This window comes from Beta vulgaris, chromosome 3, assembly GCF_026745355.1.
Source record: "Beta vulgaris subsp. vulgaris cultivar EL10 chromosome 3, EL10.2, whole genome shotgun sequence".
In the NCBI taxonomy this organism is placed as follows: domain Eukaryota; kingdom Viridiplantae; phylum Streptophyta; class Magnoliopsida; order Caryophyllales; family Amaranthaceae; genus Beta; species Beta vulgaris.
Window position 1 is genome coordinate 7,199,615 of NC_079204.1, and position 52,208 is coordinate 7,251,822.

Consider the following 52,208-nt stretch of genomic DNA (forward strand, 5'->3'; position numbering starts at 1 on the left):
AATTATTATTTATGTTTAATTATGTAGGCAACTTCATATTTATTTGGACTCTAATGTAGATGAACAATTTTTTTTTTTTACTCTTAGACTACAAAATTAATGTCGTGGAGGAAAAAATAGTTAAACTGCACCAAATCGTTTTGCACGGTACGATTTGGGTTGGTTTGGGCAAAAGTGCGGTGTGGTTTTGGGTTGGAAAAATATCAAACCGTATATTTGCAGTTTGCGTTGGGTTACATCCCAAAACGCACCAACCCAATCCGCGAACACTCTTATTCTTTAGTCGATCATATTAGGTTGATGACATTGGTTTAGGTTGGATTTGAGTTGAGAGTTTTACTCAAATTAAGATGTGATAATTCGATCGGGATATGACCTAAATCAAGCAGAGGTAATTGAAATTAAAGCTGACTTGATCCTCTTATCAAATTCTGTATTAATATTATATTATACTTAATTATCACTTTTATTACCACAAACCTTAAGATAACCTGAAAGCTAGACGTGAATCTGAGACATTGTCATGAATTGCCACCTTAATGTCACGGTTCAGCCCTCCTTAGAGTCGCGCTGGGCCGCAGGCGTAGGCTGGACACCCTGCGCTGGCATAACGGTAGCCCAAAATGCCCTAAGGCATCTGATGGGGCAAACAAACTCCAAACGGGCTCAAAGTTTGGGATCCGCAATATTTTGGGCCATTAAAAATAATGATTGAGCCATAAATTGGATTTGAGGCCCATAATCAAGAGACGTTGCACGGACATATTTCGGGAGTGTATGGAAGTTTCTAGAAGAGACTTGTAAGCTCCATTTGTACATAAGCTTTGAATGGAAGTTCCAGGGAATCCTCTGTAGAAGCCTCTAAGTGAGGAGGTTTAAGAACACTCTAGAAACAGGGTAGGCAAAGTTGGAGGCCTATAAATAGGCATCCCCTCATTTGTACAAAGCATCCACAAAAAGTTCTCCTCTTGTATTCTTTAAGCTCTCAATACAAAGCATTCTTTCAAGCATTCTTCTTGTGCTTTATAAGAGGCCCCACATATATCAATAATAAACTACGTTTCTTAGTAAATAGAAACTAGCTAGTATACGAGCAATGCTCGATTTCTTAAGTATATGCATTGAATTACTATGATACTTAATGTTAGGATATATCAATCGAGAAACAAATAGGTTAACTTGGTAACGTTGACATTTCTAACTTGAACATAAATTTTTTAAACTCATCTCACCGAGATGTTTTAACAAATGGGAGTTTTTTTTTTTTTAAAATCTACTCCTCTTTCCCCCTCCTTATGTCGTCACATCATTCTTATTACTCATACCTTCTTAAGGGAACATTTGATTCGTATGATTATGTTATGATATATGGGTTTAGAATGATAAAAAACCATACTTATCATTTGTTTAATAATTTGATAGATTAAAAACCCATACCCCAAACCCATAAGATAATGGGGTTTAGAAATTCAAGGGGAGAGGTGGGTTGACTCATATCAATACCGACCCGCTAGGTATTAAATAGCTAGATGAAAATTTTTCATTCCCAAATAAAATTAAACACATGGTATTAGGTATCAAGTTCAAAATCTATACCATCTTGACCCTCTAATTCTCCATCATTTTCCCTAGTATCTATTCAAACTCGTCAAGGTATACATTCGTGTCCGGATGTACCGTTATCTATCAGATATTGGATCTTCCCAACCTTCATTAGAGCACCTATAATAATGGTGATTTATGGAGGAGATTAATTATTAATTGAGCTGACAACTTATCTACGAAGTTGACATATATGATATATCATGCGCGCTAATTGACTAATCCTAATGAAGCTGAACCAATCTTTAACACTTGAGGAAATGACAACTGGCAAGGCAATTAAGCAAGTGGGCTACTTTTTTTTTTTTTTTTTTTTTGACTTGACATTTTTTATTTAATAGTATGTACAAAGGAGAATCTCAATTATGTAGGCAAGAGAATAAAGGGTGTGGATCTAAGATTACAAATGAATGGTTCAAACTATACAAGTTATTGTAGCCATTGAGAACTTGTCTTATGATTATAGTTTGTATTATGTGTCAAGTTCGCATTTAGCGTGCACAATTTGTTATTTACGAAGTATTTTCGAGTTGGATAATACAGGTTGCAAGTGTTAACTTCTTATAATTTTGCCTATATAATATAAAATTATCACAAGAATAATCGTAACACTACATTCTCCGTTGGACTCATAACATTTGAACTCGAACTTAAATTGAAACTCCAAACTTGTTAGACATTAAACTTCAAGTTTAGCCTATCTTAAACCCAATATGACTTTATTACCTTGTGATAGATTTATATATTTTTTTCTTTCGAGAATTAACACATTATAAACATATTTAGAGGGCATTTGGTATGATAAATGGAAACGGAATTGAAAGGATATGAATAAGGAGTGAAAACGGAAATAATAATTATTATCTTTAATAATTGTTTGGTATCACAGTGGAATGAAAACAATGGAGAGGTTTGTGATTGAGGAAGGAAAAGTGATTTGTTTCCACTAGTTTGATAAGGGTAACAAATGAGAGATTGTGTTTCTCTCCGGAAACGGCATTGGTTACTTAACCGTTAACAATCATACCGGACAATTAAAAATGAAAATGTTTATTTAAATCCGTTTCCTACATCAAATTTTTCAATACCAAACACTCTTTTACCTCAGATAGACTAGTACGACTGCCTGAAGTTCACAAAACGTTTCGAAATACCGAGCCATATAAGCAGTCTCAAACGTTCCGAACTACTGAAACGTATTTTAAATTTATCGCGCCATCTCGATTCTGTTTTGTTTGTGCGCATTATTAAGCGTCTGAAGTCTGAACATCTAATATTGGAAATCCAAACATCAACCCGTGAGCATTTCCATGCGTCTCAATTTCTCACCACATAGGACTAAATTACAAATTAAATGTTGTTTAGAAATTATCAGCTCCACAACTTTTGGACTTTGGTGCGGTTCACAAAGCCAAAAGATTCGATGCCAAATTGGAATTTATATACTTTTCAGTTTTCATACCAACCATAAATCCTGGAAATAACAATTCAACACGTTCGATTCTCGACCGTGAACACCCTTACTTAAACAGTATTATATTCAATATTCAAGGTTTCGTAGACTTATTAACGTCTTATAGTGAAATGTCAAAATGACATCTCACAAAATTTGGTACCAAAGTTAAGTCAAAGTGATACCAAAATATGAAAATAAAGTTATTTGGTATAAAACATAACCTTGGTATCAAACTGAAATTTGATACCAAAATAGAATTGATATCAAAATACTCTATTTTGATATCACTTTGACTTAACTTTGATACCAAAAGTTTAGCGAGATGTCAATTTGACATATCACTATGAGATACTACCTCCGTTTTCTAAAGATCTTCCTTGTTACTGTTCCTACATATACCAAGGAGGATCCATAAGATAAATAAACAAATAGAAAGGGGTTAAAGTAGGAGAGAGTAAAATTGAATTAATAATGTAATGGTGGACCATATGATAGAGACATGAGAAGATAAAAAGAGAAAAAAACTCCAAATCTCTATTATATAAGGGAAGAGGGGAACAATGGTGTCCTCTTTTGAAACGCCTATTTTGCCCCCCTTCCCTTTCTAAATTACAAAAGGAATGTCAAATCAAAATTGACACTAAAATAAAACTACCTAAAATAAATTTATAACACTCACTCACAAATCACTTAAAAGAAGAAACTTTACAATTCACCCATACAATTGAGAAAATCACGTTATAAAAATCACATAAATCACTTAAATAATCAGGAAACTTTATTAAAACTTAAAATTAACATACAAACTAAAACTAGCTAATTAATAACCTAGAACGTCAATACATACAAAAACATTTACAAAAAATTACTTACAAATCACTATTCTCAAGAACCATTCACAATTAATAGTGGGTCATGATAAAAAAAAAATTGAGATGTATTTGTAGTGAAATCAGAATTTAGAAGTTAGACAAGAAAAAAAAAAAATTACCTTTTTTTAGTGTTTCCTATATATAATGAAACTTTTACATATATTTGGACCTATTTTTTCTATTATATAATAGCGATTAATTATCAAGGTAAAAAGGTTTATGTAAAATATCATTCACGAATTAAAGTACAACATATCTCTATTATATAAGGAAAAGGAGGAGCTCTGGTGTCCCCAATGAAGAGACTATGTTACCACCTTTCCATTTTAAATTACAAATTCACTTACAAATCAAAGGGGGCTTCAAATAAAAATTTTAAAAATATAATTATAACAATCACTCACAAGTCAACTAAAATCATAAAATAATTTACGTTATGCAAATCACTAAAATGAGGAAACTTTGCAAAAACTTAAAAAATTCACTTACAAACTACTTTCTTTATACTTTATTAAGTACTGTACTTAATTCAAAAATCAACTGAAAAATTATAATATTAGAATTCATAAATAAATCCAATAAAATTTCTATTTTATTCATAGAATTTAACTTTGAGAAAATAAAGAAAAAAATAAAACAAAAAGAATGGTGAAAGACTTAAGTGACAGAAACTAAACCAATCAAATTTTGCAACTAAAAACAATTATACTTCGTATGTCTAATTTCAAATTTTGACTCTTATGCCGAAGAAAATCGAGTTTATGTTTTGAAAAAAATTCAAGCACGCATCGCGTGCAAAAAATTCTAGTAAAGAATAAAGTAAGAGAGGGAAAATCTTTCGAAAACGCACTCAAATGAAAGGAGGAAATTTTTTAAAAAAACGAGGAAATACTCCCTCCGTCTTTTTTATTTGCTACAAGCACTTTTTCACAAAGACCAAGGAGGGAGTGGGGACCATTGACATAAATGAAATTAACAAAAAAACAAATAGGTAAATTGTGGGACCTATGTATTATATATGGAAACATTTACAAAATCAAGAAGGGAGTGATGGCAAATTTGTAAATAAAGTGTGGAACCTATGTACTATATATGGAAATATTTGCAAATGTAGCAAATAAATTAAAACATTCTTAAATGACAAAATGTAGCAAATAAAAAAAGACGGAGGGTACTAATCATTTTGCCATCTCACCTATGTGATGCCAGTACTTTCTTCCAATTTTCACCCTTTCTGAACTCGTCAAGTCATTTACATGACATCACGCCATACGTTCTCCCAAAAATATTGGCAAAACCTCTTTCCAAGCAAGTTAAAATTTCAAACCTTGAGTCAACAAATAGCCATATATTTTTGGAGAGACAGACTACAAAAACCTCTATAAATACCTCTTCAAAATCCCTTACTATTTCCTGAACTTTCTTTCCCCTTAATAAAACAAAAACAACCTCTCAAATTTCCAACTCCTTTCTATACATAATCACAATGTGTCCTACCGGAACTTCCTTACCTCCGACGAACATTTCCGGCGAAGCCACGTCAGATTTCCGGCAAGCATTCGAAGTCATCGACGTTGACCACGACGGAAAAATCTCCGGCGAAGATCTCCGATCATTCTACGCCGCAAATTCCGGCACCGTCGACGACGAAGAAATGATAAAATCAATGATATTGGTAGCCGATGCGAATAAGGATGGATACGTGCAATACGACGAGTTTGAGAGGGTTTTAAACAAGGGGAGAACAAGGAGAGAGAAAAGCTACGGTGACGGAGGGGTGATGGAAGAGATGTTTAAGGTAATGGATAAAGATGGTGATGGAAAATTAGGGGTTGATGATTTGAAGAGTTATTTAAGGTTGGCTGGAATTGAGGTTGTTGATGATGAGATTAAGGCTATGATTAAATTGGGGTGTGGTGGTGGTGATGAGAGAGATGGTGTTTCTTTTAATGGCTTTCTTGATATTTTGGCTGTTCATGAGTTTTAAAGTTTTAGTGGTGGTGTTTTTTTTTTTTGTTTGAGAAATTTTTGTAGTGATTTTCACAAAAGTGGAAATGGATTTTGGGTATGAATGTGATATAATATATTAACAAAATTTTGTTGTATGCCATTTTTATTTGCTTTGAGCAACTTTAATCCCAATCAACAACCTCATGTTGCTAGTTATGTTACTTTACCTTTTCAATCTACGACCGATTTGAGCTACAAGCTCCTATAATGATAAGCAACAATTAGTTATAGTTTGAACGAGTGTTACTATGTCGACCAACCTTCTAATTTTGATTCTTGATTATTATTTGTGATTTATTAAATGAGTATCGCTATTTTTTTGAGCAAGCTATAAAGTTAGCTTGTTTGAGCAACATTGCTTTACAGGATATATTATTTTTTTCACCTTAATGGTTGAGCTAGGACCTAGTAGTTCAAATCTTGTACATAAGTCTTTTAACTCAATTATTGGAGATGTTTTTATATTATAACTTCAAAGTTCGAAGGAACTTAGTTGGAAAATGTGAGAAAAAAAAGGTTGTATTAATAGAGATGTTACCCATTCTAGTTACGACTTATGAGCGTTGACTTGTGACTAGGAATTTCAAGAGTGAAAATGGAAGTATGAGGTTTTGGAGAGAATGGAAAAATATGGAGATATTTTGGATAGTTTGAAGGAAAAGCTGAAAAACATATTTGAATGGATGTCCTTACTCATTATAAGAGTTAGAAATTTGACAGTTTTCTCCAGGTAGTGAAATTTTATTTGTCAATGAACAATGTTTGGTGATTGGCCAAGCCAAGTTGTTGATGATTTTTTTAAAATTCTGTTTTTTAGTGTAATTGTATGATTATCGCAATGATCATAACTATTAGTGTATACAATATTTTTTTCGAAGTAATTCAAACTATATGATCAACGCAATAATCATAACTATTAGTGAATGTAGTGTTCTTTTCAAAATTATTTAAATTCTATAGAGATAGGAATTTGATTTTATTCGTTTAATGAGATTTTGACTTTCTCCAAGTAGTGAGATTTTATTTGTCGATATTTAGTGCTTGGTAGGTCAAGGTGTTGATGATTTTTTTGTATTATGATTTTTAGTGTGACAAGTATGATTAATACAATAATCATAATTATTACTACCTCTACTTTTTTTTGCTACATTGTTGTGCACAGGTTTTAAGTCATTATATAATCTTTAACTAGTTTTAGGCCCGGGCTATGCACCGGGTAGTTATATCTTTTATTTTATTAATATTTTACTTTGAAATAATAACATCAAGTATCACTTGGTTTAGTGGTTACCACATTAGTATATATGCTTGTGATCTCGGGATCGAATCTTACCTAATGTATTTTTTTTTTTTTTTTATTGTATGTCGATTACAGAGCATAAAATACTCCAAGCGAAGGCGCCACGTGGCATCGTTCCTTGCTTCGGAACGCCTTTTAATATATTAGTATAGATATTTTTTTTATTATGTTTAAGTATAAATTATAAAAATTTGATATTATGAATCTACACGTCGAGACAAATTTAACAAGAACACACTTGACTATATTTTCACTTATAAAAAATATAATCGGTCAAAATTAGTGGCTTCATTTCCAAAGCAATAATGTAGCAAATAATAAAAAAAAAAGCAGAGAGAATAGTAAATATAGTGTTCTTTTCGAAATAATCCAAATTATTAACAACTAATGAAATCACCTTCAAAAGACATAGTTTGGAAGTTTATAATGCTCAAGCATGCAAGAAGCCAAGAACCACACCTGCTTGCAACTTGTAAAATTAAAAAATTTAAACAATGGACTTAACTAGACAACTAAAAAAAAAAAGTAAACAGCAGACTTCTATTAAAAGTACAGATCTAAAAAGTCAGAAATCTCTAGCTTGGAGAAAACAATTTGGTGTAGATAACAATTTTTCCTAAGTTTGCAAAACATTTTCTTTTTGCTCAACTCCTTTTTCTGGAGTTCTGCCTGTTCCTCAAACCAACAAACGGGAATTATTTCCCTTGCCTTTATTAAAAACCCTGAACTTCAGTTTTATTACAATTTTGCCACCGATATGGGCAACTGTCAGCCCATATCGGATATGGGCAAATACTTCCTCTTCCCTATATTTTTTTGTATGTTGAGCAAAATATGTACTGTTCTAACCTTTCGTCATTTTTACACCAAACATAGCATAGTTTGAATGGAACAAACGCAAAAACGTGTTTTGTGATATCAAGATCCCTAGCAGCTGAACTCATACCCTGTAAAATTGGCACAATCTAAAAGAACAGGCTCTCGTATCTCGTGATATTTCATCCAATGAATCTAGCCTCCAAGTCTGCCTAGTATACGATTATGATATAATTCCTTTTGTACACGCAAGGGTATCGAAAAGATAATAGTATCTATACAAATATATTAAAACGCATTCTTATCAAATGAACTGTGACACTTTACTCAAGCTTCTACATGTTTATAATTTTTTTAAAAATATTAACAATATGTAGTTAGTAGGATATTCAAACACATGATGATATGACTTTTGAAATAAAATGTGAGTGTTTAACCACTAATCCACTACAATTTCAATGCTTAATGTTTCAAAGTAAAACATGATAAAGTCTTATAAATATATGTACTCATAAAAACACAAACAGGGCTTTTGATCTCTAACACTTTTAAACAGTAATACCATTATCTAACCCTAATTTCACTAAAATTGTTATTTTTATTCCCAACTCCTAAGAAGTTTTTTAAAATACAATTTATCATGCTATAACATCTATTGTTCAATTTTGCACTACACATAGTGAAAAGCTAATAAAATCAAGTATGAGATTTAGAAATAATAATAATAATACTTCTTCCGTTTTTTATTAGATGTTACACTTTTCAAATCACGGACTCCTAGGTAATTTTTGAATAGGAGAGAGATAGAGAGAATGAAAAACAAAAGGGTCCCATGTGAACATGTGATAGGAAAGAGATAGAGAGAAGTTATTACCCAATATAAAAGTGTAAAATCTCATTCAAAACTTTCTAAAATAAAAAGTGTAACATCTAAAAAGAAACGGAGGAAATAATATATTTGATAAGATATCACCCGAGCCAAAATTCTAGTGTGATACAATAGCCAAGCTTCATTTACTCATAGGTCATGACAACATAATACTTCCGTATTTCTCTCAACACCAAACTCAGATACCTGGAAGTAATACAATGTTTTTCTTTTCCATAGTACCTACAGGCTACAGCCTACAAGTTATACCTTAAGCATGTGTATGTCAACTACTTAACTAGCTTTACAAGTCAAGTCATATGGAGGTGATATCCATTAAGATAGAACCTTCAATCTCATCTACATCGCAATCCATGTAGCTCGATCCATGAAACTTGATTGTTCTCCAAACTCAAAAATAAAATTACACCAAGTATCGAATCAAATTCACCACCAGAATCTTTATTTAAAATAATATGGTGTGATATTTAGCCATCAATTTAGTAATGATACATAGCATTTCACGTAGCAAATTGATAATTACCATTAGATGAGCATAGCTTTAATCACATTCATGAACATGAAGATATTCCGTATACAGTATAGTTTATCCCAATTCCCAAATACAAAGTATTCCTTCTTAGCTGATTTTAGAGCATAATATAGGAATATTCAAGCTAGCAAGACGCCATTTGCCCAGTGTGCCATCAGATTTTAAAAGTGGACAAGACACTCGGACTACATCTTCATTTTCCCTATCCGCTCATCTCACTGCAGCAAGTCCTCCAGTGTCATGGAGAGCCGAGAGCACAGGTGATTGTAAATATTCCGAAATAGTGTTAAAAACGGAGCCTCAAACAAGATCAATCTGCCCATTCTCTACGAACGGCTTAATTGACTTGTAACGGAGAACATATAAATCACCAGCAACCAGGTCCACAATCTCATCCGCACTGCAAAGTCAGACATGTTATGCACTGATATACTTTTAACTTTTAAGATTTGACGTTTATATTTTTAAGTCTTTCTAGAAATTTAGATCCTTGCCTGTCATCAAGTGGAATGGCTCCGATTGAGCTCTCACTCTTGCAGAACACAAACGTCTCCAAATTTGGCTCTGGGACTAAAGGAAAATCATGAAAAACTTTCAGCAAGCGTATAATAGTGAAAAATAGGAAGTGAAAGTTCTGTTACTAGATATTCAAACAATAAGTGTAAAATTAATTACTTTTCTTCCACACTAAGACGTGTCATTCACTCATTCTCATTTGATGTTCATTATTTATAACTTGTATATGAAGAACATCAGCACTCTCTCATGTTTCACTATCAGCTTTCCTCAGAAAAATACGAGGGAAAGGTGATAAGTCAACAAATTTGGTCTTACTTATGGGATGCAGATGATCACGTAGCCAGGGGCCAGGGCCAAAAGAGCAAAGTGTAGGGGGAACAAGAGCGTGCTAGAGATTAACCAGAAAATAAGGAGTTAAGGCAAAATAGAAGAAAGAAATAGGGATATGCTTGCATTAAACTAATACAAACTGTTTCACGTTTAAGAGGCGAGTACTCTCCCAGTCAAAACTCCCTCATATCTTAATGATCAGTTCTCTACTTCTCTCCCTTTCTCTACTATTGACACTCAGAGACCTTGATCTTCAACCTATTGATAAATGCCTACACTACTAATTACCATCCAGCCCTTGCTCCATAACTAACTCGTGCAGGCCCAGAAGAGGATAACAGGTCTTACAGCTCTTATTCCATCGTCCGACTTGCATGTGTCAAAAATCTAGCACACAAAAATTCACTTTAGCCAACTGCTGGAGACAAGTAGACTGCTGTCCGTGGTCCTTGGATATCTTCTAGCCAATAGAATAGGGGGTCTAGTTGGGTCTCTTGCAGACAGGGTGCTTCCTAAATCACACTGTCATACTTGGGATCTAAAGTACGAATGCTCTTGTCGTCAAATCTAACATCAGTTGAATTAGAATGTTTATCAGATCCCCATGGACAGGATCCGCACACTTCACACAGATCAAAACTTACCACCACTTCATTGATGGATACAACCTAGTACATTCATTCGATGTTAGATTTGTAGAATTTACCTGTTTTCATCTCAATAATAGTCCAACTTACCCATCTAGTCACTTGTTTGATCCCCATGCCTAATGTCTCTTCTCAGAGTTCTTGCTTGTGACTTGAGAGTACAAAGCTCCCTAACATCTACTAGTCATTAAGTTCTTGATTATCATCTTGCCTAGGGAACTTGGAGAAAAAGCATAAAAGTTCTTCTACTTCATAATTCAAAACCTCTTTAGTATCTAAAGGGCCTTTCTCCTTGTACTTAATTACTTTCCAAAATCCACTGTACCAATTAGCAAGAACATTCATCGATCATCACCATTACAAACAACAAGGCATTTTCCAAGTAATCACTCATATTATACCAATTACTGCATATTGATTTCTCTGTCCCGCATTATAAAATAAGTCAGCAAGCCACCAAGTATATCCATGATGCCACCTACATAGCTAGTAGATATTCCTTCCTCTTGCAAACCAAACAACATGATTACTCTATTCTTGACATGTTACTTCTTTGTCCATAATAATGACAAGTACGTAAATTAGTTTTCTAAAGATAAAACACGAGTTGATCAGGAACAGTCGCAAGACTCTGGAAAAATATATCTTTACTCGTTTCCTTCTCTTATTCTTTTAATTCTTCTTCTTGTCCGAGCAGAAGGATGGACAGTACTTCTGTATGCATAGCTTCTCTTTTGTTGGTTGACCAATATGCCCCTTATGATCTCAAGAGTCAATATGTTAAGGCTATCCCAGTGACATGTATAAGGCCTTGGTTTAGCAATCACATGGTTCGGACAATATATAGTCTTCAATAGGCTGAGAATTTATTGATTTCATTGAACCTTACACAAATAAACCTAAGCTCTGAATTATAGTGTCTATTTTAAGATGTGAGTCCCAACTCTTAATTCTCAAGCATTTTAAGATATAGCACCTAAAGTATTAACCTTAAAAACCTTTTCAAGACATACACCCAGATAACTAACCCCACAAAGCATAGTGTCTAATTTATGAAGTTGAGATCAACTCTTAATTATCAAGCATGCTAAGATATTGCACCTAACTACCTAAGGCACCAACTTCCACCCTCTCAAACCCTCAAAACTACCTTCTGAATACTCTCCCCGAATCACCTGCATGATCTAAGTTACATTATTTGATTTAAAGGCTCTCCAACACTGCTTTTTCCAAAGCTTTCCCTGTGTTATTTTTTAAGCTCAGGTAGTCTTGTATGTCAGTTCAGCATATCAAGATCATCTACGATGAACATTGAGGATATTTCCCTGAATCATAATATATGGCAGGAATCCGAGCCTCCAGACTCATAATTATTATTATATCCTGCCATATATTATTATTATTATTCTGTCACCTGATTTCTTAAGGGTTCCTGTAGCAATACTAATATACTATACGTCATAAAAAAATTAGTACCGATTCCAACCGTTGAAAGACACCATATGCAACCCCTAAATCAACTTTGACGAAAAGAATTAAAGCTCGGGTACTATACATCAATACCAACCCCCATGTCTCTAAAGAGACTTGGTCCTCGCAATATAAGGAGGGGGTCAGATGAATGCGACATTATCCTTGTAATAACTAAGAGGTTCATTCCAATTAACCCTTTTCCCAATACTATAATTTGTACTTACTACTCAGGCACCATTGTTATCATCAATATAATTTGCCCTTTTATCCCACTTGTGAGTTGTGAGGGGCTTGGCAGGTACAAACAGCCAAACAGGCTTGAAATTGATTAGGCCTACTAACTTACATTACTAAAAAATTGGCAGATTTCCATTCCGGTGCCATGAGATTTTGTGAGGTTCAGCGGTGGTGACGTGTTCCCGTCTCATATTCTCACTTTTGCTAATGTCAAAAGTAATGTTCCATTTAGGTGAGCTAGTGTTGAAAGAGTAAAAGGTTCCATTTCAGGCTTATGTTTTACAAAGAGGATTACAGCCATTAATGAAAAGGTTCCGAATCTCAACTCGCATGTTTGGAGGCATATCCATCGATTTTTCTTGTAAACTATGAAATCAGGGATTTGCTGCCTAAGTGGATCTAAACACAGTCATGAGAGTTAATGTACAGTCAAATTATGAATATGTTGTCTGAATACTTGTGATATGAAACCTTTAATCAACGGCGATAACCCTCTCATGGAACTAGGTCACTAAACAATTCAAATAATATTCACTTCCGTCACTAAAGTGGGTATATGGGAAACATAGGTCGACAAAGTACTTTCACTAAACCTTGAGAGGCCAAAATGCAGTTTTCCTAATAAATTTAACTTGCACCTTAACAATGTCTATTTATTTCCCACACGATGCTACCTAATAAGAAACTAACCCAATAAAACATAAGGTAACCAAATAAAACATAGAAGGGGCCTAGCAGATATTGTGGTGCGTAACTTGTCAGCGCTCAAATAACTAATTAGGAAATTTCATAGTCACCCATGCAGCATGAGTTTGTCTTATTGTCTTCCAGGCAGTCCGTTATATTATTGAAAATCCATGAAATAATCAATCCAAGGGTCGTGGTCCATCAATGTCCTTGAACCAGAGTTACTCTCACTTAAATCCTCAAGCCCATTGGCGGACAAACAATCGCTGGATCAACCATTATGTATCAATTGGACTTTTTATCTAGAACATGTTGCCAACCACAAAATTTGCTAGCTCCCGTCTAGGTTTTCAGACCATGTCCAGTCATCACCAAGTTAAAAATATGACCAATTGTATCAACTAAAAGGTGTGATTATGAATCTTGGCTAGGAACATTTAGTCCTTAGTGGTTTTTATGCTCATCCCAATGCTCCTCAAGCTGACTTTCCTCCAAGTCATTTAAATGGGTACTGCAATCCTTCTGTACACAACTCAAAATCCCTTTCTATACTTCAATAATTTGAACGCCCTTTCTAACTTAAATATACAACCAAATCACTCATAGGCATTATTAAAAAGTCTGGACGGTAGGGATTTAGGTATCCAATCCCTTATTCGCTTCACTTATTTATTATATGTTTCCTCTTTATTTCTTATTCTCGGAGAAAAGGTGAGGTTGAGGACAAGGGCTCCATGGATAATCTATTGTGGTTAACTAATAACTAAATATAAAATTAACTTCCAAACAAGATTAACTATCATCATAAGATAACAAACTATTAAGACTTTTCACATACAGTAATGACAGAATAGATAATTTCACCATAGGATGAGTATAAGGCAGTACCCATGTCATCTTCTTCGCTAGCATTGGATTGCTTCAGATCAGACTGGTAACCACTAGGCAATTTTGATAGTACAGATTCGTCAAGATAACCCTTCATATTTTCATAGCACCTGTAACCATGAACGAAATTTACAAAATAGAAAACAAAAACCAGCAAGTTGAATTAAACTGGAGGTCAAGGCACTTGCCTTTTGGCAAAGTTTTGTTCCTCTTTCGATAACCGGTCCCAAAGGTCTGTTTTAGAGATATGAATCATATCCTTCTCTATCTGCAAAAAGCTGTCAGTTCTTAAGTGAACATCAGAAAGAAAAAAAAACTATAATTCACAAACTAGTCAGAAAACAAAAGAAACTGGTAATCAAGTTATATGATTACTTACGCCCATTTTTTATGCTTTTGAAAAGGGCAATATCCTATTTCATTAAATGATGAGTTTCTTATTCTATCTTTAGCCAAACATAATTGAACTGCAAACTAGAAACTAAACCTATGCTAAGCATGTTGATGAAACATAAAGTATAGCTGCCAAAATGTTCAAAACCATAGCCATAAGGCCCCATACTAGTCTACCAGAAAGTTTAAAAGGTAAAGCAAAGACAACCTTTTGAAGACGGGTCCGAAGATATGATCTCAACACATATTGAGCTCGATCCATGTCCATTTGATATACAGATACTATTAAAGGATCAAAGCCATTTCTTGTGAATTCTTCAATGGTTTCCTCCTGAACATATGACCAAAATCAGCCTACTCTAACAATATTATCAAAAAAGGCATCACCAAAGCAGCAAGCTTCAGTGAACCAAACAATCTGCAAGTTTCAATTGGCACATTTCCTCACATAATTTTTCCAGAAACTCTCTAAGTTTTAATGCATTGACCACAAAAACCATATATATATAAGCAATAAGACAGCCGAAGGCACGCCTGTCATAGCCAAGGTAGCAAATTTCTTTTTCTCCAATATACTACATGGAGGATTGCATTTGGAGTTTGTAGCATACAAACAAAAAAAATGTAAACCTATAGAAAAAATCATAAGACTGAACACTAACTATCAAGGCTAAAAATCTCAAATCAAGTATTTCATATGCTTCAATGACTTAAAACTCTCACGTCTCATTTGGTTAGTGGTCATAAATGATGTAATGGTAATGCATTGCAGTATAATTTTGTCAAGAAAATCTCATGTCATTACCCATTGGTAATGTTACCTCATTCCCAAATATCCATTTTCTTCAGAAAATTTCATCACCATCCATTACCACCTGGGAATGCCATATTGGATGGTAATGGAACTTTTGAAATGAAAATTCATCTTTTGTGTTGAAATCACATTACCATGAATATTGATACTTCCTTTGTTCTAAAATAAATGAAACCTTCTCTCTATTTTTTTGAGATAAATGTTTCATATATTTCAGAACGGAAGAAGTATTAGAATTTCTTACAATTTTACACTAAATTATCCGTCCGGTTAAAACCATAAACTAATTCTAAAACCTCCGAATTTTCAAGTCTTCAATCAATTCTTCATCCACTAGTAAATAAAATCAGTAACATTAACAGGCAAAAATGAGAAAACTGGAAATTAACTAACAATTGAATTTAAATTAGCACTGTGATGCAAGAAATTAGGGTTTCAATGGAGGAAGAAATGTATACCATAAGTTGGATTTGCTCGCGAGATCTCTGAACTAAAGAAGCCTGGAATTGAAGAATTTCGGGAGCAGCCTTTTCGTTGCGCCAAGCTGTTTTTAGATGCTCCACATCTGAGGTCGCCATCAACGACTCGTAGTCGTCCATTGAAAACCCTGAACCACTCGCCATCTCTCAATTACAGCGGAAGAATTGGGAGGGGTGAGAGAAAGTGTTGAAGATAGAGATTTGGCGGCAAAATTCAAATTATTGCTTCCGAAAACTGGACCTCACTTACTGGCAATACTGGGTAAAAATCGGAACTTCAAATAGAAACAGCCCTTGTGTAGTTGTGTAGTTGTGTAGTTGTGTAGTTGTGTAGTGGTGAGCTTGTGGCACTAGGAAGTTGGCGCTGGCCACTTCTATGGTCCTAGTCCTAGCTACTCCTACCTCTTAATAATAATTTAGAGGTGGGCATGTGTCGGACCAGCAAGCGGGTCAAATTGTTATCCACTACGTGGGCTGCGGGACTGTCACGGTGAAGAAGTTTTATTTCAGGCACGAGCTCACGTGGGCCGGGCCGAACGCTCCTTTCCTATATTTTTTAGCCTAAAACTGTCAAAAATACAAAAAAAAAAAAAACATAAAACACGGGTCAGGTCCGCAGGAGGCATGAGTCCAGCCTGCGGGCCTGGGCCGGGCCGTGGACAAAATTTGAAAATTTCAAGCTTGACCGGTAACAATCCGCCACTCACGGGCTCGAGCCTGGCCATTTCCCCAAGCCCGCGGGCTGAGCCCGTGAACAGGCCCCGCCCATGCCCAGGTCTACTCTTACTTTTTCATAATTTGCGTACATCCATTGCACCATGTATATGCCTTGTGGCAAATCAATCCTCTCACAATCTTGACCAAATATGCGAGTTTTGGGAATTTATGATGGAAAAAAGTAACTTTAAAACATTGTAAATTGTTTGAGAAATGATTTGTCGCACATCGTTAGATTTACAACTATGTTTTTGATCTAATGTTTCTGTATCTGTCAACTATTCAAACATCCTCCTAAAAGCATCATTAATGGGTTGGTTGGTCTTGGTTAGTCTTTAAGTTTTTGTCATTCTCTCTCGTTCCTTCCTTCTTAGGCCTCACATCTCACTAAACTCCCACCAAATCGTCTTTTATCCTCGCAATGGGTGGACTAGTCTTATTTGGTTTTTCTATTTCTCTCTCCTACTTTTACCATATCTCACCATATACTCTCTCTCATATCCAATGGTTATTATGAAATAGATGATTTAAATTAATAAAAGCTAATTAGATTACGTTAAATTAAATTGCACTATAATTTTTTGCATTCGATGCGTGCTTGAACTTTTTTCGAAACAGAAACTCGATTTTCTTCGGCATAAGAGTCAAAATTTGAACATTAGACATATGATGTATAATTGTTTTTAGTTGCAAAATTTGATTGGTTTAGTTTCTGTCACTTAAGTCTCTCACCATTGTTTTTGTCTTTTTTTTTTTTTTACTTTTCAAAGTTAAATTCTATGAACAAAATAGAATTTTATTGAATTTATTTATGATTTTTAATATTATAATTTTTTAGTTGATTTTTGAATTAAGTACAGTACTAACTTCTAAATTCTAAACACTATAAGAAAGTGAATAATTTTTTTTCTTGTCTAACTTCTAAATTCTGATTTCTCTACAAATACGGCTCTATTTTTATCATGACCCACCATTAATTGTGAATGGTTCTTGAGAATAATGATCTGTAAGTAAATTTTTGTAAATGTTTATGTATGTATTGACGTTCTAGGTTATTAGTTTTAGTTTGTATGTTAATTTTAAGTTTTAATAAAGTTTCCCGATTATTTGAGTGATTTGCATGATTTTTATAATGTGATTTTCTCAATTGTATGAGTGATTTGTAAGGTTTCTTCTTTTAAGTGATTTGTGAGTGAGTGTTGTAAATTAATTTTCGGTAGTTTTCTTTGAGTGCCAATTTTGATTTTGACATTTCTTTTGTAATTTAGAAAGGGAAGGGGGGCAAAATAGGCACTTCAAAAGAGGACATCATTGCTCCCCCTTCCCTTATATAATAGAGATTAGTGGCTTAGTATAAATAATTTTAGATAGGAGAGAAATTAGATTGACAAGAAGTGTGGTCAAATATATGAAATTTGGGCTCATTTTATAGATAAAACTATTTTATCGTCGTTACTGTAATTCTTTTTGAATAATTATCAGCTAATTTTTTATATATAACATTACAATTTTATTACATTGAAATTTCGTTAACAAAATCAACACAAGTAGCCCATAAAAATGCACAAGTAATGTACGTGTGAGCCCCCCTACTTCTTGTTCAGTGGGTTTCTGACGCGCGTCATGGCCACTAACAGCAAGCTGCAGCTTTGGGCCTATCATTTTCTTGAGTGATGTGTTTCCATCTCTCGCTTCCATCTTTCTTTCTCCCTTTTCTTCAAAGCTCTACTTTTCATTTGGGCCTAACACTATTTTTTTGCCAGTTTCTTTGCCACACAGTTGTTATTCATTCGTCTTGTGCATTCCATCCTAGGTGCATATGGTTTGGAAGTTGAAAATCTAGACCAACCAACTCCAAGGGTCAAGTGACCCAATAACAAAATTAAGTAAAGCTAGTTTAACTATTTGCTAGACTAACTAAAAATTAGACCAATGTACATACTCTAAGCAACACATATTTAGACATGTAGTTGCAAGAAAATGTTATGCACACCCCAAAAAAACTATTTGGTTTGAGGAAGGACTAAACCCAGGATCCTACAGTTAATATTCCACGCCTTTTAACTTTTTATCTCTCGCTCAACAATTACAAAACCACATTAGTATAAAAATACTAATGATCTCCAAATCAAATGATATTCAAATTTGGCCTCTCATTTAATAGGATTTGCAAATTTCGAATATCTCAAGAAGAAAAATCTCGTGAACTTGTTGTTTACTTTGGGAGCAACAAAATCACTAACAATAAGATCCGCCTCTCCTTTAACCATTGTTAACTGATTGTATTTGTTAGTTTAACTGATTAGCTAATTGTATTAGGTGTTTGTACAAAGATGTCTACTAAGTAGCAAACAGGTGATTGCTACTTAATTGTGTAAAATGGCCATCAAGGACATGAGAATAATTAATTATTGTACTTTTTATTATTTATTAAGAACTTTGGAACATAAATGTATCAACCCCACCCATTGCAAAACCTTTAATGTGAAAAAACTCCTCTACTTTTTTAAAAATAGTTTTTTGACCCAATCAATTATTTCAAACATCTCTTTACCAAACACCCAAATTCAAGAATTGACTAGTTTTTATCAAACAGGAAAATGCCATTTAATCCTTCGCTTTCCCCGATTCAAAGGTACCTTTACAAGCTAGCTCTTTGTTTTAGAAAAATATTGCCAACACAAATATCACACTCATGACCCATTGATTATAAAGGAAAATTTTATCTACCAATTCAATTCAATACACTCTTGTAACTTGATATTTTAAAACAAAATATCATAATATCTTATATATTCTTTAAAGTTTTGTAAAATTCTTTACCCATATTTTTGTATGACGATAGTGATAATAGATTTATTCTCTCACCTTAATTATTTATAACTTTGTGTCAAGCTTTTTTACAATTTTCTAAAACTATCACAGTTTTTTAGATACTACCTTTGTATTTTTTTAGTTGCAAGTTGCAACATTTGCTTTTTCGCATTTGCCAAAATAATTTTTTGAGCGTTATTATTTCTTATTTGCTGTAAGTAAAAATTAAAAAATTTGATATTTGAAATCCTCTCCTGAGACGACTAACAAAACCACACTTGACTATTTTTTTTCTTAAATATTAATGCGAGATAATTTAACAAAATTGGTTGATAAATAATGTCACAAAATCAAATGATGCAACTAAAAACCGAAGGTAATATCCTGTAATAACCCAAGGCATCGTTGAGCCCATTCACAATTCCTAGTCTGGTATTTTTAGGAACAGTTATGCAATTTGCACCCACAGAGTAAGACCATTCCATTTTGTTTGGGCTGAAAAAATGCTCAATCCCAGCCCAACCAAATCCAACATTTCCAGCTCTATTCACATTCTTGTATCGACCTATATAAAGTGTAGACACAGATAACACAAAGCAGTAAATAAATCAAGTTCAAATTCTCCCGCCATTAAAGTTGAGTAAGAGAGAAAATGAAGGACACTCAAACTCCTCGGAACAAGGACATCTCTCATCGTCGACCAAAGGATTCTCCGTCTGCAAAATCAATTTCCGAGCAATCTAAAAAGCATCAGAAAGTAAATAATCTATTTAACCTAATTTCTCTATCTCAAATTTGATTTCACTTTCTGAAATTCGATTGCATCTTTTCAATTAGGTTGCAAAGAAGAGCTTGAATGCTGAATTCGCTTCAGTTTCTGAAGATTTATTGAATGAATCAGTGATGGAATCTCTTAATTTCTCTACAATCTCCGAAGAATCATTGGATGTAAAATTCGTTTCTCAATTTCTTAATTTCGCGAATTTTCGTGGATAAATCTGTAAAAATCGCTGAATTTTTCGTCGTTTGCAGAGCTTCGAGAGTTCAATAGGTGCTGAAAATCAGTCTACAGTTACATCAGAGGAAGCTTCTCCACACTCCATTTTTACACCATTATCGAAGGTGACAACTGTATGTGATGAATCAGTCGATATTTCACTTGATCGCGACAAAAAATTTAAATCAAAAAGTTCTATCGAGGTGGATGTGGTTGTGAATCTTCTTAAGCAAGCTAGAGATCAAGTTTTGAGCTCGAATGACGTTTCTGATACATCAAAGAAGCTTCTGGATGCATCGGTTGAAGCCTCTATGAAAGAACTCTGTGCTTTGCCTGACGAAGGAGATGTAATCAATGCGCTCCTTTCAAAAAAGATTAGAATTGTGGTAGTTTGTTTTGTGGTTTGGCTGATCGCTGTGACTACGATCATGATCTTCTTCCAGCGTTCCGAAGCACGAAGCTCGTCTTCTTTCAATCCTTCTCCTTCCTGAGGTGGTAACTTTGAATTTTGGTAATATATGCCTTACTATATGTGTTTTGATCTTACTCTAAGGCTCCGTTTGGTAGGGCGTAAAACATTTTCAGTGTAAAATGATTTTCATGGAAAACAATTTACAATGGAAAACACAATTCCAAAATTAGTTTTCCATTGTTTGGTTTCATGTAAGGGAAATGATGAAATGAAAGGGAAAGTAAGGAGGTAGTGAGAAAAGTGGACAAAAGACATAAGGAAAATAGTTTTCCCTTCATTCTGAAAGGAAAATGGTTTTCCATCATTGGGAGAGTAATTTTACCCCAAGGGAAAATAGTTTTACACTCTTTTGCCAACCAAACAATGTAAAACTAAAAATGGAGGAAAACAGTTTTCCGAGAAAACGTTTTACGCCCTACCAAACGGAGCCTAAGTGTTGTTATAGCTATGTTTTTAAAATTCTATACTGCATTTCATGGTGCTAAGTTGGTGTACCGAAGTATTATGGCATTATATATACCTTGGGGAAGTTTTATGTGGTGCTTGTTAAGATAATTCAGAACTGTGTAACTGTGCAGTTTGTTACATGCACTAGGACTAGGAGGATGCCTTATGTGAACTGTAGACGGCATTGTTGGGATCGGCGACCTACTCAATTATGTACTCACAAGTCACAAGTGATACTAACGGAATCATACCTGTTGAAATAAGTCTTTGTTGCTTTAGTGTGTCATTTGTCTACTGATTAATGTATAATGGCTAAGCCACATAGATTCACTGGATTAATCAATGAACTCAAAATTTCCCTACCTAAGGAACTAGAAATATCCTTTCTCAAATAATGAACCAGAGATACCGATTGATTACATAGTATTGTTTCCTCTAGGAAGTTTTTCCCTCACAGCTAAATACATCTAGTTGAAGTTCTAAGAGAGAAACCAGCAATCCTATAGCCCGTGCTAAAGCTTGCTATGAAGTACTATATATCAAGTCAAGTATGAACTTAAGAGATGAGTAAAGTGATTACTAATTAATTTTTGTTCTATCTAGACCTTAGATACTGCTTGATCAAAATTCTCCTACATCCAATTTCGTTTTACTTACTAGATTCTCAAGTCCATTGCACTTTCATGAGCATGGCTGGTCCAGGACAACCTCCAAAACATGGAAATAACCAGAAGCATTCTCTTGTGAGTTTAGATATCATTCTGCCAATTCTATATGTTTACGGGGTATGTTATATTGCACACCACTTGAAACACTGAAGAATGGTACATGGCTAGTACCACATTTTAACAGTTAATGGATAAAATGTTTGTGTTGAGGTTTACGGTTACCTATGAACATCTGGGTACATTATGCTTTGTATAACTTAATCAATGTTGGAGTGTTCTAAAAATTTCATCGGATGATATCTAGGCTTTTAGCAAGTTAACAAGAGGGCTGGTCACAAACAGAAATGCAGATCTCATTTTTGCTTTGATTTATGATCTCTCACTGTTTTTCCTGCCTTTAATAGCAGATGCTTCTTTTGTGTCATTATTTCATGTAGGCTTTTGACAACCTAGATGATTATGTATGTAGTGGCTCTTGCACATGTAATTTATGTTTTGATGTCTGAAAATCATTCCATTGACATGTGACTAATATGTGTGGTCAAAATTACCCTAGGGCACCGACATTCCAACTGTATATTACTCCCTAATCTTTTAGTTTTGTCAGTGCTATGCATAGTGCATATCCCAGTTACTTTCACTGTTATGCAAGCTGTGCAGTATAAAATAAAGGTGCTGGTAAATTTCTTTGCTCATTCTTCTGCTCTTTTCAATTATTTGAAAAGATGGATTGCTCCCTATTTTTTGAAAAAGAACTTTTGATCCCATATGGATACTGAAAACCCTTGTTAAGCGTGGTTCTTGGGCGAGTTGACCTTGTTAATGGCTAAATTAGGCCGTGGCATTACGAGTTGCATGTCATTAGGAGAATCAAAGATGAGCACATGTAAAAGCTAAATCCTATGTGAAATTCTATTTACCATATCTTTTGGTTTTTACAAAATTATTGGCCTACCATATTGGCTTTGTATCGAGTATCGACCTTGTCTACTAAAAACTCTCCTCAATAAAATCCTTTTAAGTGGACTCGTCTCTTATGACATTGGTCTACCCCATCCATTATATAGACGTACTCCCTGAGTGTATTGAGAGATTTAATTTTGCGTTTCCTTTATTCCTAATCTTTCTACTAAAGGACCTCGTAAGTCATACTAGGACACTCCCTTTGAGAACAGATACTGGTCTAAGAGACTAAGACCAACCATTTGATTGAATCGGATAATCCGAAATGAACATCCCTACTGGTCTTTATTGTCTAAATCTACTCTCTGGAAAAGGTCAGGTGTATAACCAACCATTCGAACTGTAATGTGAACAGCTAATTGTGGATTTGTGGTGGTCCTTTAACTTGTTGCTGTCATGATCTGATTCAAATGACATCTTATCTAATATACTGGATATGATCTATGGACTATGAAAGCACAGGATTTTTGTGTTTGGATGGTTGGTTAGGCGGTCAGATGATATTGTCATTTGATATCTAGTTCTATTACATTATTTCTGTAACATCTAACATACATGGTAGGTGTTACACCGTTACATGAAATTATGTAACACTACCAACTTACAGTAAAGTTTTGTTATTCAGTGCAGATACTGCAGCTTATTTTCAAATTCCTCATCCAAGTCTAGTTACACCAGTAGTTTTTTCACACAATTTCCTACGGAGTTATATCAAGGTGATCCTTCCTTCTTGCACTGTCCATACTTGAGAGCAGCATCAGTTATTTTATTGATGATGAGCCACAGGTTGTTTCTCTGACCTCAGTATTATGCCTCTTTAGTCCTTTAACGTCATAAACTAGATCGAGCAAAAATGACTGATAGCATGACGTCAGTAGCTCTAAATATGATAGAGATCAATAGAAATTACATGATAATAGCAGCAATGGTAGGTACACATGACTAATACATACCATAGTGGAGCTAAGATCATTAAGTTTCTTAGTCAAAAGCTATTGTTGAATTTCATTGTACAGAACCTTGATGCTTGAGATTTACTTGTGGTAGGCCTAATCACTATGTGCAATCATAATTAGTAGAGATTAACAAAATCATAACAGGAAATAAAAGTCAAATTATTTTGAGTATACATCTATAATCTTTGCCTCCATATCATCGGAGCATTTGAGTGCGTAAAGATCTATTTTTGAACTGGTATAATGGGACATTACAAATTTTCTTTTACTATATTCGACGATCAAAGGTATTGGAGCTTTTTCATTTTGAGAGTTTTCACCCTAAAACTCTCTCTTGAAACTCTCTTTACCAAACACCCATAGATTTTTGACTAGTCAAAAACTCTAAACGATCCGTTTGGTAGTTGGTTATAAATGGTGGTAATAGGGATGAATTTGTGTGTAAATTTTTTAACAATATCATTGTCCATTTCCATGGTAATGATAATTTATCCTAAAGTGTTAACTTTACTTCTTGAATTTTCATTCCCATCCAATACCACCTTATAGGTGGTAATGAGCGGTAATGAAAATTGTTTCTCCTTGGAGACAAAAACACAAGTTTAGGGGCGAGATTACTTGTCCATGGAGAAAATTTTCTCCCCAAGAAGATTTTAAGGATACTTCCCTAATAAAATTACAATTAAAATCCATTCCCATTACCGCAATTTATTAACAACTACCAAACGGCCGTAAAAGTGGTCCAATACTCTCTTTTTCCCCCAAACTCTAATTGTCAAACATGCTCATTAGCTTTTTGTTGAACATTGGTTTCTTTAGATGAAGTAAGTTTGTTTGTTGCTTGCATAAGTGTGCTTAGATGAGATTTGTTTTATATGGCTATGTTGTTTTGCACCATATAGTTATGATTTCATGTAAAACTAGCTGCTTAGGATAAATTAGTATATTTCAATGAAAAATAGGTTTCACTATGAATATATGTCATGTGACTATATAGCTGTAGTATGCTGTTGAGAAGCAATGAGCTTTTTTTGTTGTCTTCATTATTTGCTCCTTTTACATGGAAACTCTGAAAACTTTAGGGTATTTGGTAGAATGCAATACGTAAAACTTTGCTTGTCTTAAATCATGAAATATAGAAAAAAAAAGGCTCAAAAATCAAAACTAAGGGTCTGTTCTCCCCAGCTTATTTTCAGTTCAGTTCAATTCAATTCAGTTCAATTCAATTCAGTTCAGTTCAATTCAGTTCAGTTCAGATCAGTTCAGTTCAGACCAGTTCAGTTCAGCTCTTGACAATACTTTTACTCTCACATATCACTATTCATTTCAGTTCAGTTCAATTCAGTTCAGATCAGTTCAGTTCAATTCAATTCAGTTCAGTTCAATTCAGTTCAGTTCAGTTCAGCTGTTTTATGCCGAAGAGAACAGACCCTAACATGCATACATCAAACACCAATGATAAAAGAGCGCCAATCCTATTCAAGATTAATACAACAGTGGGAAACTAACAAACCTGGAAGAATATAAGATTGATGCAAATGTGTCAACCCTATTATTTTGGGCTCAATAAAAATAGAACTGAACTTAAACTAGTTGAACCAAATTGAAATAAAACTGATCTAAACTAATGTAAAATGAGTTGAACTGAATTAGATTGAATTAGAATTGTGTTTAAAAGAAGAAAGCCTTAATAGCCTCATAAACTCGCCTAAGTACAAGTGTCTACTGTCTACACAGATTAAATCTAGCCACAACTAAATAATACAATCTTACCTCCAAACCATTCAATGAGAAAGCAATCATGATATGAAGTTTCGAAGTGAAACCAACAGACACCTAAATGCAGATGGATTGCATAAAAGACCTACAAAGTACAAAGTAGACCTATAGGAATACAGTATACTGTATACAAGTGATGAAATCATGAAATCATCCTGCTCGAAGCTAAATGTAGCATTGTACGGTGCCCATCTAATTGTATAAAAGCGTGTACATCATCTGTTATACTTCCTCCGTTTCTTTTTACTCGCTACATTTTCCATTATGGGAAGTTTCAGATTACTTGCTACACTTCTTTTTTGGGCAATAAACTCTCTCTATCTCTCTTTTCCCACATGGGTCCCTTTTCTTTTTACTCTCTACCTCTCTCTTCTCCAAAAAATTTGCCTAGGAGTCCGTGAAATGAGAAGTGTGGCGAGTAAAAAGAAACGTTGGTGAGTAACAAGAAACGGAGGAAGTAAAATACTTCCTTGAATTTTAAGTAAATGTTCCTCTACTTGAATAATTATCGATGCACAATTTTAATTATTAATATATGTAATTAATAATTATCTATTCGTAAAAAATATAGAATATTAATATTTTAAAAATATACGTTGAAACAAATTCAATGATATCTTGCATGCTAACGTTGATTTTCATGCATTAGTAGAAAGATATGACCCAAGTAGTGTATGTAATAGTACAAAAAATCAAGATAGAACATTTATACAAATACAGAGGGAGTAAGTAATTAGAGACCAAAGTAGTAGGCTTCATTTGTTTCTAAATACTTACATCATGTTGATTGGGCACTTGTATGAAGGAAGTGATTAGAAAATGTAAAATTTAAATACTCATACAATTTGAGGTTGAAGTGGTAGAGTAATGGCATCACTACCCATTTCATATTCTTGAGGTCTTGGAAATAAATATCATAGGACTCATTTGAAGATTTCTCGAAAAAAAAAGAACTCGAGTTACTAAACTCTAAATTATGTTAATCTCTCTTACTTTTATATTTGTTTTTGAAAGGACTCTAATCTCCTTATATTGCATACCCAACATATGTAATAAGTATTAAAACAAAAGAAGTAATACGTTTTATTCTTCTATCAAGAAAAAAGAATCAATAATAATATCAAACAAGGTGAGACTTGAGAGAACATAAATTTAGTTAAATTGTTGTAGTAGTGAATTTTTTGGTTTTAATATAGGAGGTGTTTGACAATTAGAGTTTTGGAGCAAAAAGAGGGGTTTGGACCATTTTTAGCGTTTTTACTAGTTAAAAATACTAAAAGGGTTGTTTGGTAAAAGAGAGTTTCAGAGAGAGTTTTGGAATGAAAACTCTCAAATTGAAAAAGCTCATATTAGGAGCTTTTTCTTTAGAGGATTAGGTAGAAATATGCTTAATGACTTTTTTTAGCCTCTAATAATAACATTACACATATGTCTATAAATGTCATTTTACACAAACAAATGGCAATAAGCTTTTAGTAATCAGTTAATTTTTACCAAATACATTTATAAAAAAAGTTGTCAAACTCTAATAGCAAATTCTAAATCCTAATAGTTAAACTCTAAACTCGATTTGTCAAACAGGACCATAATCATCTGACTATCAAAGCTGTTTTGGCTATCCATTTCTGATTCTGCATCATTCCATGCCGTTTGTTGCTATGGTTCAGATTTTTTTTTCATAATTCACTTTCATTGATAATTGTGCTCCAACGGTGTCTCATACAAGGGGGGCAACCACTCAGGCCAACCTCATAATACTTTTTTTATATTACTATTTATATAACAAAATTGAATATTTTTCGCTTTCTCTTCCTTTTTATAATGTGTTTTTAAATAATTTTGGGATAAAATAAAATGGCATACTTTAGTCCTGGCGGTGTACTGGCATCCACTGATCCTTAATTCCTTAATGTACTAATTTTGTGGATTAGGTTCATGATTAACATAAAGTTTGTAGTCTCCTATATTTAGCCTAATTTATTCATTGCCAGTACTAATTTACTATTTCCTCTGTTAGAAGTTGCTAAACCTTTGTGTCCATTAGTCCTTGGCGCTATATACGGCTGCGATTTGCCTCATGTATCGAGCTCCCCGTTGTCTAGTTATCTAGTGGCTAGTTTGGCTATAAGTCTACAACAAATTACTGTGGAGTAATGGTGCTATTGTCTACTCACCAGTGACCAGTGACCAGTGACCAGTGACCACTATAATTTCCGCCACCTACTATCACATACTTCTATTTACTCCATGTTTCACAATAAATTGAATAGTTGGATCATATTCTTTACAACTTAATTTTAATTTAGCTTAGTTCAATTTAGATTTCAATTTCAACGTTATAGTTAAGTAAAGTTAATTTCGGGGTTCTAACCATTAGTTTAAGTATTTGGTTGAATTGGTTCTTTTATATGATATTAGAATCAGGGTGATAAAATGATCATGAGTTCAAAACTCATCCACCCTTCATCTTAGTTTTTCCTACTTTGGTCGTGTTTTTTGAATTAAATTAAATCGAAGTGTATTGAATGCATCAAACTAAATTGAATTAAAATTAAGTTAAAAAAAATAAGGCATTATTGTGGTCTATAATCTATATAGCATAGAATCAAGAAATTTATGAAAAGTTAATAAATAACGTCCTTCATTATTTATTTCGAATAGAATAGAGAAATTTGTTTAGAGACGTAAGTGGTCTTTACTAGATCAAGTAGATTCATATGGTGAGATAAGATAGAGTAAAAGTAAGTGAAAAAAGATAGATTATTATCTTGTCATATGATAATTCTCAATATAATGAAATTCAAGTAATTTGTTTTCTTTAATATGGTAAAAAGATAACCCTCTGGTCCCTATTAAATATGAACTTCACATGAGTAAACTGGATCTCATTGAACAAGTCTGACCCCTTAGGAAAAGTAACAATATCACAATTTTATCTAATAATCTTAAGTTTGTAAGGTCGAGTACGTAATACTATCAAACCAGGTAATATTTATTCTCTAACATGAACTAATTTATTTATATTATTTTCATCGATTTGATTTAAATGTAATTTTCTTTAATTATTGAGATTATTTATGGTTATTTTTTTTTATAATCATTTTTTGTTAATTATTCGATGTCAATCAATACTTGTACGGTTTTCTCATATGACACATGTCCTGCCATAAAAACACTCCCCAAATTTTTAGCAAGTGTAAAAATGGAAAAGAACTAGTGAGAAGCTTTTTAAATTGAGCAAAAAAACAAAATCAAGTGTAACATAATTTTAAACATAATGTTCATGTTTTAAATAGAATATTCATTTCAATGGATTTTTTATTTGATGAAAAGAAGTACACATGGTGAAATTAATGCACATTTAGTTAGAACTATATAAATAATCTCTCCTTTCAAAAACATTCATAAGACGAGTGAGTAATGTAAATATTTGGTGAAATTTTTTAAAGTTTGATCTATCAAAAATAAAACAGGCACTATATTACCAACGATTCCGCTAACGGACGTCTCGGGGTGCTAGATAAGATATATATTGGTCTACTTAATTACTCATATTTATACAAAATAAGATAATAATATATAATTCAAATGCAAAGCATTTAATGTTTTTCAAAAGAAAAGACAAAAACATTTAATTCCAATGCAAAGCATTTAAATGTATTACATTGAAATTATACATTATTATATTATTTTATATAAATATAAATAATTAAGTAAACAATATATTTCTTATCTAACGTTTTTGGAATGTCGGTTAGCCTTTACCTATTACTGGATGGATAGAGTATTATTACCATTTAATGTGATACTTCTCACTCCTTTCTCGAATTCCTGTGCAATTATTTGATGGTGCTCACCATTACAGCTTAATTCTTAAAGGATCACATTAAAGGGAAAATTCAATAGAACTGTGCAACAATAAACTATTATAAAGTTGCCCTGGGGAACAAGTCACATGGAGTCTCCTTTTGTTCGATCATTCCTACTAGTTTCCACTGTAAAATGAATCATTGCAAGAAACTTAAAGATACATAATTGAATTTGAATCTGATTTTTGGACCGCAGTTATGCGCTTGTGTTTTTGGGTCTAGTTTAGTGACATAAATAAGTTAGCCGGCACCAAGAAAAATTTAGGATATTTTCTTCAAGAGTTTTGATCTTTAACCTAAGACTTCCTAATATATTCTTTTTATTTTTCCAAAATCAATGAATGTGAAACAAATTCTGTTGCCAAAAAAAAAAAAAATTTCTTAAGCGTTGTTTCGACCGAGTATGCCGAGCTACTGTTGTCAAAGGTAATTTATCTATAGATAAAATCTATTTCTTAAATGAGTACTAAAAAGAGTCATATATACATCTAACTTTAAGTGTACACGAGAACATAATAGACATGCTGTGTTAATTTTCAGATTATATGAAAATGGGCCTGGGTAACCCAATAAGGAGGAGGAGAGTTTAGTCCACTTACAAGGTAGGAGGTTCCATCCTAAAACCAATTGGTGATATAACTCCTCATCTTATAAAGTGGTTTATTCTCTCCTCTTTCTCCAATGTGGGACACTCACAAGTGGACATTTCATGGGTTTCAACATGCTGATAAATGAGCAATTTAAGCACCGTTATTGTAAAAAACGAGTATGTTTCTCTTCCACCAATTTAAACAGACATTATGCATATTATACTGCCATCCATGATCCATGAATATCTAGCTAAATGTTTTTTCTGCTTTTTTTTAATTGCACCATTTGACATTTGAGCACTATTTATCAACCATTGTTGTAAAAGGCGAGTTTCTGTTTTTACGTTCTAAATCCTTTATTATATCATGTTTGAACAACTTTTCTCTATGTTACATAATTTTTATTGTATGTTCAAAATTATTTGTCTCTAATGTCGTTTAGAGTTTCTTTTGTGCATTTATGAAAATTATACCATCATTGCTTATGAGAATCAATAGAGAGAGAAGAGAGAGCAGAAGCTCTTTTTGTTCTATTATTTCAGAATGAATTAGTTACATTCTGTTATTGCAAACTACTATTTATAGGCTAGGTAGTTAAGACTAGCTAACTAACTAACAAAAAAGTAAATTGTAGTTTTATTACAAAGTTTATTTCCAATAGTCTTCATATCCCCCCTTCAAGCTGGACATGTGAAGAAGACACAAGACCAAGCTTGGAACTGAGCTGCTTATGTAAAGGACCTGCAAGAGGCTTTGTGAGGAGATCTGCCAGCTGCATAGAACTAGGAACATGAGTGGTTTGAAGAAAGCCAGACACCACCTGCTCTCTAACATAGTGGCAATCACGGTTGAGATGCTTTGTCCTCTCGTGAAAAATCGGATTCTGTGCAATATGTTCCGCAGCAGAATTATCACAAAATAAAGTTATAGGCTTAGCAACAGGCTGATTCAAATCTTGCAATAAACTTTCTAACCAGACAACCTCAGAAGCAGCACTAGACATGCTTCCATATTCAGCTTCAGCACTAGACTTGCTCACAGTCTTTTGCTTCTTGGTTTTCCAAGAAACCAAATGGGAACCCATAAACATGCAATAGGCACTTAATGACTTACAACTGAACACACAAGAACTCCAATCAGCATCAGAATAGGCTGTAAGTTGCAAATCACATTGAGCAGAATAGAATAAACCCAAATCAAGTGTACTCTTGAGATATTTGACAATGTACATAGCAGCTTGCAAATGGGGCTTCCTAGGACAACTAAGAAACTGACTCAGGTGTTGGGTAGCATAGGATAGATCAGGTCTGGTGATGTTGAGATACAATAACTTCCCTACAAGCTGTCTGTAAATTTCAGGATGATCAAGGATTTCCCCATCTTCAGTAGATAAGTTAAGACCTTTAGGTAAAGGTGCAGCAACAACTTTAGAATCACTTAAATTAAAATCTTGAATGATGTCAGTCATGTACTTCCTTTGACTCAAAAGAGTGCCAGATTTGTTCCTGATAACCTCAATTCCCAAGAAGTATTTCATCTCCCCTAGGTCTTTAATAGTGTAAGCTTTGTCAAGAGCAGCTTTCATGATGTTAATTTGACTTTGGCTTGTTCCAGTAAGCACCATATCATCCACATATATCAAGATAACTACAAATTCACCTTCTTGATGCCTGGTAAACATAGAATAGTCTTGCACAGATTGAATAAAACCATGACTTAAAAGAAATCTGCTGAGTTCTTTATTCCACTGCCTTGAAACTTGTTTCAGACCATATAAGGATCGTTTAAGTTTACACACTTCACCAGATTTAGCCTTTGTGTAACCTAAGGGAGATTTCATGAAAACTTCTTCATCTAGGAACCCATGTAAGAAAGCATTGTTGATGTCAAGTTGACATAGGGGCCAGCCTTTGGCAGTAGCAAGAGAGATGAGAACTCTAACAGTGGCTATTTTAGCTACTGGAGAGAAAGTATGGGTGTAATATGTCCCTTCCACTTGCTGATAGCCAACAGCCACTAACCTGGCCTTATACCTTTCAATTTCACCACTAGGAAGGTATTTAATTTTGTAAACCCACTTGGAAGAAATAGCCTTCTTACCCTGAGGTAATTCAGTTAAAAACCAAGTGTCATTTTGTTCAAGAGCATGAAGTTCCTTATCCATAGCATCTTGCCACTCAGGATACAAACATGCCTGTTTATAGGAAAGAGGTTCTGTGTTTGGAGGAGAAGAAGTGGCTAAAAAAGATAGAGAATGAGAAGAAGGATGTAAAGTAGGACAATCATAGTCTTGGTATTTTACAGGAGGTTTAATAACTCTTTTAGGAAGAAGAGTAGAAATAGATGAGGTAGAAGATAATGATTCAGATTCAGTAGAGTTAGGAGCAAAATTGTGATCAAGGGAAGTAGATGAATGAAGATGTTCAGAAATATGTGGTTCTGGTGTCTGTAATGCAGATTCAGAAGAAGAAGGTTGAGAAGAAAGAGAAGGACCTAAAAGAGGAGCAGAAGGAGGTGTAATAGCAGGTTGAGTAGGAACAGATGAAGAAATAGAAGAATTGAGAGTAACATATAATGGATCATCAGAAATATCAATAAGAGTATGATCAGTTGGTTTAAGAATGGATTGAGAAACAGGAACATTTTTATATGGAAAGATAGACTCTTGAAAGACAATATCTCTAGTTACAAAACACTTTTTGGAGGCTAAGTCATAGACTTTGTAACCTTTTTGACCAAAAGGGAAACCTATGAACATACATTTAGTTGCTCTAGGACTGAATTTATCCTTTTGCCTATATGTGTTGTGAGCATAACACAGACAACCAAAAGCTCTAAGAGAAGAATAATCAGGAATAGTGTTTGTTAGGACTTCAAATGGTGATTTAAAATTGAGTAGAGGAGTTGGAAGTTTATTGATAAGGAATGTAGCAGTTAATAAGCATTCTCCCCAGAAATGTGAAGGAACATTGGATTGGAATTTCAATGCCCTAGCAACTTCTAATAAATGTTTGTGTTTCCTTTCTACTCTTCCATTTTGTTGAGGTACTCCTGCTATACTTCTTTGGTGTATAATGCCTTTGTTATGAAACAAATTAAGACATTGTTCTTGTATGATTTCTGTACCATTATCAGACCTAACTCCTTTAATGTGTTTACCATATTGGGTCTCAATTTGGATAAAGAAATTGGCTATGGTTCTGTAGACTTGTTGTTTGTTTTGTAAAAGAAAAATCCAGGTTGTTCTGCTAAAATCATCTAGGATAGTAAGGAAATAAGAAGCTCCATGAATGGTCTTAATCCTATATGGACCCCAAAGATCAATGTGTATAAGGGAGAAACTTTCAGTAGCTCTAGATAGACTTCTAGGAAAGGGAGACCTATGATGTTTGGCAAAGATGCAAATTTCACAAAAGAAATTATTTGTATGAGAACATAGAGAAGAATCAATATATTTCATCCTGGAAAATGAAGGATGACCTAATCTGGCATGTAGTGTTTCAATAGAGAGTTTGGAAGTATTAGCTTTATAAGCAGAAGATGTAGGTTGATTAGAAGATGACAGAAGAAGGTTACAGGCTGTAAGATTCTGAGCAACAGAATGCATTTTCAGATAATATAAACCTCCAACTTTAATCCCTTGAACAATTGATTTACCGGACGCATCAATAAACATACAGTCAGATAAAGCAAACTTCACTTCAATCTTGTTATGAACAGCTAATTGTCCAACAGATAATAAGTTGTGCTTGAAATTAGGAACCAACAACACATTATGTAATATAACATTTGGACAAATAGTCACATCACCAACTTCAGAAACGCATGTAATACTTCCATCAGGCAAGCCTACTTCAATCACTTTATCAAGTTTTCTTTTATAAGAAAATAAACTTGCATCATACGCCATATGATCAGTAGCACCAGAATCTACTATCCAAAAATGAGAAGGTTTTATACCTGCAGAATAGGCATGAGCAGTAGGAGAGCTGTTGGAAAACTCTCCAAGGACTTGTTTGCCTTTCATAGATTTCAAGAATTCTTGAAACATTGAATGCATCATAGCTGTATCAACATGATTTGCCATAGATGATACATTTACAGAAGAACCAGCAGCAGCAAGTTCAAGAGGAGAATCTTCAAGATAATTATCATTATCAACAACCACATTAGCAGCAAGCTTCCCTCCAGATGTAGTAACAGGCTTCTTATGATACCAATCAGGAAAGCCAATTATCTTGAAGCATTGATCCTTTGTATGACCTTTACCCTTACAATAGTCACACCTCAAATTCATTTTCTCCAGTTTCTCCTTCTTCCAGTCTCTCCTAACACTAGAATGCCTTTGTACAGCTAAAGCACTAATTTCATTAGTAGTAAATTGAAGAGCAGATATCTGTTTCTGCTTCTCAATTTGTTGTGCTATAGAAAATGCTCTATTCAAGGATGGTAAAGGATCCATGGACAAGATGTTAGTAATAACATTGTCATAACCATCATTAAGACCTAAAAGAAACTCTATGAGTTTATCTTCTGCCTGGAAATCTGCAATTTTCTTTAGGAAATTACAGGTGCACTTAGAAAGAACTCCACAACTACAATCAGGAAAGTTCCTAAGATTTTGTAATTTATCCCAAAGACGTTTCATCTTTCCATAATATGTAATAATTGACATATTTTCTTGCTTAAGTTTCTCTAAATCTTTCTTCAATTGGTAAATCTGAGGACCATTAGATTGACCATAACGCTCACAAACTTCACTCCACAATTGAGCAGAACTTTCCACAAAAGTAAAGTTTTCACCAATTTCTGGTTCCATTGAATTAACTAACCAGCAGGTAACTAGATAATCACACCTTAACCAACGATTAAAATCTTTACTAGTCGAATTAGGTTTCTCAATTGAACCATCAAGAAAACCTAATTTGTTCTTCGCAACTAATGCTCGTTTAATGTTTCTTTTCCAGCTTACAAAATTAGTAGCATTCAAGTTAATTGCTACCAATTTATTCATAGTTTGGTCTGAATTGGAAATATAGAAAGGGTCATTGCTACACATTACTATCGCCATTATTGGATCCAGTATTTGAACTTGCTTCAGAATTTTCCGCCATTAATGAAGCTCAAAAAATGAGTTCTCGCTTCTGGATTTTGAACAAATTTTCGCAAAATCACTTCAAATTGTGATCGATGAATCACAATATCATAAGACTCAAAAAATGAGAAGAAATTTTAGACTCAGCAGCGTTCAATCTGATGAACCTGCTCTGATACCATGAGAATCAATAGAGAGAAAAGAGAGAGCAGAAGCTCTTTTTGTTCTATTATTTCAGAATGAATTAGTTACATTTTGTTATTGCAAACTACTATTTATAGGCTAGGTAGTTAAGACTAGCTAACTAACTAACAGAAAAGTAAATTGTAGTTTTATTACAAAGTTTATTTCCAATAGTCTTCATAGCTTAAAATTGTGACAATACTTTGTACAGTATCGTACGCTTAATTAAAATCTTTGTGATCACCACAACAATATGAATTGGGATCTATTGTAATTTTTAGTTAAACGATGTTGATCCTGGGCTCCTGGCATTTTATAGGTCTAGAAGAACACAAGATAATATCAAACTGATATACTATTAGTGTTTTTGAAATTTAGAGACATGGGAGTAATCTAATTTACTGTAGAAAGGTTAAAGTTATTTCAATATACTATTTTTTATTTTGACAATGGTGGGAAAGAATACAAATAAACAAAAATTAAAACACAATGTCAATTGTGAACAAGCCGGAGCACAAAGCTCAGCCATATCATGTGATTTTTGAACTTGTTAACGATTCACTTTGTGAAGAAAACGCCAATCCAATGTATAGATTTTGTATAATCACTTTTCGTACCTTCATTTCAAAAGATCACATAAAAATCCATCCTGATTCTTCAATAGCTTTACAGATCTTTGTTTCTTCTTAAGCAGCTAAGTCATGACTTTGAGAATTACATAATTCAGGAAAATTTTCAAAGTCTTAAACGTGGTACACAAGTACACAACAATTGTGAGTGAAAATGGAGGAATCCAATCAACAGATCACTAGAACAAAGCTAAACCTCAGAATTTGGATTACACGTCGATCACGGATCACCTGTTATTGGCATATCTGTGACAATCTGTCCAACGCACTCGTGAGATCAAACATTTTAATGAAGAGTAATTGATTTTTTAGTGACAAGCTAATGGTAAAGACCAATAAAGATTACGAGCAAGTGATATTGTTATTTTCACCTTAAACTCATGTTTTAATGAAGCTTATGTAGACAATACAAATAATTTAGGGTGATATGACTTCATCAACGTAAATTCATAAGAATCGCATCAAAATAATAATTATACGAAAGCTAGTTCTGAAGAGCTATTTTTCCTAGCTTCTCACTACCAAAAAAAAAACATACCCCGTTTGACAACTTGTTAGTTATTGACTGTTTTATTTGATTGGTTTGACCAATTATTTATGTTGTTATTTGACTATTGGCCGTAAATTATTGTATTTGATAAATTTAATTGATGTTGGTTGTTGTGCAAAGTAAGTGCAAAAGGCAAAAACTAACGTCAAAATGTTAGTAAAACCAGTTTTTCACTTATTGACGGAAGCCTAGTTGTTTTTTTTTTGTTTTGACAAAGGCTTCATCTATCATACTCCATAGTCCATATAATGTACAACCTAAATTGTAAAACCATATAATGTACCAAGGATGTCTTGACCTAGTGAAGATTGAGTTGTTGTGATTTGTGAACGATAGGTCACATGTTCGAATCTCTTCTTTCCTTCTTTGTGTTGCCTTCGTGGCTCATATGGATCAAAAAACAAGACTATGTAATGTCCTTACATGAACAAACAAAACAAAGTAAAGCCTAAATTGAAAGATAATGAAAAAATTCACTCAAAACTACTATAGGAGTATGTGATTAGATCTTACGGTTTTACTTTCTATGGGAGTTGGGAGGGTTTTGTCAAGGTGTTTGTCTTATAAAAGACCGTCTACTTTTAAATTAAAATTAGGCAATGGTAAGCCTAATATTAAAAAGAGAATCAGCCCAATATATAGTAATTAGGTTACATTTCTTTCGATGACTAGTTTAATCCATTTAATGACTAGTCTACTTTTATATTAAAATTAGGCCATCTCTTTTAATCATTTTTTTTAAACATCAATTATGGGTTATTTAGAATGATCTCAACAATAAAGATAGACACTTTTTATTCTTCCAATGTTTTTACTTCCTCTCATTTGGGCTGCACTCATAAACAATGAGAGATAATCCACTTCACAAGACTAAGTAGGTTCTATCTTAAAACCATATGGCAATAAGGAGAGTAACCATTTGAATTATAAAGTGAACTATTCTTCTTTCTTTTATCAATGTAAGACAATCACATGTGTTATGCGCTATACACTAATACCCCATAACTTGAACACTCCCATCACATGTGAGGTCCATTTCCTTCAATTGGCCTAAAGTAAATAATATTAATGGTCCCAACTGTAGATCAGAATCAGACTCTGACACCATGTTAAATATAGCCCTGAGTCGCACCCATAATAAAAAGAGGGGATATTCCATTTGGTACCATTGAATTTTTGACTTTTCCATTTGTTACCACTGTTATTTTAAAATTCCAGATGATACCACTCTAATTTAATATTAATCTTCATCATACCATTTTTTAAGTAAAATGTTTGTTAATGGATGAACATGAATATGATTTTGTTTGGGATTGTATTTTCTATTTGTCGTTGCAAAAATTTAATAAATTAAGATTTTAGGGTGTTGTTTTAACCCTTAAAGCTCTATTTTTCGGTCAAAATTTTCATAAAGATGATCATAATATTCTGTGTTTTTTTAATGTCAAATATGACCTCAACTTTGAACTTAACGACTAAGACTATTACTAAAACCTTAATGCAAATTAAATCAGGTAAATCAAAGTAAAACTCTAGCCTATTCTAACTTAAATTACAAAAATTATTAAAAGAGACCGTCTAATTTTAATATAAAAGTAGACCTAATAACTAAACAGATTAAATTAATCACATAAAGAAATTAACATAGTCACTATTGGGCTAATTATCTTTTTAATATTGGACTTACCATTGCCTAATTTTAATTTAAAAGTAGGCGGTTTCCTACAAGACAAACTCTTTGTCAAGATGGTTAAAAGTAAATCACGAAGAAAAGGTCAAACTCTTGTAGTCTTTTCGAATATTTACCCTGCAAATTAGCCATCGACACGAAAATTGACATCAATTAATCTTTCTTATCCAAATATACAGAATGTCAATTCTAGATAGACGCCCATTCACCCTGATTTGAAGATTATTAGCATACGCAATTGATTTAATTTGTTAATTAGATGAAATGAAAGGTGGTTTAGCACTCATCATCATTTCAAACTTTTTATCGAGTCATTTCAACAAGAAATGCCTTCTAAGTTAAGAGTGGCCATTGGAATTTTCTATTATTAGTATTAATGTTTAATTGATGGGTTTTACCAAAGATCCACCAAGATATTATGATAATAGAATTTTTCTTAATCAGGATAATTTTTCTCGTATGAGCAACAATTCTCCTAATAAAAACCCAACAAGATTTTAATGTTTTCGCTTTTAATATCTTCATGTAATTCTACTTACAAGAATATGACAAGAAAACATTCACTATCTTTACATTAATATGCCACTAAAATCAATGACCTTTGCCCTAACAGTTAGATCTGGTAACAATAAGATACTTCCTCTATTTCAAAATATAAGGCATTCATGCTACGAAAATTTATTTTGATCACAAATATCTCTCAAATATGACAAAAAAAATTATACCGTTGGATTCGTCTTCAAAAATATTATAATAATATTATTTTTTAAAATTTTCTATCAACGTAATTTGAGAGTAATTGACGGTCAAAGTTCGGGCTCGAACATTGTGCGTGCCTTGTATTGTGAAGCGAAGGGAGTATACTATTGCGCAGTTCCTCCTTACAATAAGATATTATAAACGTGTCAATCCCATATTTATGTCATAATTTCTCCATTCTTTATTTATAATCACACTCTAATACATGCAGAAGACACAATAAAACTAATGAAGGCATATCATATACATATCTATACTAATATATTAGAAAATGTTCCTAAATAATAAACGGTGCCACTTGCCATTTGATATTCTCCCTTAGGTGTTTTTATTCCATGAAATCTTCATACTAAAAAAGTAATTAGAAATGCATTATATAATGTTTGATCTCATGACTTAAAGCTTATATACTAAAGTTTTAACCATTAAATCAAGTGATTTTTATTGTTATTATTCTAAAGTTAATTATTAATAGATGAAAATCAGGCGTAGTTTGAACCTAAAAACTAATTATGTATCTACAATATGCATCATACTCCCTCTCACAATTCCACTCTTGTGCTCAGATGCGAAACTTAAAAAATACATGAAACAGGCAAATGTAAGAGTATATGGTAAATTATCTTGGCTTTGATGCACGTCCTTCAACAAATTAACATCGAAGGTAATAATCTTGTTGTAATTAACGTGATAAAAATCTATGGAAAGCATCGTGGCAAATTCAATTCATAATAGAAAAGGTTCAAGCTCTTATTCAACAATTCTAGTCCTTTCATATTCAATATATATATATGTCGGGAGTAAACAAAGCTGCTCTTAGATAACAAATGTAAGTCACCTAGTTCGGCCAAGCTTCAAAGTTACTCATTATACTAATTCAGCTCTCCATATCACCCTTGTAAATAACAGTTTAGGATTACTCCTCGTGAGTAGGGTTTTCTAAAATTTATTTTCTTACTTTCATAAAAAAGAATATAGATAACCTATGCTTAAAATAAAATCATCAAATTTAGTCAATATCACATTTCATTTTCGAAGAAGACAATTACACACTTCAATCTAGCAAACATAATCTCTTTTTTTTTTTTTAGAAAAACCTTTTTATTCATTAAGGATTTGAGAAAAAGAAAAAAAAAAATAGAGAAAGAGAGAGAAAAAGAATCCTTCCAAACGACACCGAGAAGAGAAAAGATAAATTGTGATATGGAAGAAACGACGCGTGCTTTTCTATCTCCACCATGTTTTTTCCTTTTACTCTCCCCACTCTTTCTTTGCTTTTTATTACCCATTTCCTTTGTTCCGCACATGCATTCCTCTCTTTCTCTCTCTCTCCTCTCAACGCACAAACAAAAACCCACTGCTCCAACTAACATCACCTCTTCCTCCTCCATATTTTCTCTCTCCTCTTCATACCTTCAAAACTGTCCTTCATTTGTCGCCTTTCTTTCATCCTCATCGTTTTCTCTCTCCTATTCATAAGGTTTTTCATCCATTCATAAGGTTCGTTTTCGTAATATAATTTGTTTTTGTTGCTATTATTTTGTTGATGATTGAATTCATCTTCATTTTCATAATAGTGTTCGGTTGATTCTGTTAATTTTTGCTCGTTTTTACTGTAGATGATTCTGTTATTCTATAATATTGTAGTTACTACGTCGATTTTTTCAGTGATTTTCGTCTTATCAGTCGTTTAATCCGTCAGAGAAATCACATTTTTGTCAAGAATTTCGATTCTAACAATAATCAGTAGAATCTTACCTACAACGAGAATATCCTTGATAAACTTTTTGTGAAAATCTAATCAATCTCTTGCTTCTCTCTCCTTTTTCGTTTTTGCAGCTTTGATCGTCAGAAAAAAGAAAAAAAAAATCGCTGAATTAAGCGTCAGAGAAAAAGTTTTATCCGCAACATCGTCGTAATCCTATTGGTTGATTGATCGATAAGAGAGAGAAAAAAAAAACAAAAAAAAAAATGGAATCATCACCTTCTGTAGTAGTAAATCCAGTAACAAGTGGTTCAAACAGAGCAAGAGAATCAAGGCGTCGAAAAAAGAAGATGAAAACTCAACAACATCAACAATCATCATCATCACAATCTCTCTCTTCCATTAACGAAACTCAAAAATTCTCATGGAAATCAGAAAAAACTCAACAAATTTACTCCTCAAATCTTCTTCAAGCTCTTCAACAAGTTCGTATCTCTCCTTCATCACCATCACCATCACCAGCTGCGCCGCGTCCAAGCCGAGCCGTAAGAGAAGCCGCCGACAAAGCCTTAGCTGTGGCGGCGCGTGGTAGAACTCGTTGGAGCCGAGCTATTCTAATGAGCCGATTTCGACTTCAATACTTACACAAGAAGCTTCACAAACGCCAACGTGTCAGTGCTACCGGCGTTAACCGGTCACCGCCGCAGCGAAAGCCGATTTTGAAGTTGAAGAGTAAAGGTAATAGTTTACCGGCTGTTCAAAGGAAAGTCAAGACTCTTGGCCGGTTAGTTCCCGGTTGCCGTAAGGAAGGTCTTCCGGTGATTCTAGAAGAAGCTACTGATTATATTCCTGCACTTGAGATGCAAATTCGTGCGATGAGAGGAATTCTCTCTCTTCTTAGCACTGGTGAGGGGTCCAGTGCGGGGCCCACTGTGCCGGAAAATGGTTCGATTTAATAAATTGATTATTGTTATTGTTATTATTGTTATGCTGTTACTTATTGTTATGTATAAAAAAAAAACTTTCATTTCATGTAGATTTAGTGGATGCTATTGTTAAAAAAAAAAAAGAAGAAAAAAAAACAGGAAAAAGTTTCGAATTCTCCACTTATGTGAAATTGGAAATTACATATACTTGTGTTTGTTTTTGTCCATTTTGTTTTTGAGGTGGGAAGTATTTAATGGTAAATAATCTAACATCATATTTTCAGAGATTAGATTATTATAGTGGAGTATGAAAAACCTCTAACAAGTAGATAGGTAATAGGTCCGATACGAGTTTTTGTGTAATAAATATTGTTTGTGTATATAAAAATATATTTTGTGTTTTTTTTTTTTTGTTATATGATATATAAATTATATACACAAATAATATCTGTTATATATATAAACAATATTTGTTACACCAAAACTTGTGTTATATATATTTAGTTATTTACCCATTAGAGATTTATCAAATCTCTTGTATAGTGGGATCTTTGGTGTGGTAATGGTGTTCATTATTTGTAGTGTTGGTTGCAATGTGCTTGTTGATTGATGGAATTGTATAAGGGTTGAGTAATTTGGATGTAAATGGTAATTTTGCTTATAAACTAAGTTTTGTATGATTGTTGATGTTAGTCATGTTCACAATTTGAAGGGTGCAAGTTTTTTTTTTTTCTGCTTTAATTAGTACCTCTGTTTTTTACGCAATATTAAATTATTTTAATTCATAAATAAAAGATAAATGTTGCATCTGAAAAAACGAAACGAAAGGATAATTTATGTAGGTACGTAAGGGGAGTTTGGAGATGGTGGACCAAAAAAACACCTGAGAATTAGAGATGGAAGGGTTGGATTGAAGGAGCTGGTAATTGGTAAATAGTAGAGTAATATTTTATTAGTTCAGGGTGTTTCTAATTGAGAAAGGTTTTAGGGTTTATTCAGTTGGGTTAATTTCTAGCTCTTATTCTTTTTGTTGCTAAATTTATAATCAAATGCAATTACTGGTGTTGGCAATTGGCATCCTCGTGTTCACCTGATCTTAGAGGTTGCATGATTAATGCATTTCAATAATTCTATGAAAAACAAGACAAACTTTCATTTTCAATAATTGAGAAATTGATACTACTATCATGTATCTATAGTGATGTATTGATAAATACTTTGAAGAGTCCCAAGTTTGGAATGTGGTTTTTTTTTAAGAGTCCCAAGTTTGAAATGTTGTTTCATGTTAGTCCTACGTGATGTAGTACATGTTATATAATCTATATGATCTAATTTCTATATAAAAGTTCTATAATAGTATCATGAAGATTTAATTTAAAGGTTCTTCTCTGTAAACAATCAAGAGTGTTATATGTCGAAATTATTACATATGTTTTCTCAAATAATTTCTTGCTCTTACTTAATTACATTAAATTGGGTGCGTGATTTTGATTTCTCTATTCAATTTATGGTGGTGCTTTATATTGTTTAGCATTAGTCATATAAGAACACCAAAAATCCACATGAACTAAATATCGTAGTTAAGAAAAGTTCTCGTGAATGGAAGGTTGGGAAAAACTCGCTCTTTTTAGTAAGTGAAGTATTATTTAATACTTCAGATTGCAATAGGTAGCTATTGAGATCCAACTTAGAAACAATATTTTCTTCTAATCATAGTATTAGAGATAGGAAATTTAGTAGGGACTTTTTTATGTCATCATCTTCTGTAAATTGGTGGTTATGAATGTTTTTAACATACTTCTATGTTATTGGTGTAATTTTGTAAGAGGTTGGCACTTGACAATTTGTGAATGTGAGAATGCCAAGAAATTGAGTGTGTGAGTTGAGGTGAAGAGTAAAATTGGTTACGTATACAACCAATTTGGTTTTTGGTAGCAGAAAGAATTTACTCGGAGAAGCTGGTAGATGACATGTGGGGATTTAACCATTAATGCAATATTTTTCATGAAATAGTATTTGAGTATTGACAGAATCACTCTGGATCCAAAAGCCAATTTAAGGAAAAGAGCCAAAAAGCACATGGAAAACTTTCAGCCTTCTGACTCTGCTACCCAGTCTTGGGACTAGGGATTCACATCTGTCATTTACTATTTGCAAATTAATCACACCCCCTAAATCCAGATAAATTAAATACATGAAAAGGACACAAAATAGCACTTCACAAAGAAAAGTGTAAATTCTGATGCTTTTGAGCTCTTGTACTAGAAAATCAAAATCAATTAGCCTAAGCCCACTAAACCATTTACGAGAAAGCCTTGGTAACCAACTGTTTGAGTCCAAAAAAGACTCAAACACTCACATTGGTACCATTATAACCTGGTATTGGTATCACAGTTATCAGGATTGGTACCAAGCAACCTTACTTTGGTATCAAAATTTTCGGACAATGGTACCAATCTAACCTAGCATTGGTACTAAACAACACGCGAGTGAAATTTCCAAAGCTTAAAATGACCAAATTGCCCCTGTTTGAGTCTCCTAAAAGACTCAAACGGTTGGTTGCCTAGACAGACTCACCATTTACCATTCCATGCAAATATATCCTTAATCCTCCATTGTAAATGCTCTTATTTAGTCTTTGTTTTTTGGATTAAAGTGAATCATATTCAATTTATCCTAGAGGTGATTGTTGGTTGAGTTGAACTTTGGCCAAAAAAAGTGGCCCATTTCGAGCCATATCCTCGGATTAGGTTAGTCAAGCCTCATCACGAAAATTTAGCACCTAAACTCACTATTTTGAGACGGGATTAGCGGGCTTTTGTAGCATTTCAGACCGGCAAAATTTTACCCCTACGTGTCAATACATCTTGGGTGGAACGAATTGTACAATAAATTATTGTGCACCCAAACTAACTTTATTACACAAAAACTGACTATATTAGAAAAAAATCGACTATATCATATGAAAACTGAATATATCAAGAAATTGACTATATAATTCTAAAATTGATTATACAAAAGGTAATTATGTCAATACAAAAAGTGATTATATAACGAAAACTAACTTATATCAAACGAAAACTGGCGATTATCAAATGAAAATTAACCGTATCATATAGTTTCCGCCCAAGTTATTATAAATCAAATGCATTTAAGTTTTTTTTTTCTCGTATGTTACCTACCACAAGGGTGACAATTACCAAGTTCCATGTTTTACTCTTCTTGGATAGTTGATTCATTAGTTCGTGACGGGATTTGTTAAACATCCCCCAAAATTACTTAAAATCGCCCCAAATTTATTAGGGCTGGCAAAAACTGACCCAACCTGATAACCCGACCTGAAACTGACCTGAAAATTTCGGGTTTGGGTTGAGATTTTTGACCTGAAAAAAAAATGGGTCGACCCAACCCGACCTGAAAATATAATGGGTTAGGTTCAGGTTGACTTTTTGAACCTGAAAATAACCCGAAATGACCTGATTTAAAAATAATTTATATTATGTCAGGTTAGCCCTTAGTTGGTTAGGTTATAATATTGGGCCAAGCCCAACTCACTTCAAAGTTCAACTTGAAAATTTCGGCTTTGATTGTTGGAACTTAAACATGTTACATGTATAGTACCTTTCTGAATTAAACTAGCAGTTCTTTTTACCATTGGATATTTAGATTTTATTTCAGGTCATTTTGGGTTGGTTTCGGGTCAACCCGAAAAATATAAGGTCGGGTTTGGGTTGAGGTTTTCGACCTGAAATATAAATCAGGTCGGGTTTGGGTCAGGAGTAAGTGACCTGAAATATAAATCAGGTCAACCTGAAACTGACCCAACCCGACCTGATTGCCAGCCCTAAAATTTATTTATATAAATTATTTTACATTTCCTCTTTTCCACACCACCCACCACCACCTGCAACCACCCGCCATCACCTACCTCCCACTGCAACCCGCCACCTCCTCCTCCACCCACCTGGAAGTCGGCGAAACTTTTTTAGAAAGATGGGCGAACGTCTGGCCTGCACGTTTTCCCCATGGAGCGAACGTCCAGGCCAAACGTTCGTCGTCATCGTCCTAAAAAAATTTAAACTTTTTCTAGCTGGTGGGTGGTTGTGGCAATGGGGTGATGGTGGCAGGAGGTGGATGGTGGTGGAGTGAGGTGGGTGGTGGTGGTGGGTGGTGGTGGGTGGTGGTGGTTTAGGAAAAAAGAAGGAAAAGGTTAGAGATGTAATTTCAACTTTTTCTGGGGCGATTTTAAGTATTTTTGGGGCGATGAATAGAAGTTCAGTTCGTGACTCGATCCAAAAGATCGTGTACATGACAATTATGACAAACAGGGTCATAAGGTCCTTGAGATTCTTAGATTTGTATGATTCCTAAACTATTTTTTTTGCTTTCTCATGTAGCTCTTTTGCTTAACTTAAACATACTCCTTTCGTTTCTTTTTATTCTACACACTTTTCTTTTTAGTCCGTTTCTTTTTTCTTTTTTTAAAAAGAGAAATTTCATTAATTGAAGGCCAAACGGCATGGACAGTAGGTATTAAAGAAAAACAAGATACAATTAAACAAGACTAAATCAAATTCGTCTTCGAAGAAACTACAATGAACCAGATCGAATAATACCGCACAACCCTCTTGTATTTGCTGAATCAAGCAGCTATTGATGAGGAAGTCTATCATTCTGATATAGTTTGGGAAGAACATTCTTGATCGAGTCAGGTTGACCGCATCCGATATTCCAATACCTTCATGTTTTGAGTCTCGAACTTCAACCAATGAGAATAATTTCTCATAAATAAAAACAAAAGAGCCATACTCACAACTCCCATAGGGGAGAAGGAGATTTCCAAAACAGAAACTAAAAACCCCATAACAGGTTTTGAGAAAATCACATAAAGAGAGACTAATTTATTAAGCAAAACAAGAAAATAAATTAAAAATTGGAAATAAAATGGAAAAAGGGGCTTACCATGGATGAAAACATCCATGGCGTCCCCTAATTGATGAAGAAAGGGTAGGGGAGGGTAGGGTTTGAGAGAGAGAAAAAGAGAGGGGAGGCTAGGTTTTTTTTTTTTGCACTTTTCGTCCGTTTCTTTTCAATCTACACATGTTGTTTATTCTTTTTTTTTGGTAATATATAACATCTACTTTCTCCTCTTTTTCCACCCATGTCATTCACTTTTTAATATTTTAACCCACTCTTTAGTTTCTCTCTCACACTTTTCCGTTTCTCTTTCCACCTTTTTAGTTTCTCTCTCATACTTTTATAAAGTTCAAATTAGTTCAATTCACATATACAATGTAGGGCTGAGCAAAGACTAGGTTCGAAGCAGAATTTGGATCGAATCGGACCGGACCAAATCGGAGATTGCAGTCGGGTTCTCGATCCACAAAAAATCCCTGTTGCGGGTTTTCGGTCCGGTCCAAAATCGAAAAATTCTGTCCTAACCGGTGGGCCGGAATTTTTGATCTTTTAGTAAAAAAAAAAGTTTATCTGTTAAAAAAGTTTAAAAGGTAGAAAGTTAGAAAGTAAAAAACCTACTATTTTATTATATTTAGAAATATTGTTATAAAATTATAAAACTTTACTATATTTATTTTATAAACATGTTTAAATAAAAAAGGTTTTTTTAAAAATATAGATTTTGGTCCAACAGGTCCAAGACCAGACCTGATTTTATGGTTCGATCCCAGTCCAAATTTTTTCCAGATTCCGATCCAGCCGATTCAGGTCAGGTCTAGTCCGGTCCTGAACCGGTAAACACACCTAATAGAATGTGTCTAATATGTCCAAATACGTTTGTATAGGTTGTATTTATGGCCAATTAATTTACATAGTTTAAGTTTATGATAAATGAATTATGACAAGTTAAGTTTAAAATAATAATTTGAGGTTTGTGAAAGTGAATGTACACTAACTCAAACAAATTACGTTTTAAAAAAATTCTTCATATTAAAGACATGTTCTTTTCGTTATAAAATAATTGAACTAAACTAAAGTAAATTATATATAATTAATAGTAATAAATTAGGAACTGGTCTAAACTGATTGAAATTGAACTAAAATAATTAGAAATGAACAAAACTGAACTGAAAAATATATTGAAAACATACCCAAATTCAATATATTGGAAAAGTTAAACTGAGTACTAGTAAAGTTGCTTTTACAATTCAATCAAATGTTTAAAAAAGGACTAATGCAATACTACATCATAAATGGTAATCAACCTGACCTACACCTATCTTTAATATGATAGAAGTAATCTATTCCAAGCCATGTGCATTCTGATTTTTAAATGATCGTTTTCATTCCTTTCTTTGATGCTTTTCTTTGATAAGTAAGTATTTGGTTGACCAAAACAGGGATAAATTGAAAAAAAAAAAAAATCGAAGTTCTTATGCCTTAATTATATTACTGCTAAAGTACAAATTAAACATGCCTAAACCATTTTATACTTCATTGAATAGAGACAAGTTAGGATTGACTTAATCTTGAATTTTTTTTGGTCCACCAATATATCTAAGCCGAAGTTTATCAAGATCCATAATTCAAGGTCTCATCCCTCAATATATACCATTATGGAATACAAACAACATTGTTCAACAAGTATGTTTGAAATTTGAATACCAAACAAGGATTGGTCTAGTAATAAATATTTGGTGTAATGCCTTCAAAGTCATGGGATCAAATTAAACCTCACTAGGGGATTTTTAGAAGTGAGATTTTCTTTACCATCCCCTCCAAAATTTTTTTTTTTGAGTAAATCTCCATTCATAAAAAGAAAAAAAACTTTGACCAAATCACTTTAAGGCTCCGTTTGGTAGGGCGTAAAATATTTTTAGTGTAAAATGATTTTCATGGAAAACAATTTACAATGGAAAACACAATTCCAAAATTAGTTTTCCGTTGTTTGGTTCGATGTAAAAAAATGATGATTTGAAAGGAAAATGAAAGGGAAAGTAAGGAGGTAGTGAGAAGAGTGTACAAGAGAGAGAAGGAAAATAGTTTTCCCTTCATTTTGAAAGGAAAATGGTTTTCCATCCTTGGGAGAGTAATTTTACCCCATGGAAAAATGGTTTTACACTCTTTTGCCAACCAAACAATGTAAAACTGAAAATAGACGAAAACAGTTTTCCGGAAAAACGTTTTACGCCCTACCAAACGGAGCCTAAGTGTCCTTGTGTTTTTGTACACAATTACACTTTCTTCAAATACTCCCTATTTCCCCCTTCGTTTCTAACTTGTTAGCAAAATCTCCTTTATATAATGGTGCTTTCAAGAAAATATATCATTTTTATGGTAAGATTCGTCCTTTGCACATGTAGGATGGAAATGGCAGATCTACTTTGTAAGTGGTAAGAATTGATCCCTTTATCAAAAAGGTAAATAAGAGGTTTTCAACCAATTAGACTTTTTTTTTTTTAACAGCAATATCAACCTTGATTCTTATAAAAGAAAAAATATCATATGGAATAACCTATACACTTACGGCTCGTTTGGTAGTTGTTAATAAATTACGGTAATATGAATAAATTTTAAGTGTAATTTTATTAGGAAAGCACCCTTAAGATCTCCATGGGGAGGCATTTTTCCTCCATGGGCAAGCAATCTCACTCTTAAACTTGTATTTTTGTCTCCAAGGGGAAGCAATTTTCATTACCACTCATTACCACCTACAAGGTGGTATTGGATGGGAATGAAAGTTCAAGAAGGAAAGTGGACACTTTAGGATAAATTAGCATTACCATGAGAATGGATAATGATATTTTTCACAAATTTACACACAAATTCATTCACATTACCACCATTTATGACCAACTACCAAACGGGACGTTAAGGTTTTGAAGGTCAAATAACGAATTATAAAACCACTCACTGCCTTTTATTCTAGGGTTTTTTGTCAGAAACAACCTTTTAAAAGTGTCATTTTGTCAGAAACAACCTTATAAATTTTTTTTTGTGAGAAACAACCTTTAAATGCGATTTTCTTGTCAGATCAGACCCTTTGACCATTTTCCGGCATTGACTAGATTTTTCCGGCGAAGACTTTTTTCTTTTACCCTCTTCCCTCTCTTTTTCCATCCAATTTCTTCCTCCCAACCCTACCCCAACCTCCAGCCTCACCCCATTCTCCATCCTCCATCCTCCATCCTCACCCTCTCGCCTTCTCCTTCGCACAAGAAGCCACCACATCGGCACTGGCCGGAAGCCTAGGGAAGAGTCCCCTATTTCAAACCTAAAGAAACCATTCTCCTCTCCTCTCTTTCAAATGTCATCCCCCATTTGAATCTCTTGTGAACTTGCCATTTCATCTCTTTTCTCTCATTTCACCATGGTTGCACAAAAAAAATTAGCTTGTTGCCATTAACTAGTAAGAAACCATGACCCTCCAATGTTGCTAACCTAAGAAAATCCCCCTCCCCCCACAAGCTTGTTGCCATTAACAATAAGAGTGGAGACAGAAAACAGAGGCGACAAATTTGGGAGAGAAGGAAAGAGGATGAGCAGTAGTGGCGGTGTTTAGTGGCACTGTTCAGCGAGGTGGAGGAGAGAGAGAAGAAGAAGGCGAGAGAGAGATGATGCGTGAGAGAATGAGGGGTCAAGGAAGGAAGTGAAAGAGAGGAGAGATAATGGTTTGCAATAAGAAATTGGAGGGAAAAAGAGAGTGAAGGGGGTAAAAAAAAAAGTCTTCGCCGGAAAATCAAGTCTTGGCCAGAAAAAATCAAGTCAATGACGGAAAATGGTCGAAGGGTCTGATCTGACAAGAAAATCCCATTTAAAGGTTGTTTGTCACAAAAAAAATTTTATAAGGTTGTTTCTGACAAAATGACACTTTTAAAAGGTTGTTTCTGACAAAAAACTCTTTATTCTATAAAAAAGTTAATGAAGAGTCAACCGCTAGAGGATAAGGAAATAATCTTATGGTATTTTATTATGTGTTTTTATATCTAGGAAAGAATATTGAATGACATAATTCAAAATAAAAAAAGTGTTTGTAATTTCGAATAATTCTTTTGAATAAAAGGTTAGAAGAATACGGAACTTAACCACTTGTAAATTGAAGATTATTTTTTGCTCATTTATTTATTTCAAGCACTTTTTTATATACCTATTTGGAGAATTTCAAATAAACGAGTTAAAAAAATAAGTATTGGATGTAAATGTGATAAGTCATTTTTATATATAGTTTTTAGGTGCATTTAAGTTGCGTTTTAGAGCATTTAGTTTCATATTTAGGTTCATTGCTGCATTATATTCTTAAGTTATACTTTTCTACTCCTATTCGGTATGTTTTCTTGTTTTTGATGAATTTCAGGCATTGAAGACGTATTTGGAGTATAATTAGCTAAGCTTAAGGATTAGGAGCACGTGGAAAGAAGCTACAATGAATAAGGATCGTATGGATATTTCATAGTACGAGTTTGAGCAAAAACGAAGCGGAAAATCATTAGAAGAAATGTGAAAAATGAGTCATGTCTACTCTTCTGATCATAACTTTTGATGTGCTTCTTGTAATTGAGTAATTCTAGCAGATTTGGAAACTAGACTTGAAGAGCTTTCCAACGATAGGTGGCACGTCCCGAGGAGACTTTTAGTCAAGAAGTTATGCCTTTCGGAAGATTGCACTATTTCTGCTGGAATCTGCCACGCGTACGCGCGGATCACTAAAATCCGCCTATTAATGATTTAATTAAGAGTTTCCTTATCTTGTAAATTACTTTCCTAGTCATATTAGGTTAAAGAATATTATTTAGATGAGTTTCATTCTTTCTCTCTCCCCCTCTCACGTTATTCTTTAGGTTTTTAGTTTTAGTTTCTTCTCCTCTCTTTCTCTCTAGTTTTTAGTTGTAAACCCTAGTTTTCATCTCCTTCATTAATTCATGATTTCTTTTAGTTTCTTTCATTGATTTCTTTGATTATGTTTTCTTTTATAGTTTTAGATTTCATTATTTATTTCATGATAGAGTAGTTTTTATATCTAGGGTTTGGGAATCCATGTTTATATAAGATGTTTATTGATTGATATTTATTCTTGGTTTGATTAATTATTGATTTCTCTAATTGATTAGTGTTTTATTGTTAATCTTGCAATCTGATCAATTGTCTGATTAAATATTGCTAATATAGAGTCATAGATCGAGAGATAGTACTCTTTAGAGGCTTACCTACAATTAGCAAATCTGATTATGTTGAGCGACCGTACTAGCATATGTTGATTTGAGAGCGTTAATGCCTGACCAAGGATTAATCCGTGCTCTAGATATCTGATTGATTGAACTATTGATGATATTTTGATATATTATAGTTATAAACATGGTGAACCATTACCCTAGATCCTTTTTAGTTTGTTTTTCGTAGTTTGATTAGTTTAGAACTTTATTTCAATTATTCCTGATCTTGTTTAGTTTCTCCATACCTTATAAACTAGATTAAAACGACCATCTCTCTGTGGATTCGACC

General features: G+C 33.5%; 4 protein-coding genes across 4 annotated transcripts; 3 read left to right on the forward strand and 1 right to left on the reverse strand.

The window, feature by feature from the left end:
• The first annotated feature begins 5,298 nt into the window (after window positions 1–5,298).
• On the forward strand, window positions 5,299–6,040 carry LOC104888465 (calcium-binding protein CP1). Its single transcript, XM_010673455.4, has one exon. The coding sequence runs from the start codon at window positions 5,417–5,419 to the stop codon at window positions 5,915–5,917; it is 501 nt and encodes a 166-aa protein (XP_010671757.1). The 5' UTR covers window positions 5,299–5,416; the 3' UTR covers window positions 5,918–6,040.
• Window positions 6,041–9,385: 3,345 nt separating this feature from the next.
• On the reverse strand, window positions 9,386–16,174 carry LOC104888466 (DNA replication complex GINS protein SLD5). Its single transcript, XM_010673456.4, has 6 exons — window positions 15,924–16,174; window positions 14,860–14,982; window positions 14,447–14,526; window positions 14,259–14,368; window positions 9,972–10,047; window positions 9,386–9,877 (listed from the first exon to the last, which is right to left on the reverse strand). The coding sequence occupies exons 1-6, from the start codon at window positions 16,086–16,088 to the stop codon at window positions 9,778–9,780; spliced, it is 654 nt and encodes a 217-aa protein (XP_010671758.2). The 5' UTR covers window positions 16,089–16,174; the 3' UTR covers window positions 9,386–9,777.
• Window positions 16,175–20,089: 3,915 nt separating this feature from the next.
• On the forward strand, window positions 20,090–20,963 carry LOC104888617 (hypothetical protein). The gene is made up of 3 exons (XM_010673640.3): window positions 20,090–20,232; window positions 20,313–20,423; window positions 20,508–20,963. The coding sequence occupies exons 1-3, from the start codon at window positions 20,128–20,130 to the stop codon at window positions 20,961–20,963; spliced, it is 672 nt and encodes a 223-aa protein (XP_010671942.2). The 5' UTR covers window positions 20,090–20,127.
• A 19,409-nt stretch (window positions 20,964–40,372) lies between these two features.
• Window positions 40,373–42,159, forward strand: LOC104888467 (transcription factor bHLH147). Its single transcript, XM_010673457.4, has 2 exons — window positions 40,373–40,602; window positions 40,962–42,159. The coding sequence occupies exon 2, from the start codon at window positions 41,094–41,096 to the stop codon at window positions 41,781–41,783; it is 690 nt and encodes a 229-aa protein (XP_010671759.2). The 5' UTR covers window positions 40,373–40,602; window positions 40,962–41,093; the 3' UTR covers window positions 41,784–42,159.
• The last annotated feature ends 10,049 nt before the right edge of the window (window positions 42,160–52,208 follow it).

Bases quoted from the DNA above. Each gene is read 5' to 3' on its own strand.
- LOC104888465 (XM_010673455.4), top strand. From the start codon at position 5,417: ATGTGTCCTACCGGAACTTCCTTACCTCCGACGAACATTTCCGGCGAA.
- LOC104888466 (XM_010673456.4), bottom strand. From the start codon at position 16,088: ATGGCGAGTGGTTCAGGGTTTTCAATGGACGACTACGAGTCGTTGATG. The intron at 14,527-14,859 runs GTTGTCTTTGCT...AGCTTTTTGCAG, and splicing joins TTCGGACCCGTCTTCAAAAG to ATAGAGAAGGATATGATTCA. The intron at 14,369-14,446 runs GCAAGTGCCTTG...TCATGGTTACAG, and splicing joins GAACAAAACTTTGCCAAAAG to GTGCTATGAAAATATGAAGG.
- LOC104888617 (XM_010673640.3), top strand. From the start codon at position 20,128: ATGAAGGACACTCAAACTCCTCGGAACAAGGACATCTCTCATCGTCGA. The intron at 20,233-20,312 runs GTAAATAATCTA...CTTTTCAATTAG, and splicing joins AATCTAAAAAGCATCAGAAA to GTTGCAAAGAAGAGCTTGAA. The intron at 20,424-20,507 runs GTAAAATTCGTT...CGTCGTTTGCAG, and splicing joins TCTCCGAAGAATCATTGGAT to AGCTTCGAGAGTTCAATAGG.
- LOC104888467 (XM_010673457.4), top strand. From the start codon at position 41,094: ATGGAATCATCACCTTCTGTAGTAGTAAATCCAGTAACAAGTGGTTCA.